Source organism: Nerophis ophidion, linkage group LG08 (genome assembly GCF_033978795.1).
Source record: "Nerophis ophidion isolate RoL-2023_Sa linkage group LG08, RoL_Noph_v1.0, whole genome shotgun sequence".
NCBI lineage: Eukaryota > Metazoa > Chordata > Actinopteri > Syngnathiformes > Syngnathidae > Nerophis > Nerophis ophidion.
In genome coordinates, this window is record NC_084618.1 from 65,821,203 (window position 1) to 65,893,291 (window position 72,089).

At 39.1% G+C, this 72,089-nt stretch overlaps 4 protein-coding genes across 5 annotated transcripts in view; 1 reads left to right on the forward strand and 3 right to left on the reverse strand.

Moving 5' to 3' along the window:
- Positions 1-8,935: 8,935 nt before the first annotated feature.
- Positions 8,936-17,858, reverse strand: tbx6 (T-box transcription factor 6). The gene is made up of 8 exons (XM_061909435.1): positions 17,789-17,858; positions 17,206-17,407; positions 16,850-17,117; positions 16,631-16,774; positions 12,688-12,758; positions 12,553-12,611; positions 12,146-12,473; positions 8,936-9,947 (listed from the first exon to the last, which is right to left on the reverse strand). The coding sequence occupies exons 1-8, from the start codon at positions 17,856-17,858 to the stop codon at positions 8,936-8,938; spliced, it is 2,154 nt and encodes a 717-aa protein (XP_061765419.1).
- Positions 17,859-28,051: 10,193 nt separating this feature from the next.
- On the reverse strand, positions 28,052-41,688 carry nif3l1 (NIF3 NGG1 interacting factor 3-like 1 (S. cerevisiae)). Of its 2 annotated transcripts, XM_061909437.1 has the most exons (8): positions 41,581-41,627; positions 35,243-35,298; positions 34,667-35,163; positions 34,419-34,578; positions 34,211-34,334; positions 31,522-31,660; positions 31,357-31,440; positions 28,052-28,941 (listed from the first exon to the last, which is right to left on the reverse strand). In XM_061909437.1, exons 3-8 carry the CDS (start codon positions 35,019-35,021, stop codon positions 28,757-28,759), a joined length of 1,047 nt encoding a protein of 348 aa, XP_061765421.1. In that variant the 5' UTR covers positions 35,022-35,163; positions 35,243-35,298; positions 41,581-41,627; the 3' UTR covers positions 28,052-28,756. The 2 variants fall into 2 exon arrangements, with proteins under 2 accessions (XP_061765421.1, XP_061765420.1); XM_061909436.1 differs by lacking the exon at positions 35,243-35,298 and having other exon boundaries at positions 41,581-41,688.
- A 6,635-nt stretch (positions 41,689-48,323) lies between these two features.
- cabp5a (calcium binding protein 5a) lies at positions 48,324-52,774 on the reverse strand. Its single transcript, XM_061909439.1, has 7 exons — positions 52,581-52,774; positions 52,463-52,512; positions 52,186-52,216; positions 51,960-52,103; positions 50,365-50,474; positions 50,133-50,280; positions 48,324-50,053 (listed from the first exon to the last, which is right to left on the reverse strand). The coding sequence occupies exons 2-7, from the start codon at positions 52,508-52,510 to the stop codon at positions 50,025-50,027; spliced, it is 510 nt and encodes a 169-aa protein (XP_061765423.1). The 5' UTR covers positions 52,511-52,512; positions 52,581-52,774; the 3' UTR covers positions 48,324-50,024.
- A 9,245-nt stretch (positions 52,775-62,019) lies between these two features.
- The window catches only part of taok2b (TAO kinase 2b), a 48,059-nt gene continuing 37,989 nt past the window's right edge, over positions 62,020-72,089 (forward strand). Inside the window, 1 exon segment of the mRNA XM_061909440.1 lies at positions 62,020-62,562. The gene's annotated coding sequence lies outside the window, so the exon portion shown is untranslated.

The following is a 72,089-nucleotide window of genomic DNA, read 5'->3' on the forward strand; positions in this document are numbered from 1 at the left end:
TATAAACAGTAGTTTATCCTCTGTTCATTCAGCTTAAAAAAGATGAGGTTGTGAATCGGACGAGCCCTGTTATGGAAATGGCAATCAATGCGCGGAAAAAGTCAGTTCCGGCAATTATTAAAATGACAAAAATACGCTAAATATTGTACATATTATTTATTGTTTTGAACGTGTGTGTAACTACATTATATATAGACTTGCCGTGTGTATATTAAACGTTGATGGAGGTTTTTAAAGTTGTTTCAGAGGGCTTTCAAGGCTACAGTGTAGACTTCCATTAGCCGCATCTTTCAAGCGTTTTTAACATTTTTAAAATTCTAAAAAAAAAAAAGATGTGTGTTAAATGATAAATAAATGGGTTGTACTTGTATAGCGCTTTTCTACCTTCAAGGTACTCAAAGCACTTTGACACTACTTCCACATTCACCCATTCACACACACATTCACACACTGATGGAGGGAGCTGTCTTGCAAGGCGCTAACCAGCACCCATCAGGAGCAAGGGTGAAGTGTCTTGCTCAGGACACAACGGATGTGACGAGGTTGGTTCTAGGTGGGGATTGAACCAGGGACCCTCGGGTTGCGCACGGCCACTCTTCCACTGCGCCACACCATCACGTTCTTGTCTGAAAAAATTGATAAGTTAGTGTTTCAACAATTAATTCATATCTACTGTATATCTCTCTATAATTGTGGGGGGGGGCAGTACATCTAAGAAGGACAGCTCCAGACTTGAGAAACTGATCAGGCGGGCCGGTTCTACAATCGGAATGAAACTGGACTCACTGGTGACGGTGGCAGAGAAGAGGACTGTTGACAAACTAGTGAGCATCCTGGATGATGCCAGTCACCCTCTGCATAGCGTTATCAGTAGCCAGAGGAGCCTGTTCAGTGCTAGACTGCTTCATCCCAAGTGCAGGACTAATACACTCAAAAACTCCTTTGTCCCACACGCCATTAGACTGTACAACTCCTCTCTGGGACGGGGGACGGGGGGTATTAGGATGACAGGGGATGCAAAACATTAACAGTGCAATACGTTTTCATAACATGGTCACTACTGCCTACTTTCTCTTGTTATATTCTTATTTTACTGTTATATTGTTATTCCCATTGTTTTTATTCTTTTTGTAATATTTCTCTATTTTGTTTCCTTTTAAACCCCCATTATTTACTTTTTACTTTTTTTTTTAAATTGATCTCAACTCTGTACACTGCTGCTGGAATTTTAATTTTCCTGAAGGAACTCTCCTGAAGGAATCAATAAAGTACTATCTATCTATCTATCCATCTATCTACTTTCAATCTTTGTACATTAGTTCCTCTTTGCTCGATTATTTAACTATTTGGCTGTTGTTTTCTTAATGACTTTGTACTTATTTTAATTTCTACAATGGGCCGCACTTTGAAGACCCCTGATCTCCAATATTGGCGGACCCGCTCTCCTTGTAAAAGCATTAGCATTCATGCTAATATTGTGATTGTACGTGTGCACCTTGCCGCCAACTAAAATGTTTAGAACATGTTTGCAAAATTTTATGTTTTGATATAGCACAGACTGCTCCCAAGTATATTAATTATCTTGACTTCTTTAGCGTCTCAGTTTTTGGAGGCTGCAATACAGTGTATATGGAAAGTATTCACTGCGCTTCACTTTTTCCACGTTATCTTACAGCAGTATTCCAAAATGGTTTGTATGGTGTTTTAGTTCCTGTCCAGCACTCTTATTTTGGTAGTTGGAATTAATTTCCCCTCTTTGTCCACAATGCTGGCTCCCCAACACCTGTCTTTGATTGGCACCCAGGACACACCTGAGCCCGGTTACCAATCAGTCTTCTATTTAGTCCGGCAGCGTTATGACGCATCTTAATACTAAACTCTGTCATTTGTTTTGCTTATTATTCTGCTAGGGAAGTTCTGTGTCTTAAGCGTTTATTTTAGCGTTCGCTGCTCTTTTTCCTCTCACTCTCTCCGGAATGTGCTTCTTTTGTTTATTATTGTTTTACTCACCTCCTGTTTCCCGTCTGCTGCATCCTGGGGTCACCTTGCCAAAGCTGCCTGCATCTCCTGACAAATACCCCATAATGACAATGTGAAAACAAAAATAATTGTGCAGATGTATTCAAACTTGAAAGATCCCGGCCTTTGCTCAATACTTTGTTAGATTAGATAGTACTTTATTTATTCCGTCAGGAGAGTTCCTTCAGGAAAATTAAAAATTTCAGCACAATCCCATTCAAGTTTAGACAAACATTACAGGGAGACAGAACAGGATCGCTGACGGGTCTGCCGGCTTCCAGCGCCCCTTACAAAAAAGGTGAGATACAGGTAAACAAGGAGGGGGGGGGGGGGGGGGGAGAAAAAAAATAGAAGATTAAAACAAAATTTTAAAAAAATCGGTCTTAGCCTGGGCCCTGGAGAGGAGGTGCAGACTGAGGCCAAGGGAAAAAACAACAACTCATAGCCATGGTACACATCCCTCTTCCATGTGTGTAAGAGGGAAACATCAAACATCAAAGAACACAGAGGATATTAAACACATTAATGTTGATGCTGCCTCAAGTCTTTTTGAATATGATGTCTCAAGCTTGGCTCACTTTTGGGCAGTTTCACCCTCTTTGCATCAAGCTCCATCAGGTTGGATGGGGAACGTTGGTTTTCATCTAGAATGTGTCTGTACAGTGCTGCATTTATCTTAGTCTAGTCAGGGAGGTGACCAAGAACCCGATGGTCACTCTGTTAGAGCTACAGCATTATACTGTGGAGAGGAGAACCTTCTAGAACAGGGGTCACCAACTTTTTTGAAACCAAGAGCTACTTCTTGGGTACTGATTAATGCGAAGGGCTACCAGTTTGATACACACTTAAATAAATTGCCAGAAATAGCCAATTTGCTCAATTTACCTTTAATAAATAAATCTATATATATATCTATTTTTAAAAAATGGGTATTTCTGTCTGTCATTCCGTCGTACATATTTTTTTCCTTTTACGGAAGGTTTTACGGAAAGTCGAACCTCGGATTCAGGAGGAACAGTGTGGTTTTCGTCCTGGTCGTGGAACTGTGGACCAGCTCTATACTCTCGGCAGGGTTCTTGAGGGTGCATGGGAGTTTGCCCAACCAGTCTACATGTGCTTCGTGGACTTGGAGAAGGCATTTGACCGTGTCCCTCGGGAAGTCCTGTGGGGAGTGCTCAGAGATTATGGGGTATCGGACTGTGTTATTGTGGCGGTCCGCTCCCTGTACGATCAGTGCCAGAGCTTGGTCCGCATTGCCGGCAGTAAGTCGAACACATTTCCAGTGAGGGTTGGACTGCGCCAAGGCTGTCCTTTGTCACCGATTCTGTTCATAACTTTTATGGACAGAATTTTAGACGCAGTCAAGGCGTTGAGGGGTTCCGGTTTGGTGGCCGCAGGATTAGGTCTCTGCTTTTTGCAGATGATGTAGTCCTGATGGCTTCATCTGACCGGGATCTTCAGCTCTCACTGGATCGGTTCGCAGCCGAGTGTGAAGCAACCGGAATGAGAATCAGCACCTCCAAGTCCGAGTCCATGGTTCTCGCCCAGAAAAGGGTGGAGTGCCATCTCCGGGTTGGGGAGGAGACCCTGCCCCAAGTGGAGGAGTTCAAGTACCTAGGAGTCTTGTTCACGAGTGGGGGAAGAGTGGATCGTGAGATCGACAGGCGGATCGGTGCGGCGTCTTCAGTAATGCGGACGTTGTATCGATCCGTTGTGGTGAAGAAGGAGCTGAGCCGGAAGGCAAAGCTCTCAATTTACCGGTCGATCTACGTTCCCATCCTCACCTATGGTCATGAGCTTTGGGTCATGACCGAAAGGATAAGATCACGGGTACAAGCGGCCGAAATGAGTTTCCTCCGCCGTGTGGCGGGGCTCTCCCTTAGAGATAGGGTGAGAAGCTCTGTCATCCGGGAGGAACTCAAAGTAAAGCCGCTGCTCCTTCACATCGAGAGGAGCCAGATGAGGTGGTTCGGGCATCTGGTCAGGATGCCACCCGAACGCCTCCCTAGGGAGGTGTTTAGGGCACGTCCAACCGGTAGGAGGCCACGGGGAAGACCAAGGACACGTTGGGAAGACTATGTCTCCCGGCTGGCCTGGGAACGCCTCGGGATCCCCCAGGAAGAGCTAGACGAAGTGGCTGGGGAGAGGGAAGTCTGGGTTTCCCTGCTTAGGCTGTTGCCCCCGCGACCCGACCTCGGATAAGCGGAAGAAGATGGATGGATGGAAGGTTTTTTGTAGAGAATAAATTATGAAAAAAACACTTTAAGAGGAGAAAACGCAAAAAAAAATGAAAATCAAATTTTGAAATATAGTTTATCTTCAATTTCGACTCTTTAAAATTCAAAATTCAACCGAAAAATATGAAGAGAAAAACTAGCTAATTCGAATCTTTTTGAAAAAATAAAAAAAATTATTTATGGAACATCATTGGTAATTTTTCCTGATTAACATGGTGACATGTTTTAAATAGGTCAAAATCCAATCTGCACTTTGTTAGAATATATAACAAATTGAACCAAGCTATATTTCTAACAAAGACAAATCATTATTCCTTCTAGATTTTCCAGAACAAAAATTTTAAAAGAAATTCAAAAGACTTTGAAATAAGATTTAAATTTGGTTCTTCCGATTTTCTAGATTTGCCAGAATATTTTTTTTATTTTAATCATAATAAGTTTGAAGAAATATTTCACAAATATTCTTCGTCATAAAACAGAAGCTAAAATGAAGAAATAAATTAAAATGTATTTATTATTCTTTACAATAAAAAAAAAAAATACTTGAACATTGATTTAAATTCTCAGGAAAGAAGAGGAAGGAATTTAAAAGGTAAAAAGGTATATGTGTTTAAAAATCTTAAAATCATTTTTAAGGTTGTGTTTTTTTCTCTAAAATTGGCTTTCTGAAAGTTATAAGAAGATAAGTAAAAAAAATAAATGTATTTATTTAAACAAGTGAAGACCAAGTCTAAAATATTTTCTTGGATTTTCAAATTCTATTTGAGTTTTGTCTCTCTTAGAAATAAAAATGTCGAGCAAAGCGAGACCAGCTTGCTAGTAAATAAATAAAATTAAAAAAATAAAGGCAGCTCACTGGTAAGTGCTGCTATTTGAGCTATTTTTAGAACAGGCCAGCGGGCGACTCATCTGGTCCTTACGGGCTACCTGGTGCCCGCGGGCACCGCGTTAGTGACCCCTGTTCCAGAAGGACAACCATCTCTGCAGCAATCCACCAATCAGGTCTGTATGGTATAGTGGTCAGACCAAAGCCAAGTCTTAGTAAAAGTTTGCCAAAATGCACCTAAAAGACTCTCAGACCATGAGAAACTATATCTAATGCCTGACGAGACAAAGATTGAACTCTTTGGCATGAATGCCAGGCACCGCTCATCACCAGGCCAATACCATCCCTACATTGAAGCATGGTGGTGGCTGCATCATGCGGTGGAAATTATTTTCAGTAGCAGGAACTGGGAGACTTGTCAGGATAGAGGGAAAGATGAATGCAGCAATGCACAGAGCATGGCCGGCTCTATGCAGGGGCAAGAGGGGGCAGAGCCCCCTTGAATAAATGTCTTGCCCCCTCAAATAAAAATTTGAGAAAGCAAATTTTAATAAACTCACAAAATTACTACATTACAAGTTGACAAAATTATCTGCACTAGCGGAAAAATCCGCCGAAAAAGGGACACACACGATATAGTAGTGTCGGCTTCCCTCTCATCCCTCCCTCCGCTGTGCGTGTATTCACCATTCCACAGGCTGCGCAGCAGACACACACCCGCACACACCCCTCAGCCCTCAGTAAACATCCAATCACTGTTGCAGTATGAAAGTAAAAGAAAAGGAAAAGTTGTCTACATTTATCATATATTTGTTAGGATGGGTGTATTTGTGTAGTCTTATCTGTCATAAACACGTTTATCGTCGCGGACTTTCGGTGCTACGGAGTTCCTTTTTTTTTTTTTTTTTTTTTTTTTTTTTACAACTTGACGAGAGCAGTGACAGCGGAGGCTCTGAGCAGCAGTGGTTTGGAAGGCAGAGAGCCTCCACTGTCCCTGTAACAAGCTACAAGTCATTTCTTATGCTGTTAATGAGGGTAAAAATGAAACATAAGGTATATATCCTGCTTAGCAGTCCTCCTCTGCCGTCCTCTGTTCAGAGCGGAGTCCCTAGCAACGGCCCGTTTTACTTAGCAACGGTCTGGCAATCGACTGTTGGAATAATTTTTCTGTTGTTTTTCTTGTAATTCTACATAGTCAACCTTTAATGTTTCAATCTACATTTTGTAATTAACTAATTATAAGTTTCATTTGATATGACCAAGACACCTAAAAACAAAAACACTGCCGTTTTCATCAATTTACAAGCAAGTTGGCAACACACATACATTGGAGTGAATGCATTTTGTGCCCAGATGAGTGCCCACGTCCACTGCATGTGACAAACTGAAGACAAGTGACCTGTTTCTGACAGACCCCTACGTAAAGCCCCGCCCCAGGCTGTAGTCCTGTACTCTTGTTGTTTTTCTTCATGTAATCACAGCAGGTTTTTTCTGTTGTTGTTCAAGCTTACTTATTTTCTGCTCCAGCTTCCAGCAGCTCACAAAGAGAAAGTTAATGCTCTGTAATGCATCCATTTTTCAGAGCCTTTAAAAAGTCTAGTCCTGCTCCTGCATGTAGTAGTAGCAATGATAGTTTGAGATTCTTTTTTATCATTATTCATCAGACTACCTTTCAGTTGTGTAAATATTGACTGTAGTGTGTGAAGTCCTACTTTGGGTCAACATTTATTTGAGAGTTAGGCCATCCAGTTAGGATAAATGTTATGTTGTTGGTTGATAAAATCTGGATGAAGGATGTTTTATTTTATTTTATTCATTTATTTTCATTTTTATTTTTCAGTTTCCCCCCCTGAGGGATTGCCACCTTATTGTGGTCAGGGGGTTTGCGAGCCTCAGTGACCGTAAGAGCTATAACAGCAGGAGCTTAGTCTTCAGGTGGGACACCCAAGTTGGACATGTTTGAAGGTAGAGGCCTGACAAAGTGCAATCCACTACTCCAGGTTGGGGTTGGACACATAGCTAAAGACCCATTTCAATGAAGAAAGCATCGTTACTATAAGCACAGAAAAAAAAGTGCTGGAGCATGATGTGTACACATGATGCCCCCTTCACATTTCTGACTGCCCCCTCATATAAGCATGCCTAGAACCGCCCCTGGCACAGAGACATGCTGGTGTAAACCAAGGCGTCCCATCCAATCAGATGGCGCTTGATAGGTGCTGCAAAGAAGGATGGGTGAAACTGCCCAAAGATAGGTGTGCCAAGCTTGTGGCATCATATTCAAAACTACTTAAGGCTGTAATTGCTGTTAAAGGTGCATCAACAAAGTATTGTGCAAAGGCAGTGAATACTTATGTACGTGCATTTTTTTTTGTCTGTTTTTTTTAAACTTCTCACATTGTCATTATGGGGTATTGTCTGTAGAATTTGAAGGATATATTTTTTTCCCCCCATTTTGCAATAAGGCTGTAACATAAAACGTGGAAAAAGTGAAGTGCTGTGAATACTTTCCGTATGCACTGTACAGTATTTAGCTTCCCGCTACTAAAAAAAAATGTAGCTTTTTTGCATGGCGCAGTGGAAGAGTGGCCGTGCGCAACCCGAGGTTCCCTGGTTCAATCCCCACCTAGTATCAACCTTGTCACATCCGTTGTGTCCTGAGCAAGACACTTCACACTTGCTCCTGATGGGTGCTGGTTAGTGCCTTGCATTACAGCTCCCTCCATCAGTGTGTGAATGGGTGAATGTGGAAGTAGTGTCAAAGCGCTTTGAGTACCTTGAAGGTAGAAAAGCGCTATACAAGTACAACCCATTTATCATTTATTTCTAATGGACTATTTGTACTATTGTAGGAGCCTAAATACTGTTTAAGTTAATTTACATTTTATGGAAGGTGCTTTATGTTTATTCAGCCAAAAGGGGACTATTTACTTTATTTGCATGATAAGAAAATCAATATATTGAATGCTTAGAGTAATTATATAAAGCCCACTTTAATTGTAATTATTACATTTGTCAAAATGATTTGATGACGTAACTTTTTTAATTGCATATATGGCAGAAGGATCTGTGTGGCAAGAGGGTTTTTGGACGCATGGCGTCATGGGTAATGGCAGTCAGGTGCGGTGGAATGGAGCCACACAGTTTTTTGACCTCACTCATACTTATTCTCATTCATTCTTTTTCTAACTCATACTGCAACAAACTCTCTTTATTTTGTCATTCCCACATTTGTGACTGTTTTATCTTTTGAATTATTAAGATGACAAGTAAACCATACAAAGGAAGAAGAACGTCTGGAGTTTTGTTTTGTTGTTGCCGTAGCAAGTGGAGTGAATGTGATAGTAGAGGAGCGTCAAGCTTAAGTCTACTTTAGGAATCTACAACTATTATAAAGAGTTAATTTTTTGGAGTTGAAAAGTGAGCAAGGCATGCCAAGGTTGCCGCTGCATAGTAAAAGCTGTTGTCAAACTTGTTTAGGAAGAGAAAAAAACTTTGACAGAGATTTTTTTTTCTAAACCAAAAATTCATTAATAAAATTAAAAGGAAAATATACAAAACAAAGCACCAATTTTTAACACACTGACCTCAGTTAGCATCAGTATTTTTCATATTCTAAAATAACAACATTTTAATTGTTACTTGTTTCAAGTTTGTTTTTTTATTTCAAATGCTAGAATGGATATTTGAACAAAACACTATTTACATAACCTTTTTTTTTTTCTAAGAACATGTACAATGAACCAAGTCGAAACTAGTCAGTGCGAATTCCCCTAAAAGCGCTCTCAAGACAAAACGTGTTTTTTTAAAATGAAGTTATCTTTTTTTTTTTATTTTTTTTTTATATTCTTCTTTAGAACACGGCTCTTGTGCTCATATCCAAGAAGGATCCCTGAGGGTGGGAGTGGCCATGCTGGTGTCTGTACAGGTGCCTGAGGGGGATGGAGAGGGACGGGTGAGGGTCCTGGCACAGGCGCAGAGGGTAGGAGGAAAATGGCGGGTAGATGGCGGTCGTGGCGGTGGAGGGCGGGAGGCAGGGGGGAAGGGGTGGCTCTCGCTGAGGGAGGAGGGAGGGGTGGTGTAGCATCATGTCAGAGCGGTAGGGGAACTCCACAGAGGAGTACGAGGGGGGAGGGTTGGCCAGCTGAGGGTGAGCTGCTGGGGGAAGCGATGGAGTGGAGGAGAAGCAAGAGGGGGGTTGGAAAGGAAGGGGAGAAGGGGTGTGAAAGGGAGCTTGAGCTTGGTGGGTCAGGTTGGAGAGGTGAAGGGCCTGGCTGGTACTCATGTTTGGGAATGACAGGTTCTGCATGTGTGGTGGGAAAGCATACGATGCACCAAAGGTGGGATTTTGAGCGGGGGCAGGTAGAGCGTTCACCTGGGTGGGATCAGAGTTCGGATAAATGAACGCCTCCGAATTTTGCTCAGTGGGAGAACTGTTGCTGTTGTTGGAGAGGCCATCGTCTTGTTGCATGAGCAGGGACATTTGGTCCTGGGATTGACATGGCAGGGGAGGGAAAGAAGTGTGCTGGGCGGCGGTGTGGCGGCTCATCATGGCTGCTGGGTGATAGGAGGGAGAGGAAGAGGAGGACAAGAGGGGCTGCGGCGAGGCGGTGTTGGACGGCGGAGGAGTGGGGAAGGTGAAGGAGGTCGGCTGCATAGAGGGCGATGTGGAGGAGGCGGTGGACATGGTTGGGGACGAGGAGGAGTCGGAGGCGAGGATGGAGGGAAAGTCCATAGATGGGACGGCAGTCGGGGGATCGTTTGAGGAAGCGGGGAAGGACTGGGGGAGAGGAGCGAAGGAAGGAGAGCTAGTCTGAGCTGACGGGAAGGAGGAGCTGAACGTGGCCTCACCCAAGGAGTCGGAACTGTGGGGGGAGAACAGACATACCAGATTATTTGCTATAATCATGCATTTTCTTTCGTTGTGTGTCCATTTATTAACAATAATCATGCATTGTCACCGTCTACTGCCCGAATGCAACTGAGATAGGCTCCTGCGACCCCAATAGGGACAAGCGGTAGTAAAATGGATGGATGGATGTCATTGTATGTCCACAATGTAGAATTGCATTAGGTTAAAATGGTAAATGGGTTATACTTGTATAGCGCTTTTCTACTTTCAAGGTACTCAAAGCGCTTTGACACTATTTTCATATTCACCCATTCACACACTGATGGAGGGAGCTGCCATGCAAGGCGCTCAACAGGATCCCATCAGGAGCAAGGGGGAAGTGTCTTGCCCAAGGACACAACGGACGTGACTAGGATGGTAGAAGGTGGGGATTGAACCAGTAACCCTCAGATTACTGGCACAGCCACTCTACCAACTTCGCCACGCCGTCCCCTAAGGTTCTACTGACATGTGTGCCAGAAGGATTCAACTACCATGTTTTGGCATCCTATACTGTGGCGCTGCACAGAGTTCCTTTGTCGAATAATATTCGATCATTAGTTACGGCATTGGCGCAGTAGCAAAGCAGACCCAAACTGTTTGTTGTCGCATTCAGTGTAAAAAAATAATTTAATGAGTTTTCTTCAGGAAACATTTGCAATATTGGAATTTTACATCGATCCATCCATCTTCTTCCGCTTATCCGAGGTTGGGTCGCGGGGGCAGCAGCCTAAGCAGGAAGCCCAGACTCTCCTTTCCCCAGCTACTTTGTCCAGCTCTTCCCGGGGAATCCCGAGGCGTTCCCAGGCTAACCGGGAGACATAGTCTTCCCAACGTGTCCTGGGTCTTCCCCGTGGCCTCCTACCGGTTGGATGTGCCCGAAACACCTCTCTAGGGAGGCGTTAGGGTGGCATCCTGACCAGATGCCCGAACCACCTCATCTGGCTCCTCTCGATGTGGAGGAGCAGCGGCTTTACTTTGAGTTCCTCCCGGATGGCAGAGCTTCTCACCCTATCTCTAAGGGAGAGCCTCGCCACCCGGCGGAGGAAACTCATTTCGGCCGCTTGTACCCGTGATATCGTCCTTTCGGTCATGACCCAAAGCTCATGACCATAGGTGAGGATGGGAACGTAGATCGACCGGTAAATTGAGAGCTTTCCCTTCCGGCTCAGCTCCTTCTTCACCACAACGGATCGATACAACGTCCGCATTACTGAAGACGCCGCACCATTCCGCCTGTCGATCTCATGATCCACTCTTCCCTCACTTGTGAACAAGACTCCGAGGTACTTGAACTCCTCCACTTGGGGCAGGGTCTCCTCCCCAACTAGGAGATGGCACTCCACCCTTGCCCGGGCGAGAACCATGGACTCAGACTTGGAGGTGCTGATTCTCATCCCAGTCGCTTCACACTCGGCTGCGAACCGATTTAGCGAGAGCTGAAGATCCCGGCCAGATGAAGCCATCAGAACCACATCATCTGCAAAAAGCAGAGACCTAATTCTGCGGCCACCAAACCGGATCCCCTCAACGCCTGGACTGCGCCTAGAAATTCTGTCCATAAAAGTTATGAACAGACACGGACACGTTTCCAGTGAGGGTTGGACGCCGCCAAGGCTGCAGTTTGTCACCGATTCTGAATTTTACATCACTACATATTAAATATAGAAGGTGTGTTTAGATTGACTTCATATTTGATGCCAAGAAGTGATTCGAATGTGGCGCAGTAAGCTTGTCAAATCTTTAAAGTGAGCTTTTTTAGTAATTTCCTCACTGACAAAATTATGTAGTTTTGATTGAGCTCTATAAAATCTGCCTGGAGACTTCTATCTCCAAATGTGGAAGAGCTTTTTGTCATTGGCCATGGCAAACAACTCTTAACAAGTAGTAGGCATGGCTACTGTGAGCCAGTCTTTAGTCACTGGCCAATAGGGCAATTTAGATCCAGCTCTGCAAATGTTCAGGTAATTGAATATGCATGTCCTGTGTTCATTAATAGTTTGAGGTTTTACGTCTTATGATGTATCTGAAATGATTTTAGTTTTTTTACGACTCTATTACTTACGAGGAAAACAGTTTTCCCGGTGGTCGTGCTGAACTGCACTGCTTGGTGTAACTGACTTGAGTTACAGTACATGTAAATAAATGTTCCCATTATTTCTGCACACTTACCTTTCAATGATAGCATTTGTGACCTCATTTCCTGTTGCATCCTGCATCCCGTCACTCATGGAGAGACCGATGTCAGGCATCTGGGAGGCCATGAAGGCCTGGCCAAGGTCCAGAGGCTGCTCTGGGACGAGGGTGCCCTGGAAGCGGGTCTCGTCTGGCGTAAACCCACAATTGGGGTCAGCAGGCAGGGGCGCCTGCAGGGAGGCCAGAGTGAGGGCTTGAAGGTCTGCTCCTGTTATGTTAGGATCGGCGGTTGGTGTGGCAGAGACAGCGGGAGTGGTGTCAGGATGAGGTAAGAGCTGAGTGGAGTCACAGGGGTCACCGTTGACTGTGGGAGACAGAGGAGCTTTAAGAGGACATTATTGGGAGCATTGTCCTCAAATTGTATCATCCATCCTCCAACTGACCTATATCCACTGTTTCCGTCAGGACAGCTAGTTTGCGCTTCTGTCTTGCATCTCTTTGTCTGTCGAGGGAAATAAACATTAGAATCCTACATGGAAGTGAATGAGCACCGTAAGTTTGCCTTTGTAGGGAATTACTTTTTGCTATTCATGCCTTCTTCCCGGAAGCCTTTGGCAAAGGGGTTGGAGCTGATCTTCAGCTCTGTGATCTACAAAAGAAGAAAGCCATTGATCAGTAAAGTCACTTATAGCAGTACTCAGAAATAAAACATTTACACCCTGCTGGGTGCCGAATGAAAAAAAAAGTATATATATATATATATATACATATATATATATATATATATATATATATATATATATATATATATATATATATATATATGTATATATATATATATATATATGTATATATATATATATATATATATATATGTATACACATATATATATATATATATATATACATATATATATATGTAGGTGTGGGAAAAAATCACAAGACTACTTCATCTCTACAGATCTGTTTCATGAGGGGTTCCCTCAATCATCAGGAGATTTTATATATATGTATATATATATATATATATATATATGTATATATATATATATATATATATATATATGTATGTATATATATATATATATATATATATATATATATATATATATATATATATATATATATATATATATATATATATATATATATGTATATATATATCAATTTTTCCATCCATTTTCTACCGCTTATTCTCTTTTGGGGTCGCGGGGGGAGCGGGCGCTTATCTCAGCTACAATCGGGCGGAAAGCGGGGTACACCCTGGACAAGTCGCCACCTCATCGCAGGGCCAACACAGATAGACAGACAACATTCACACTCACATTCACACACTAGAGCCAATTTAGTGTTGCCAATCAACCTATCCCCAGGTGCATGTCTTTTATATATTTATATATATATATATATATATATATATATATATATATATATATATATATATATATATATATATATATATATATATATATATATTTATATAGTATTATTTAATTTAATAATTAAGAAATAGTGTGTATATATATATATATATATATATATATATATATATACACACATACATACATATATAGACGTATATACATACAAATATATGTTTATTTATGTATATATATAAATGTATGTATATATATATATTTATATATATATATACATACATACATATATATATGTATATATACATACATACATATATATGTATGGGATCTGAGGCGAGGATGTCGTTGTGGCTTGTACAGCCCTTTGAGACACTTGTGATTAAGGGCTATATAAATGAACTTTGATTGATATATATATATATATATATATATATATATATATATATATACACCTTTTACTTCTATAAGTATTTTTTCTATTGTGAACATTTGACTTGCAATTCAAGATTTAAAATTTAAACCCAGTGTACTATTATTGAGATGCATAGTAGTTACTTGTTTTATTGTATTCTAAACAAAAAAATATGTATTTAATATTAGGCCCTTGATATCATGCCTTTATTTTTTATTATTCTGAATGACATTTCAGAATTGAAACTCTGGACAATTATATGTATTATTTAGCAAATACTGATGTTTTTTAGGGACACATTTGTACAAATGTATCAAATATTACCCCTTTATTATCTGATAATTCAAAATTTAAATTATGTACTATTTGGGGGGCGTTACGCTCTTACTGCCATTATTTAAAAAAAAATTTGAACGACAATTGTGTATTGAAATCCTAGACTATTATTAAGATGCCGAGCAAGTCCTTATTTTATTTTATTTCAAACAATAATTCAGAATGGAAACCCTGGACTATAATTAAGGTCCATAGTAAATACTGATTTTATTTGATTATATTCTGAAAAAGGAAGCATTTGTAACATTCTATTTATTTCTACCCCCTTTTTATCTTGCAAATGTAATTTTTTATCTTAAACAGTTTATGGAGTGCCTATAGCTACTGTACTTATTTTATTTTATCTTATGTTAATCTGAACATGACAATATTTGTAACAGTTTAGTTAATATTAACTTGATATCTAACAATTCCGAATTTAAATTCTGGACTATTATTGAGGCAAATAGCTAATACTTATTTTACATTGGTTTCATTTCATCCTCAACAACAATTCAGAATTCAAACCCTGACTATTATTAAGTTGCCTAACAATTTTCTTTTGTATAATATTTTATTCTGAACAAGGAATCATTTGTGACAATTGATTTATTATTACCCTGTTAATATTTGACAATTCAAAATTTGAATACTGAACTATTTTGTGTGGCGCTCATAGCAAATACTGTTCCTGATTTTATTTTATCTTATTTTATCCTGAACAAGAAAACATTTATAATAATTGATGTATTACTGAGGTACCCCCCCACCCCCCCCCCCCCCTCTTAATATCTGACAATTGACAATATAAATCCTGGACTATTTTTGAAATGCATATAGCAAGTACTGTACTGATTTTATTTGATTCTGAATACAAAAATATTTGTAATAGTTTATTTAACACTAACCTTTTGATATCTGACAATTAAGAATTTAACTCCTGGACTAATAATGAGTTGAATAGCAATGACTTGTATTTCATTCTGGACAGGGACACTTTTGTAACAGTTTATTTAATCCCACCCCTCTAGTACCTGACAATTCAAAATGTAAACCGTGGACTATTTTTGTTCTTATTGCTTTTATTTTTACTTTATTCCGAATGACAATTCAGAATTGAAACCCTGGACTATTTTTTGTGTGCATAGAAAATTCCGATTTTCTTTAATTTTTTTTCCTGAACAAGGAAATATTTGTAACCATTCCAACTTTCTTCTTGCACTATTTTTGGAGCACATGTAGTAAGTTCTATACTGTTTTCTTGTGTGCATCTTATTTTATTCTAAAAAAGAAAATATGTTAAACAATGTATCTATTACTACTACCTTAATATTTGAAAATGTGTCATTTTCAGCCCTGAATTACTGGGGTGTATAGTAATTTTGAAAATCAAATAAAAATGTGTTTATTTTATTCTGAACAAGGAAACATGTAGAACACAATAGCAGCTTATAAAGTATATTTTCTGCTGGATCTACTCTCTATTTTATGCTGCTGTTTTTCTTTTCTTTTTGCTGCAGCTCTTACATGTACTGCAATATTGTACATAGTAATTGGGATTTGTTATATATTATATAATACAATATACCAGTATATATTATATACTGTATTTATAATATGCAAATATTACATATATTATATTTTATATTGCGACTATGGTAATTTTTTTGTCTACTTAATTCCTGCATTATCTTTTCCATCCTTTCCAACTGAGCTACTGTGTAGTTTTTGTACGTCTAAGTCTAATCTATACGTCAGTGGTTCTCAACCTTTTTTCAGTTATGTACCCTCTGTGAACATTTTTTTAATTCAAGTACCCCCTAATTAGAGCAAAGCATTTTTGGTTGAAAAAAAGAGATAAAGAAGTAAAATACAGCACTATGTCATCAGTTTCCGATTTATTAAATTGTATAACATTGCAAAATATTGCTCATTTGTAGTGGTCTTTCTTGAACTATTTGGGGAAAAAAGCTATAAAAATAACTAAAAACTTGTCGAAAAATAAACAAGCGATTCAATTATAAATAAAGATTTCTACACATAGAAGTAATCATCAACTTAAAGTGCCCTCTTTGGGGATTGTAATAGAGATCCATCTGGATCCATGAACTTAATCCTAAACATTTCTTCACAAAAAAAGAAATCTTTAACATCAACATTTATGGAACATGTCCACAAAAAATCTAGCTGTCAACACTGAATATTGCATTGTTGCATTTCTTTTTACACTTTATGAACTTACATTCATATTTTGTTGAAATATTATTTAATACATATATTTACAAAGGATTTTTGAATTGTTGCTATTTGTAGAATATTTTTTAAAAATCTCACATACCCCTTGGCATACATTCAAGTACCCCCAGGGGTAGGCGTACCCCCATTTGAGAACCACTGCTATACGTGACAGTATACCTTGTTGTTCTGGTAGGCGGTGACTGTGATAAACTGTGTCTCGGGGAAGACGAAGGAGTGCTGCCCTCCGCCCCACCTCAGCATGTCCCTGGCTTCGATCACGTGCACTCTGGGCTGGTAGCGATGCAGCGAGTGGAGGATGATCTAGAAAATCAAGGCGAGGAAGAAAGATGTCAGGGCGCTGGGTAAGTGTTTTCACGTCACATGTCAGCTACTTACATGTCCTTGTGAGTCCAGTGTGTTGTTGGTGAGTTTGGCGTAGTGAAAGGAAATAGTGCGGCTCTGCCAGTGAGCGCCAGTCGCAGGGGAATCCGGGTGGATGAACACTCTGTCAGGTAGCCTGGCCTCGGCCCCGCCCACAGCCTGCCATCCACCTCCTTGGAAGCGGTAGCGGGAGTTGTCCACCGGGGTAATATCCAGGAGAAGGATGTAGCGCAGGGATGGATTCAGGCCGGACAGCTTCAACTTCATACCTGGAAACATACGTCTTGCAAAAGAGGGGTGGAAAGGTAGTGAGTGATAAAAGGTCAGAGGTCAGCAAGGTTTTTTGGGTTTTAGTTCTATTCTCAACTTACCTGCCCTTTTTGGTGATGATCATCTCCGTCCCCACTGAGCTGAACTGCTTCCATAGGAAAGAGTTCTCCAGCTCCATTTTCACGTCGTCTTTCTGCGCTTGTGGGGCAGGCTCGCTGTGGACAGGTGGGGGCGCCGCAAGCCTCGGCGGCAGGGCTTTGGACGCCGCTGCGTCACACGTCGCAGGGAACAGCGGCTCATGATCTTTGGGAGTAGCGCAGAAAGATTGAGAATTGATTTTAGGAATGCATTAGGATGCATTGTGGTTAGAGTGTCCGCCCTGAGATTGGTGTTCAAATCCCGACCGAGTCATACCAAAGACTATAAAAAAATGGGACCCATTGCCTCCCTGCTTGGCACTCAGCATCAAGAGTTGGAATTGGGGGTTAAATCACCATAAATGATTCCTGGGCGTGGCACCGCTGCTGCCCACTGCTCCCCTCACTTCCCAGGGGGTGATCAAGGGGATGGGTCAAATGCAGAGGACACATTTCACCACACCTACTGTGTGTGTGTGACAATCATTGGTACTTTAACTTTATTGTGGTTGTCTATGACTTATAGCATTTGAAAGGGCCCTCTCACCTCTGTAGAAGCAGTCTCCAATCCTCTGAGGTCCCAGAGCCAAACCGGGGTACATGTCCACTCCAAGCATTGGGTGTCTCGGTCTTCTTCAGCTGGAGAATCTCCCCACCGCTTTTCCTTTCTTCTAGAAGCTCTTCTTGATTCTGCTTCTCTTGCTGTTCCTCTGTCGTGTTTGGGTCCAAATGCCCTCACCACTGACGGGCTCTGTTAAATAGGTGTGTGGCTGTTGACACGTGGAGGACAAATGGCCACATTTTCACACCACCATCATACATCCATCAATCCATCCATCTTTGAAGTCATTTTGTTTCAGTAGTTCAATTCAAAAAGTCAAACTTAATACTTACCTTGTATTCTATGGATTCACTACACTCTTTTTAAGAATGTATTCCTTAATAATTACCCAGCAGGCACAGGACATTGATACAATGTTGATTATACATACATGTCCTTTAAAACTGACTTTGAAACACTGTTGCAAAATAGTTGTCTACCGTTGGATCCACGTTGTTGGTTGGGAAATGACCAAATTTCAATGATCAAATCGACGTCAGAACCCAACATTGATTAGACATTGCTAAAAAGCATGTTGTTTCAACATTCAGTTCAGTTTCAGTTCATTTCAAACATGCATATGATACAAAGTAATGCATCACACATTTCCAGTTGTTTCATTACAGCATGTCCGAAAAGGAATAGAAGGAAGCAGAGCTTTTTTAATCCTACCCCTTTTCATACCATAGCAATTTTATCCACATTCCTTGTTCTCTGTCACAGAACAGTGAACAAATAAATAATATACCACAGTAAGCAAACAAATATTAAATACATAAATAATCTTTGTCTTAATAAAAAAAAAAGAAAAAAGGGTTCAAGATCTTCATCATAATCCTTGTTCTGTGTACTTTGTGAACACTTGTAGTTTGAACAGTCTCTTAAAGTGAGTTATATTGGTGATTTGTTTGATTTCTTTGGTTAATCCATTCCATAATTTAATTCCACATACAGATATACTAAAGCATGGGTGTCAAACTCTGGCCCGTGGGCCAAATTTGGCCCGCCGTGTATTTTCATTTAGCCCCTCAGGCAATATCAAATTAACATTAGACCTGGCCCGCCGGTATTATACAGCGGCTGTAACACCGCATTCACCGCATTTACCCCCCCCCCCCCCCGATTTTCCAAGGAGACTCCCAAATTTCAGTGCCCCTCACGAAAATCATAGGGGGGACCCATTCTCCCAAATTTCTCCCGATTCCCACCTGGACAACAATATAGGGTCGTGCCTTAAAGGCACTGCCTCAAGCGTCCGCTTTTCCTACGTAGAAACAGCGTGCCGGCCTAGTCACATGATATATGTGGCTTTTACACACACACACACACGCTAATGCAATGCAAGCTTGGTCAACAGCCATACAGGTCACACTGAGGGTGGCTGTATAAACAACTTTAAGACTGTTACAAATATGCGCCACACTGTGAACCAACACTAAACGAGAATGACAGGCAAATTTCGGGAGAACATCCGCACTGTAACACAACATAAACCCAACAGAACAAATACACAAAAGCCCTTGCAGCACTACCTCTACCTAACGAGAATGACAGGCAAATTTCGGGAGAACATCCGCACTGTAACACAACATAAACCCAACAGAACAAATACACAAAACCCCTTGCAGCACTACCTCTTCCTGGACGCTGCAATATACAAATGTATTATTTGCCCGTGGGAAAAGTTTATTTTGATATTTACCTGGGAAGGCTGCAAATAGAAAAGAGGCATTCAATTTGTATTTAAATTTGATTTGATATGCCATTGCTATTTTTAAATTAGTATTATTTGAAACTCGATTTTGCATGTCACTATAAAGTTATATAAGTCTCGCTTGTTAAATATTCAATGCAAAACTTGTTTGGGTCCCTATTTAAAGGTTAATTTGTTCAACATTGTTTAAAATTTTGGCCCACTCTGTATTTGAGTTCGACACCCCTGTACTAAAGGTTTTAAGTGTTGTACGAGCATAAAAAGGTTTTAAATCAGATTTTCCTCTAAGGTTATATTTTTCTTCTTCTGTTGAGAAGAATTGCTGTATATTCTTGGGTATCAGGTTACAGTTTGCTTTGTCCATCATTTTAGCTTTTTGCAAATGCACCAAATCATTGAATTTCAATATTAAATAAAGGGTTTGTATGTTCTTTATATCCAACATGATGTATTATTCTAATTGATCTTTTTTGTAACACAGTTAGCGAATGAAGCGCACATTTGTAGTTGTTTCTCCGTATTTCTGCACAATAACTCAGATATGGTAACGTTAGGTTTGAATTGCTCGATGTCAGGACCTATTTCTCAAGTTCGCAATGTTGTCTTAATGTCTTGTGCCTGCTTGGTAATTCATTCCTTAGTATATTTTTATTTTAGCTCACAGCAAATTAAAACCTCAGATCTTATATAAATTAGAAAAATTGTAAAAAAAAGTTTAATATTGTAAACTACTGGTTCAGAATATAAGCCACAGGTGTCAAACTCAAGACCCAGGCGCTAAACCTGGCCGGTCACATCATTTAGTGTGGCCCGCGAAGGCCTTGTAATAATATGTGTTTATATGTTATTTTGTCTTTTCTTACTAAAAAATATTTATTCCTTCCGTTTTGACACCCCAAGAGGGACTAGTGGCAGGAAATGGATGGACGGCTGCAATTGCATATCTTTTTCACTTTAATATTATCTAATAATGCAACAAATATTATACTATCATACATGTCGAACCTTTTTTTTTTTGTTAAACAAAAAATACTAATAATATATATCTGCTTGACTTATGATTTCAAAGCAAGTTATTCTAGAATGTAAAAATGACACAATTTGCAGTAAAAACTGACTGCTCAGTTGCCCAAATTTTACTGTAAAAATGAAAAACTGTAGTACCGTTTTCCATTTACAGTAATATGCTGTCAAAACTACCTTATTTTTACAGTAAAATTGAGGTGACTGAGCTACCAGTTTTCCTCTGCAAAATCAAAAGATTATTTTTTTACACTTTATGTAGAAAATAAATAATCGAATGCATAGGCAATTGTATAATAATATCATTAAGTGAATCCTTATACATCAAGCGGCCCTCTGAGGACAGCCATAACTGCGATGTGGCCCTCAATGAAAACAAGTTCGGCACCCCTGCTCTAAGCATCACTAATCTGCCTCTTTATAATATGAAATAATACATCCATCAATTTTCAAAAGGTGTGTTTAATAAGCCTATTTAATATACTAATATTCCATCCATCCATCCATTTCTACCGCTTATTCCCTTTGGGGTCGCAATATTGTAACCACAATTTAAAAAAAAAAAGAAATGAAAAACCAAATGTTCCAGTGTCTATTTTAATTGTTCTACTTTATTTAAAAAAATTAAAAAAAACTTTACTGAAGGTATTGTGTAATGAGCTTATTTGTTATACTAATATTGTAAACTCTTGAAAAAAATCTTATATACAACGAGATAGCAAAAATATATGTATTCTTATTTTTATTCTATTTAATTTTAAAACAAAAAAATATTATTTAAATAAAAAATCACATAAAAATATATTTTATAAAATGTAATACAAAAAAAAGTGTTATTTAATTATTTATGAAGTATAGAGAAGAGCAACTAAAGCACAGTGTCTGATATCATTGTCAGATACTCATTATGGGACACGGTTTGGATCAAAAAAGCTCTGCTTTTTCCTACTCCCTTTGGACACTTAACATTCTTAGCACAAATGTGATTGTTGTTGTTATGGTTATGGTATTAGTTTATTTATAACATGCATAAAATTACAATATAATACATCACATATTTCCAGTTTGTCATTACAGCATGTCCGAAAATAAGTGGGTTGAAGCAGAGCTTATTTAATATTTACTCTGTTTCCATTGTGCAGGCGTATTATTTTGAATATAATCCTAATAAAATATATTGATTTATATGCAGGACTTGTTTAAATTATCCAGTGTCAACTTAAATGATATCATATTTCGTTTTAAAATATACAAAAACACTTATACAAAACAAAAATGTTATTTATTCCATCAATTTGCAAAAGAACAACCCAATTTAAAGGCCTACTGAAACCCACTACTACCGACCACGCAGTCTGATAGTTTATATATCAATGATGAAATATGAACATTGCAACACATGCCAATACGGCCTTTTTAGTTTACTAAATTGCAATTTTAAATTTCCCGCGAAGGTTCGTGTTGAAATTGTCGCGGTATGATCACGCGTATGATGACGTGTGCGTTTGACGTCTCGGGTTGTAGCGGACATTATTTTCCAGCCCGATCCAAGCTATAAGTCGTCCGCTTTAATTGCATAATTACACAGTATTCTGGGCATCTGTATTGCTGAATCTTTTGCAATTTTTTCAATTAATATTGGAGAAGTCAAAGTAGAAAGATGGAGGTGGGAGCTTTTAGCCTTTAGCCACACAAACACAGTCGGTGTTTCCTTGTTTAAAATTCCCGAAGGCGAAGCTTTACTATGGATCAGAGCGGTCAAGCGAACATGGATCCCGACCAAATGTCAACCAGCAGTTTTCGGTTAGAAAATTGTGGTAATAAGTTTGCTCTTACCGGGGACATCAACGGAGCTCCCAGCAGCGTTACTTGCCTCAGAGACACTGGGTCAACACACGTACCTGTGGCCACACCCCTCTGACTTTAGGTACTATTTTATCTCACTAAAACACTAACACAATTGGCAGATAAGGGATTTTCCAGAATTATCATAGTAAATGTGTGTAATAACATCTGCAATCGCCTTTTTTTTCTTCTAGTCCTTTACTCTCAATATCCTCATCCACGAATCTTTCATCCTCGCTCAAATTAATGGGGAAATTCTCGCTTTCTTGGTCGGAATAGCTCTTGCTGCTGGAGGCTCACATTATAAATAATGTGAGGATGTGAGGAGCCCTACAACCCGTGACGTCACGCGCACATCGTCTGCTACTTCAGGTACAGGCAAGGCTTTTTTATTAGCGACCTGAAGTTGCGAACTTTATCATGGATGTTCTCTTCTAAATCCTTTCAGCAAAAATATGGCAATATCGCGAAATGATGAAGTATGACACATAGAATGGACCTGCTATCCCCGTTTGAATAAGAAAATCTCATTTCAGTAGGCCTTTAATGTTCAAACATGGCAACTTCACTTTTTTTAATCAATACACAGGGAATTGCGCAATTCTTCAATGTCTAGTTTTTCTAAAATAAACTAAGACATTTTTTTAATACATATTAAAATTCTAATACTGAAAGAGCACTTAGAAATGTACATGGAGTTGCAAAATTATATTAAAAACTTTAAAAAAAAAGTTTTTTCAATAATGTACAGTCTTGGTCAAAAGTTTATATACACTTGTAAAGAACATAATGTCATGGCTGTCTTGAGTTTCCAATGTTTTCTACAACTCTTATTTTTTGTGATAGAGTGATTGGAGCACATACTTGTTGGTCACAAAAAACATTCATGAAGTTTGGTTCTTTTATGAATTTATTAGGGGTCTATTGAAAATGTGACCAAATCTGCTGGGTCAAAAGTATACATACAGTAATATTAATATTTGGTTAAATGTCCTTTGGCAAGTTTCACTGCAATAAGGCGCTTTTGGTAGCCATCCACAAGCTTCTGGTTGAATTTTTACCACTCCTCTTAACAAAATTGATGCAGTTCAGCTAAATTTGTTTTTTTCTGACATGGACTTGTTTCTTCAGCATTTTCCACACGTTTAAGTCAAAACTTTGGCAAGGCCATTCTAAAACCTTAATTCTAGCCGGATTTAGCCATTCCTTTACCACTTCTGACGTGTGTTTGGGAACCACAGAACTTTCCTCCAGAAGGTCTTACTTATCTTTTTCCATGTGATGTCAGATAAAACAAAAATTGAGCTGTTTGGCCACAATACCCGGAAATATGTTTGGAGGAGGAAAGGTGAGGCCTTTAATCCCAGGAACACCATGCCTAGCGTCAAGCATGGTGGTGGTAGTCTTAAGCTTTGGGCCTGTTTTGCTGCCGATGGAACTGGTGCTTTACAGAGAGTGAATGGGACAATGAAGATTACCTCCAAATTTTACAGAAGAACCTAAAATCATCGGCCCAGATGTTGGGTCTTGGGCGCAGTTGGGTGTTCCAACAGGACAATGACCCCAAATACACATCAAAAGTGGTAAAGGAATGGCTAAGTCAGGCTAGAATTAAGGTTTTAGAATGGCCTTCCCGAAGTCCTGACTTAAATGTGTGGACAATGCTGAGGAAAGAAGTCAATGTCAGAAAACCAACACATTTAGCCGAACTGCACCAATTTTGTCAAGAGGAGTGGTCAACAATTCAACCAGAAGCTGGTGGATGGCTACCAAAAGCGCCTTATTGCAGTGAAACTTGCCAAGGGACATGTAACCAAATATTAACATTGCTGTTTGTATACTTTTGACCCAGCAGATTTGGTCCCATTTTCAGTAGACCCATAATAAATTCATAAAAGAACCAAACTTCATTAATGTTTTTTGTGACCAACAAGTATGTGCGCCAATCACTCTATCACAAAAAAATAAAAGTTCTGCAAATTATTGGAAATTCAAGACAGGCATGACATTATGTCCTTCACAAGTGTATGTAAACTTTTGACCACGACTGTATATGCAGTTGTTGGTTTTGAAGAACTGTATTCTCCTATCTTAACAAAAAAAAAAAGAAGATAATCAGATCAACACCATTCTATCTTAATTTATTTTATTTTATTCATACTACAGTAGTGTTTTATTCTATTTGTACTAATGTATGCCACAGTTGTATTATATTCTAACAAAAAAGTATAAGTATTTTATATCATTATTACCACAGTGGCAATAAGTATATATATAATATATATATATTCGCATCATCTTTTAACAAATATGCCACAGTGTCTTTGCAACACAGCCAAATCTATTCAAAAAAGAATAATAATGTATTGCATTCCAGTAGTGACTAGACGGGACAGAATTGGAAGGAAAAGTAGTTTACAGGTTGCTCTCCTGCTGCTTATTGATGGCTTGATGACATGTTTCTTCCTCCCAGCCATGCATCTGTTTAGTCCTCCTCAGCGGGGAGTCTTTCGGATGTTAGTAAAAAAGAGGAAGCCACCTGGGCCGCTTGCTGCAATTTGGCCACGCAACACACCAACAAATAGGAATTGGACGTTTGCAGGCTTTTAACCAATGTGATTGTGGTTGTAGTTTGCAGTTGTGCAGTTATTCATCTGTAACGTTGTATTAAGACAAGTGTAGAGTGTCCATTGAGTGAAAGTTTGTTTGATTGATTTAAATTTTTATTCGTAGATTGTACAGTACAGTACGTATTCCGTACAATTGACCACTAAATGGTAACACCCAAATAAGTTTTTCAACTTTTTTAAGTCGGGGTCCACGTTAATCAATTCATGGTAATGGCTATACTTTTAATGTTCTGACACACCACTGAGGCCTTCAAATTAGAAGAATAAATATATCATTACTTGCATGTTGCTCACGAGTGACAACTGGACTTAGGTAACATGAGAGTAAATGTTGTTATAGTTGTTGTTTTCCTTCTCCATTTGTGTCTGTGTAGCGAGCTCGAGGGGAAGTGGAGGTGTGAACACCCAGCACAAGAGAAAGCCTTGATGGTGGGCAACAAGCGAATTGGGGGTTGGGGGGTTGCTGGGTACATATTAATGCGTTTACGAGCGGACAGGTGTGTCAGTGTAACAAGCCAATAATGAGGAGTGTGACTTGTGTGTTGTTTCAGCGCTGCTGTTTGCATGGGGAGGGAATGCATTAAGCATTAAAAGCACAGTCCTGCTCCTTCACATGTATGTGCGAAGTACTTTGAAGTGCATCCTCGTTTGCTTAATGAGGTCCAAAGGTCATTAAGGCAACAAACACACCGCTCTCTAAATAGTATATTGATAAAGAAAAATAATTTCCATATTTGTTTGGGAAGTGGATAGGGATGCGCCCATCGCTTGGTCACAGATCAGTATGCCATTTCCATGAAAGATTTTGTGGTCGCCACTATCGATTAATGCCGTTTAATGCCAATCAACTGTATTTATTTCTTAGTACCTCAGCTGACAAGCAGCTAGCAACTAATTATGTGTCTCCTTACACAGTGTGGAGCCGCTTCATTTAGCTAATATTATTAATCACCACCATTAAGGCAATTAAACCGCATTTCTTACTATCTTAAGTACCATTACCAAGTAGTCTTATCACCGTAGGCCAAGTCTAAACATGCTACACATTCCAGGAGCAGGCATGCTAATAGCTGAGCTAACCGCTAAGATAGCTTTAAAGGCCTATTGAAATGATATTTTGTTATTTAAATGGGGATAGCAGTTCCATGCTATTTGTCATACTTGATCATTTCGCGATATTGCCATATTTTTGCTGAAAGGATTTAGAAGAGAAAATCGACGACAAAGTTCGCAACTTTTGGTCGCTAATAAAAAAGCCTTGCCTGTACCGGAAGTAGCAGATGATGTGCGCGTGACGTCACGGGTTGTGGAGCTCCTCACATCCTCACATTGTTTACAATCATGGCCACCAGCAGCGAGAGCGATTCGGACCGAGAAAGCGACGATTTCCCTATTCATTTGAGCGAGGATGAAAGATTCGTGGATGAGGAAAGTGAGAGTGAAGGACTAGGAAAAAATAGACGAAGGCAGTGAGAGCGATTCAGATGTCATTAGACACATTTACTAGGATAATTCTGGAAAATCCCTTATCTGCTTATTGTGTTACTAGTGTTTCAGTGAGATTATATGGTCTTACCTGCATCCGACGGTCGGGGGCGGCCGGTGGGAGGAGGCAAGAGCGTCCGCAGCTGCAGGAGGAACGACAAGCTCTCTGCTCATGTCTACGGTAAGAGCCGACTTATTACCACCATTTTCTCACCGAAACCTGCCGGTTGACATGTGGTAGGGAACCATGTTCGCTTGACCGCTCTGTTCCATAGTAAAGCTTCACCGTCATCTTTCGGGAATGTAAACAATTAAACAAGAAAACACCGGCTGTGTTTGTGTTGCTAAAGCCGGCCGCAATACAGCGCTTCCCACCTACATCTTTCTTCTTTGACGTCTCCATTATTAATTGAACAAATTGCAAAAGATTCAGCAACACAGATGTCCAGAATACTGTGTAATTATGCGATTAAAGCAGACGACTTATAGCTGGGATCGGTGGTTGACCAAAATGTCCGCAACAATCCGTGACATCACGCGCACGCGTCATCATACGCGACATTTCAGCAGGATAATGCGCGCGAAAATTGCAATTTAGTAAACTAAACCGGCCATATTGGCATGTGTTGCAATATTAAAATTTCATCATTGATATATAAACTATCAGACTGCATGGTCGATAGTAGTGGGTTTCAGTAGGCCTTTAAACAACAACAAAAAATAAGTGCTAAGTAAACTTAAAGAATGTAAAATAAATAAATGGGTTGTACTTGTAGAGCGCTTTTCTACCTTCAAGGTACTCAAAGTGCTTTGACACTACTTCCACATTTACCCATTCACACACACATTCACACACTGATGGAGGGAGCTGCCATGCAAGGCGCCAACCAGCACCCATCAGGAGCAAGGGTGAAGTGTCTTGCTCAGGACACAACGGATGTGACGAGGTTGGTACTTGGTGGGATTTGAACCAGGGACCCTCAGGTTGCGCACGGCCACTCTCCCACTGCGCCACGCCGTCCCCGAATGAACTATGAATGAACTATGAACTATGAACTATGTACTATGAACTATGAACTATGTAACAGCAGAATGTACACTGCAAAAACCAAATGATTTAAATGAATAGTAGATAGTAATGTTTGCTTTTGTTTAGTTATTGTAGCCTATTGATGTTGTTTTACTCAAACTATTGTATGTAATAAAAAAGAATGACAAAAGTAGTTTAGTGTTAAACTGTCAATAGCATTCACCCTAAATACATTTAGTTAATATATGGTATCAGTATCGGTATGGACCGATTTCACTCATGGGTGCTCTGTATCGGAATCGTGAGTATGAAACCCTGACCAGAACATCCCAAGATGTCAATATTTGTAGAACCCAGCTTATCAGCAGACCATGCTAATAATAAGAGGACAAGCTAAGATTTTAGGGATGTCAGATAATATCCTGTGACCACTATTAAAAAAAATAAAATAAAAAAATAAATGAATAAAAAAAGAGTCATAATATATTGGTATGTTTTATTGCAGATAATGATATCAGAAAAGTTATTGCTTCGATATCTAAAATGGAAACCGCTCGGTAAGTGTCGTTCCACAGAGCAACAAGTTTGCTCGCTACGGTTGAGCAACATCATCCTGAGAACAAGCGTCCTCTGCAGAGGACATTTTTTTGGGGGTCAATTTTGTCGGCTTCGAATTTCAAGTAAGAACGATATTGTGGTTATGCAAAACAACTTACTGCAGAAGACGCTGGTTGTAGGGAGGAATCGACATTTCAAATATCGGTAAGAAAGCCAATATCGGACCAAAATTTCAATACCATTCATTTGAAAAATCGACCCTCATTCTTTGTAAGAAAGTGTCTGCTGTATCTAGATAAGTGTAGATGGTACAGCCATTCTGACCCAATTCCCTCCAACAAGATCCTTGATGAGGATTACTTTTTTTCTTTTTCTTTTTTAGGTTGTTGCTCCTGCCTGCTTGATACCAGCCCTCCATTTAGGGAAGGTTCGTGCTTGCTAGATAGGAGCAAACATGATGTGAGTGATTATCAGGATTAAAACTTCCAGAAATAAATCCCCTGCACGCATGAGATGAACACATGTCCATTGCACGCCTTGGCAAAATTTTTTTGTGGTGTCATCCAAAATGAAAATAAATCCAGCCACATATTTATTAAGAGAAACAAGAAAGTGACAGGATGAAGTCTTCAAACAATCACTAAGGGGTCCCGGTCAGCCTTCGACACCATCACGACGACATTGACAGGAAGAAGTTGAGTCAGTCCCTCCCGGAAGACCGTGAGATAGCCACGTTCGCTGTTGCTGTGATCGCTAAGGATGACGCTAATTCCCTTGGCAACCGCATCCAGCACTTCATGGTGAGACATCTCACCTAAACGATTAAAAGAGCAATGTAAACATTTTAGGTTAAATCTATCACTGAATCTCCTATAGTCACATGGTGCGTGGTCTAAGAAAAACTATTTGCTCAAACTAACAGCTGTGGCTGTAGACAACCTATTGATGTGCTTTTATTAACTCCACAGGGATGGCAGTACCTGAAATTGACGTATCAATAGTAACAGCCGCTTTATCCACCTCTGCAGGCACTTTAAAATGTTGCCACTCATCTGTTGACAATGAACTAACAGCACTATTATTACCGACTGCAGGTATGTGACATTTCGGCGAAAAGTCAGTTTTTTTAACATTCATTTTCACATCAAAATATCACTTTCCTGTTTTTTTTAATTGAAATATCAATACGAATACGATCCAAACAAAATGTATTGAACGCTCCCTTCAGCCGCAGGCACTGTGTTCCTCTTCCCTAAACACCGTACTAAGTTGCAGGTCAGGCAAGTATGATTAGCAGCGAAGTCAACATTGTGGTTCTGATAGCAAACGAAGATGACAAGTAAGCTTGCTAGATAATTAGGTAACTAGTAGGGGTGTGGGAAAAAATCGATTCGAACACGAATCAAATCTATTGTGCAATTCAGAATCAATTCTCAATTTAAAAAAATCGATTTTTTTATTTTTTTATTTTGAATCAATCCAACAAACAGCAATACCATAACAATGCGATCCAATTCCAAAACTAAACCTCACCCAGCAACACTCATAACTGCAATAAACAGAGCAATTGAGGAGACACAATCACCACACAGAACAAACCAAAAGTAGTGAAACAAAAATGAATATTACCAACAACAGTATCAATATTAGTTATAATTTCAGCATAGCAGCGATTAAAAATCCCTCATTGACATTATCATTAGACATTTATAAAAATAATAAAAAAGAACAATAGTGTCACAGTGGCTTACACTTGCATCGCATCTCATAAGCTTGACAACACACTGTGTCCAATGTTTTCACAAAAGATAAAATAAGTCGTATTTTTGGTTTGTTTAATAGTTCAAACAAATTTACATTATTGCAATCAGTTGATAAAACATTGTCCTTTACAATTATAAAAGCTTTTTTTTTATTAAAATCTACTACTCTTTTTGCATGTCAGCAGACTGGGGTAGATCCTGCTGAAATCCTATGTATTAAATGAATACAGAATCTGTTTGAATCGGAAAAATATCGTTTTTGAATCGAGAATCGAATAAAAAAAAAATCGATATATTATCGAATCGTGGGACACCCAAATATTCACAGCCCTAGTAACTAGTGAGCTTGTTTCGGTGCTCCAAATTAAATAGCAAAAAAAACAATTTAAGATCATGTTCGAGAGCACCAAAACGAGCTCGCTCGTTAGCTAATATTCTTGCCAGCTGACTTGTTGTCACCTCCATTCGCTCTCCAAGCCACAACGTTGACGGTTGTCTACTTTGCTGCTAATCATATTTGGATGATTCCAATCCAAACACTGTTAGGTCCAAACCAGTTGTAGTTCTAGAGTATTTAATAGTAGCCAGCGAGAAAGTGTATTTTTGACATGACGGATTGTAAACAGAGGTCACAACACCGGAAGTATATTACAAGAGGGAACATGGCAATAGGATAGGATTGCCAAATGGGAAATGTTTTCTGTGTTCTTTGCATGCATTTTATGGAATTTTATATTACATTTGTAATGATAATGTTAACTTATCTACTAAAAAAATTATAATTATTTGGTACATTACATGGGATTTAAAAGTCAAAAATACAGCCCAAAAATGTTGGTAAATGAGAACAAATCTAAAGGTCAAATATAGTGTAGAGACGCACCAATTGCAGGAAATGTAGTCTTGATTTACAAAAATGTATTTCGGGGTTTGCGTGGCTGTACTTTGTGCTGATAGAAATGTTCCTCTTTTTCCTTAATGTTCCTCTTTTTTTTCCTCAAAGGGTAGTAACATGCCTGTGACTGAGCAGTTTGCACCTTACCGCTATTATAACTGCTGTTATGTTGTGCAAAATACTTTTTTTTTTTGCAAAATACTTGTTAAGAAATGGCCTTGTGATCAAAGAGAGCAAATAATTCCTGACCACTTTCTTATGCACACCACAACATTATTTAAGTTAAAACATGTACAGCACTTATTATATGCTTTTGAGAATCAGCATACTCTTTAATTTACATTTATGTTTTGGGTGTTAAGTAAAAAGATGTGTTATGAAAACATAAAAGTCCGCTGCAGAGGAGGATTAATTCAAAATAACTTTTTGAAATAACAGCATATCTCTAATTATTGCCTGCTTTCTATTTCATCAAACCATTTGTGGTTTAGATAAACCTCCCAGCTATAATGCTACCAATTATGATAAAACAGCCAATTATAATGCTCTTCTTTGCAGAAATAAGACCCACCTGTGACGTAGAGGTCTGCTTTGACACCTTTCAGCACTGAGGCTCCCGATCCAGCGCACACAGCCACAGTATGAACAAACGACTCTGGAACGACGCAAAGAGTAAGCGCCATTTTCTTTCTCCTTTCTCCTCACTGCCCTGCGCAGATTGCATGACGGTACCCACCTTCCGTGCGCCCCTGTCCGATGGCCAAACGAACGTGCTTCAAACCCAAGTGGGACTTCATTTTCTGCACAGCGGTCGACACGGTTACTGGCTGGCTTAAGACACTGAGGCGCCCCTGGCCGTGGTCTAACCGAGGTGCCTAGGTCGTCACACACTCATGTTAGAACAGCAACTCATGAAAATATACATGATAAATGAATGTCTTAGGCAAGCAGCATTATTATTAGGCATGAACTGATAACACATTTGATATTATTGTCAGCAATGTTCTGTATTAAGCATTAATGTAATGATATTATTACGTTAGTGTAAAGATTATATATAAAAATAATTTCTGGTCAGTCAACTCTCGGGCTGCTGTGGATACAAATGTAGCTTACCACCACCAAGGTGAATGTGGAGTGAATGAATGATGGGTTATCGCTTTTTTCTGAGAGCTTTGAGTGTCAAGTGTGTAGAAAAGTGCCGTATATATCTAATCCATTATTATTAATATTATTGAAAATTAACATTTTCAAATGCATTAAACTGTTATTGCTCATTAGTATTTTTTACCATTGTAATTTGACTGTTAAGGACTTTTAAATATCTTAAAATGGGGTCACATTATGATTTTTTTTACATTTAAAATACCTATTTGTGGTCTACATACCATATAATGTTGGTTCTTTGGTCAAAATTGTGCATACATATTGTTTTAGAGACCGTCTTCAAGCCACTTTCTGACCGTCTCTTCAGGATGTGCCGTTTTGTGGGCAGTCTTATTTACAGTGGGGCAAAAAAGTATTTAGTCAGCCACCGATTGTGCACATTCTCCCATTTAAAATGATGACAGAGGTCTGTAGTTTTCATCATAGGTACACTTCAACTGTGAGGGACAGAATGTGAAAAAAAATCCAGGAATTCACATTGTTGGAATTTTAAAGAATTTATATTTAACTTATGGTGGAAAATAAGTATTTGCTCAACCATTCAAAGCTCTAACTGATGGAAGGAGGTTTTGGCTCAAAATCTCACGATACATGGCCCCATTCATTCTTTCCTTAACACGGATCAATCGTCCTGTCCCCTTAGCAGAAAAACAGCCCCAAAGCATGATGTTTCCACCCCCATGCTTCACAGTAGGTGTGGTGTTCTTGGGATGCAACTCAGTATTCTTCTTCCTCCAAACACGACGAGTTGAGTTTATACCAAAAAGTTCTATTTTGGTTTCATCTGACCACATGACATCCTCCCAATCCTCTGCTGTATCATCCATGTATCCATTTTGGTATAAACTCAACTAAGGGGACAGGACGATTGATCCATGTTAAGGAAAGAATGAATGGGGCCATGTATCGTGAGATTTTGAGCCAAAACCTCCTTCCATCAGTGTGAGCTTTGAATGGTTGACCAGATACTTATTTTCCACCATAATTTACAAATAAATTCTTTAAAATTCCTACAATGTGAATTCCTGGATTTTTTTTCACATTCTGTCTCTCACAGTTGAAGTGTACCTTGATGAAAATTACAGACCTCTGTCATCATTTTAAGTGGGAGAACTTGCACAATCGGTGGCTGACTAAAGTAGGGTTGTTTTGTTTAGTTGTCTTTTTTTGATGCCATCACTTTCCAACAAATTAGGCATACTGCCTCTTTCTTCCGTGATGATGGGCTCATCTTGCTCAATTGATTTTAAGCCAAAAGTATTCCCACACAGACATACTTGGCCTCGAAATCATCTTTTTTCTTTGTAATTTTTGTTACCTTGTGGTGCTTTCCACTAGCGGGTTGCAAATATTGAGGCTTTCTGTCCGTGCATCCTGTGTGTGTGTACGCTAGCAATCCCGCCTGCAGCCACCAAGAAAGAGATTGTGAATTGCTGACAAAAGGGTTCACTGCGTGCTCAGGTGCTGAGAGCGATGCAGAGTGAATCGTCTTGCACCCATGATTGGAAGCGACAAGACGAAGAAAACAAACACACACCGACATGTCAATTTATCCAAAGTTAATGGATAACCTTTATTAATCCCCTAATGAATTGGAAATGTATTTCTGTTTTGCTGTCAAATGATATATATTTTTTTTTAGTCAGACTAATCAAACTTTTGAATTTTGCTTAATCACTTAAGAATAATTTAACTCATTTAAATTAACTTTTAAAAAGCCCAATATTTGGATACTAATGCAATTTTACTGTCAGAATATTATACAGGATTTTTTTTTAAATGTTTTACTTCAATGCATGTCATTTTTTTGCTCAAAACCTGCTGACAAGTTTTTATAAGTCCTGTCGAGGTGTGTTTTGAGGTGAAATTTGCCACTTAGCATATAGTCTTCTCACTCACGTTTGGACTGACGTATGCATTGACCTGATCACAGCCTGCGGCACCTTTCAGGTAACCATCCGCGATTACGGTAAAGGAGCATGCACGGACGGAATAAACTGCTGTTTTATTCTGCATACATACATGATCAATGCAATATTTTTTGTGATCGATCACAAGAGGTGACTAGTTGTTTTTGACAGCCATAATAAAATCATATATAAATGGACTTGCAGTATCGCTCTATTCCACAGTTATCGAGTTAAATTTAATTTATTGTTGATTATTTTATTGGCTAAAACAAATCATATTTTGATGAGTGTGAATAATATTTTCTTGTAAGAATTAAAACTAAGCAAAACATGTGATTTGTTGCTCACCTTTTCACACTTAAAGATGTGTAGAGAGCGGCAGTTAATGATGCGTTGGAACACTTTATCAACAACAGGGGTCAGCACAGAGCCACTGCAGTGTAGCCTGACTTGCCTGTAGTCACCATCAATTCTGTTGAAAGACAAATTAAATGCATTTATTATTTTATCTTCCATGTTTTAGTTCTGAAATAATCATTATTTTTACTCTGTTAACCTCTGTGCATCTTGTAGTGTCACTTCAATATCCTGTTCAAAATGTGTTGTCAATTCTTCCAGAAGAGCGTCTAAATTCTCACTCCTGCTTTTGAACTCCACCATGTGAGTGTGTTCTAAGGCGATGTAGGCCTGACTCAGCACAGACACCTGGCCGGGCCCTGAATGCAAAAAGAAAACCAAATGGGGACAAATGTCCAAACTCCATTAATTATGCAGTGACAGGTGGGACTTAGTTTATATTCTCACCAAGTCCGCCAACCAGCCAGTCGTTAACTCCTCCTCTTACGCTGTCCCATGAAGTGTGAGGGGAGAAGATGGCCATGCCAGCCTCCACGGCCCGGATAGCCAATCGCTGCTTCCAGTCCTTCTGGACCAGACGTTTGATTGGTTGAAAGAGCGGAGGATGATAAGAGATGAGAAGATCACAACTCATGGCCTCCGCTTCCTCCATGACGGCATTCGTGAGATCATTGGTAAGTAGGATGGTTTTCACGGGCCGCGGCTTGCTCGGCTCCACCAGCAGGCCCACGTTGTCCCACGACTCGGCCAAAGAGAGGGGAGCGATATCCTCCAACACCTTTACAACTTCTTTTAGCTCCATCTGGCTAGGAGCTGGGCCTTTATGACTGTTGTTGAGGGACGTCTGAGGGATGGTGTGGAAAGGCCTGTTGGAAACACACCTGAAGCTGCGTGATGCTAATAACTTTTGAAGGTTCTTACATCCAGTCAACACCAGGCGAGACCTGTGTGGATAAACACAACGTCAAAAGCAATGCTATCTCCAAACAGGACAAGGCAGTCAGATGTTTATTTGCTACTTACAGTGCCCTCCAAAAGTATTGGAACAGTGAGGCCCATTCCTTTATTTTTGTTGTAGACTGAAAAAATGTGGGTTTGTCATCAAAAGACGGAGACAAGAGATCAACATTACAGCTTTTATTTAAACAACTCAGAAGATAGCCTTATTTGTAATGGAACACAACATTTTTAGGTAAGTAAAAGTATTGGAACATCAAATCAAATCAAATCAACTTTATTTATAAAGCACATTTTAAATTTACCACAGGGGTAGCCAAAGTGCTGTACAATGGGCAGGTTAAAAGATAATACGAGAACCGAGCAAACAACACAACACAAACAGAACATGATAAAAAATAAATAAATAAAACATAAAAACAGCTTCACAGCAGGTGTATAATGGGGCGCCATTGCAGGATGGATATCACTCAGTGTTAAAAGCCAAGGAATAAAAGTATGTTTTTAAGAGAGATTTAAAAACAGGAAGAGAGGAGGCTTGTCTAACACTCAGAGGTAGGTCGCTCCAGAGCTTGGGAGCAGCAGCAGCGAAAGCTCTGTCACCTCTAAGCTTCAGCCTTTTGTCAGGGACCATCAGTAGCAGCTGATCGGCTGATCTTAGGGATCGGGTGGGGCAGTAAGGCTGAAGGAGGTCAGAGAGATATGTTGGCGCGACGTTGTTTAGACATTTAAAAACAAATAGAAGGAGTTTAAAATTGATTCGGTAACGCACATGCAGCCAGTGAAGGGACGCTAATATAGGGGTGATGTGCTCACGTCTGCGGGTCTGTGTTAGCAGACGAGCAGCAGAGTTCTGCACAAGCTGCAGGCGGGCGTGGGAGGCCTGGCTAATGCCTACATACAGGGCATTGCAGTAGACTAAACGATTCGAGATAAAGGCGTGGATTAATTTCTCGAGATCATGTCCTGATAGAAGCGGTTTCACTTTCGCTATTTGGCGTAATTGATAAAAGCTTTTTTGAATGACGCTGCTGATTTGTTTTTCGAATTTAAAATCTGAGTCGAACTTTACCCCCAGGTTTGTGACACAGTCGCTGTGATACGGGGCCAGAGTGCCACGGTCAACGTTGGGGGAGGGAGAGTGACATGGACCAAACAACATAACTTCTGTTTTGTCTTCATTTAGGCTCAGTAAGTTAGCTGAAAGCCAGGCTTAGATGTCGTGCAGGCAGTCGAGACGTTGAACCGTGTTATTTTGGGCCATGGGAAAATAGATCTGGCAATCACCGGCATAAAAATGAAATGCAATGCCATAATTCCTAAAAATAGAACCAAGGGGGAGAAGGAAGAAACTTAAAATATATTAAAGTGAATAAGTCCTAATATTTAGTATCAAATCCTTTGTTTTCAATAACTGCATCAAGCCTGTGACCCATTGACATCACCAAACTTTTGCATTCTTCTTTTATGATGCTTTTCCAGGCTTTCATTAAAGCCTCTTTCAGTTGTTTGTTTTAGGGGGTTACTCCCTTTAGTCTCCTCTTCAGCAGGTAAAATTCAAGCTCTATTGGGTTTAAGTCTTGAGACTGACTTGGCCAGTCTAAAACCTTCCAATTCTTGCCCCTGATGAACTCCTTTGTTGTTTTGGCAGTGTGTTTTGGCTTTTTATCTTGCTGCATGAGGAAAGATCTCTCAATCAGTTTGGTTGCATCTTTCTTTCAATTAGCAGACAAAATGTTTCTGTAGACTTCGGAGTTCATTTTGCTGCTGCCATTATGCGTTACATCATCATTGAAGATGAAAGAGCCTGTCCCAGAAGAAGCCACGCAAGCCCAAGCCATGACATTATGTTTCACAGATGAGCTTGTATGTTTGGGATCATGAGCAGATCATTTATTTATCAAAACGTTTGCCTTTCCATCACTTTGGAAGAAGTTAATCTTTGCCTCATTAGTCTAGAATTTTTGAGGGTCATTGCTGTACCTTTTGGCAAATTCCAGCCTGGTCTACCTATTCTTCTTGCAAATGAGTGGTTTGCACCTTCTGGTGTAACCTCGGTACCTCTGTTCATGAAGTCTTCTGCGAAAAGTAGATTGTGATACCTTCACTCCTGCCCTCTGGAGGTTGTTGCTGATGTCACTAACAGTTGTTTTTTATAGCTCTTACAATGTTTCTGTCATCTACTGCTGATATTTTCCTCGATCTACTTGTTTGACGTCTGTTGCTTAGTACACCAGTGGTTTCTTTTTTTCTTCAGGACATTCCAAATGGTTGTACTGGCTATGGCCAATGTTTGTGCAACGGGTCTGATTGATTGTCCATCTTCTCTCAGATTCACAATTGCTTCTTTTTCACTCATTGACAGCTCTCTGGTTTTCATGTTGGTTCCACCTCTAAATGCAGTCCGCACAGGCAAATGTAATCTGAAACTGAGTTCAGACATTCAGTGCTAATTATTGTTTGAATAATCAATGTAATTGGGAGACACCTGGGCAACAAAACACACCTGTCAGTCACATGTTCCAATACTTTTGCTCTAAAAAACTGGGTAGGTTCAAACAAAAAGGTGTTATCTTCTAAGTTATTTATCAGATCCAGATGTAAATACCAGGAAGTAAAAGCTGAAATGTTGATCTTTTGTCCCATATTCATCTTTTAATGTCAAACCCAAATGTTTTCAGTCTACAACAAAAATAAACAAATTGGACTCACTGTTCCCATACTTTTGGATGGCACTGTAGGATTTCCCTCTCACAAAAAATATAAATGATCCAGTCTAGTCTAGTCACTGCCTGTAATCATAACATTTTGGTAATTATTATATTTACAGTAGGGTTGTACAGTATACCAGTATTAGTATAGTACCGCAATACCAATGAATCCTTTCCGGTACTATACCGCCTCTGGAACGTACCGATCCCGCAACCCTCTGCGCCCGCGCCAAAGTTATGTCGAGTCATTGCTGGTTAATGAGCAGAGGAGCATGTTCGGTAGCACACAATCACAGAGTACTTACAAGCAGACACAGTGTGTAGACAGAAAAGGGAGGACTGACGCATTTTGGCTTAAAAACTAACAATAAAGGTGAAGTTATAACACTGAAACGCCCTCAGGAAGTGGTGCTTAAAGACATGGCTAGCTAGCAAGCGGCAAATGTCCATCCGAATTCGGCAGTGCTTTAGCGACTTCTAAATCACTAATCCTGGTCTCCATGGCGACAAATAAAATACGTTTCTTACAAGTATCATCCCTGCAAGACGTGGAATAGCTAAACATTCTTCACTACACACCATAGATCACCAGCAACAAAATGTAAACAAATGTCATTGGTGGATCTACACCTGATATCCACTGTAATGATATCAAGTACAGGCACGTATCTAGTCGGTACTACTATGATTACGTCAATATTTTTTGGCATCACAACATCTTCTTTTGTTTTTTTTAAATTCATATTATGTTTATAAACTCAGAAAATACGTCCCTGGAATCATGAGAATTTTGAATATGACCAATGTAACGACTTGGTATCATCCAAAACTAATGTAAAGTATCAAACAACAGAAGAATAAGTGATTATTACATTTTAACAGAAGTGTAGATAAAACATGTTAAAAGAGAAAGTAAGCAGATATTAACAGTAAATTAACATGTAGATTAATCATTCATTTTCTATCACCTTCCATCCATCCATTTTCTACCGCTTATTCCCTTTCGGGGTCGCGGGGGGCGCTGGCGCCTATCTCAGCTACAATCGGGCGGAAGGCGGGGTACACCCTGGACAAGTCGCCACCTCATCGCAGGGCCATCACAGATAGACAGACAACATTCACACTCACATTCACACACTAGGGCCAATTTAGTGTTGCCAATCAACCTATCCCCAGGTGCATGTCTTTTCTATCACCTGCCCTTAAAAATGTTGACAAAATAATAGAATGATAAATTTCACAATATGTTACTGCATATGTCAGCAGACTAATTAGGAGCCTTTGCTTGTTTACTTAGGAATAAAAGACAAGTTGTCTTGTATGGTCACTATTTAATTCAAGGTTTTAATTGCAATAAGAAACATATGTTTAATGTACACTAAGATTTTTTTGTTAAAATAAATAAAAATCAATTTTTTTGTGGTACCCTTTATTTAGAAAAGTATCAAAATAATTTTGGTACCGGTACTAAAATATTGGTATCGGGACAACACTGTTTTACAGTTACGCCATCAGTGGAACTTTTGCAGTGTCAAAAAAAAAGTCATTCATGAACCAAGAAGTAAGGAAATGGACAAACACACACAAGTGAGACAAGTTTTTACTTTGATAATTTTTTTTGACAAAGGTTTACTTGCCGTAGTGTTCCCTTTACAAAATCACCCTTAAATCCCAAAGTATATTTCATACTAAACAAAATATTTTAACAGTTCAACTATTCTAATGTTGTTGTCGTGTTTATTTTTTGTAGCGTTCATTCTAAAAAATGACTCATAAATCCAATATATTTAATGCACAAAACATGAAGACAAAGCTTGACTGAATAGATTTCAATGCAAAAAATACTGTATCGATTGATTGATGTATATCGATAGATCGATTTATACCGCATTCTTACATTTCAATTATATTGATTTGTCCTGCGCAAGTTTTCCTTCTGGAAAATAGGTATCGATCAAAGACTGTTTTAAAAAGGAATTCATAGATTTTATTTATATTGGAAATAGGAAAACATTGGATTTAAGAACGGCAGACTTTATATTAATTTTAGCACTTTTAATGATAAGGACATTAAGTCCGTCTGCCTGTCACCAAAACATAAATAGCGGATACGTAGGTTGAGAAAAATTATAAACGCAAATGCCACAAAACAATATCAATAATTACAACACAAAAACTTTCAGCTACAGCACTATTGCAAAAGCCACATGAAACACAAACGACACAATACAATGATATAAAGTGGCAACAAAACTTTAGGCCACAAAAGACAGAACCGACACAACGTAAGTGACAGCTAAGCATGTTACGGCGACGCACCGACTTCCAGAACACAAAGGGAAGTCATTTTATTAGTAAGAAATAAATAGAAGAGATGGATAAAGGAGACTATGAAAATTAAGAAGCAAGGGGCCAACACCATTACACGGATGAGGGGGCATACAAGCTGTCCGTCATCGGCGATGCCAGGGCAAAAACAGACACCGTATTTAACGGGTACACCTGTTAAAATGTTGGTGCTCTTATTGGAATTTGATTGAACGTTATAAATGGGAGCAGAAAAGGTTTCCTCTTGTTAATTCAACCTAAATTGTTGGTTGTACTTTACTTTATATCATTAATTGTTGTTTACCTGCTTGTTTGTATACATAATTCATTTATACACAATTCCCTTAGAATACCAGCAATATAAGAAACTTCACTTGCAGTATCCAGTATCCATTTTACAGTCACACTGCTTGAATTTTGTTTGCTAAAAAAATATTGAATCGTTTCAGATCGTATTGTTCTAAAAAAAAATATACATATATATATATATATATATATATATATATATATATATATATATATATATATATATTATACAACGTCCCTGAATCATATTGGCAACCACACATTCTGAATCAAATTGTTCAAATTAATCGCTACACACCTAGATAATAATTATTATTGTACGTGCGGAGGACCATGTAAAATACTTATGAAATATGGCGAAATGAAATATATGTTAACGCCACATTTCCCTTTTACGTGATGTGTCCAAACTTGCAGCCTCGCCATGCCTTGCGACACTTTGTATGCATGTTCCTTTGTTAAAAATTTCAAACCAGCCTTTTGCTGGCTTTAAATCCACAAACAGCGTCACTCTTTGCAGGCATGTCTTCTGCAAGATCCCCGTGCAACAGCCTCGCCTTTTCACAAGTGATGGACTCCGAAACACTATCTCCTGCCAATCAGCCTATCCCCAATTTTGTCTTAAATTCAATAGTGGTTCTCACCCTTTTCAAAGTACTGGCACTCCCAACTTTATTTGGCCCCATAATGGGTTAAATCCTAGAAACATTTGCTTTGTTTGGGCACTCGAATCCGCTGAATAATAAAAGGGGGAGTGGCCCAGTTCGCTATGCGCAAAGTCTGGCAAATGGTTTAATAAAAATGGCCAAGATTTACGCCGATAACCAAATCATACGAAAAGTGGGGGCGTACGAACACGGAGTTCGGCCACACGTCATAATAATGAGCATGTGCAGCCAACAGCAGAGCTAACAGCGGCTATCTTTAGCTACACGATGAATCAACGCTCCTGGTAAAATAAATATATTCCATTAACTTTTTAATATATGTATTAGTAAACGCCGACAAGAAAAACAAAACCAATCATGTTACTTAGCAATGGGAAACGTGCGCACTTACATGAGAAGTTGTGCTTCGCCCTTTTCCTGTTTCCGGGTTGGTCACAGCACACTCGCTTGTGATTGGTCAGAGTACCATGCCAGTTGGATATATGCACTGGAGTAAATAACTATATATCCATTCATTTACCAAAATGATATAATTATATATTTTATATAACCTACAGATATAGAAAACAAGTTAATGCGGATATAAAAAACAAGTTTTTAAACCAATGTTTTTCAACCACTGTGCCGCGGCACACTGGTGTGCCGTGAGACAGTCTGGTGTGCCGTGGGAGATTATCTAATTTTACCCATTTGGGTTAAAAATTGTTTTTGGAAACCAGTAATTATAATTAGCAAATTATGTGTTATTGTTGAGTGTCGGTGCTGTCTACAGCTCGGCAGAGTAACTGTGTAATTCTCTTTCATATTGCTAGGTGGCAGCCGGTAGCTAATTGCTTTGTAGATGTCTTAAACGGCAGGAGGCAGAGTGAAGGTAAAAAGATATCTAATGGGTTAACCAAAAATAAACAAAAAGTGAGTGCCCCTAAAAACAAGGCATTGAAAGTTAGGGATGGCTATGCAGAACAAAATTTAAACTGAACTGGCTACAAAGTAAACAAAAAAGGAATGCTGGACGACAGCAAAAACTTACAGAGTGTGAAGCAGAGACGGGGTCCACAAAGTACATCCATACATGACAAGACAATCAACAATGTCCCCACAAAAAAGGATAGCAACAACTGAAATATTATTGATTGCTAAAACAAAATAGATGCGAGGAATATTGCTCAAAGGATGACATGAAACTGCTACAGGAAAATACCAAAAAAAGAGAAATTCATGGTGTGCCGTGAGATACAATCTGGTGAGCTCTGGGAGATCATCACCCATTTGGGTTAAAAATTGTTTTTTCAAACCAGTAATTATAGTCTGCAAATTATGTGTTGTTGTTGAGTGTTGGTGCTGTCTACAGCTCGGCAGAGTAACCGTGTACTTCTCTTTCATATTAGTAGGTGGCAGCCGGTAGCTAATTGCTTTGTAGATGTCGGAAACAACGGGAGGCAGTGTGAAGGTAAAAAGGTACCTAATGCTTAAACCAAAAATAAACAAAAGGTGAGTGCCCTAAAAAAAGTAATTGAAGCTTAGGGATGGCTATGCAGAACAAAAGTTCAAATGAACTGGCTACAAAGTAAACAAAAAAGGAATGCTGGACGACAGCTAAAACCTACAGCGTGTGTAGCAGAGAGCGTCCACAATGTGCATGACATGACAATCAACAATGTCCCCACAAAAAAGGATAGCAACAACTGAAATATTTTTGATTGCTAAAACATAAGTAGATGCGGGAAATATCGCTCTAAGGAAGACATTAAACTGCTCCAGAAAAATACCAAAAAAAGAGAAAACGACACGAAAATAGGAGCACAAGACAAGAACTAAAACACTAAACACAGGAAAACAGCAATAAACTCCAAATAAGACACGGCGTGATGTGACGTGGTGACAGTGCATCTACTTTGAGACAAGAGCTATATTGATGCATGGTTGGTTATGGTTTAAAGTCATATCCAACAATCGTGACAACGACTTTTTACTGTCAACTGAGTTTCGTTTTTTAATGATTTAATGATTTTTTTAATGCAAAAAACGTGCCTCGGCTCAAAAAAGGTAGAAAAACACTGTATTAAAAGCATATAAAACAATAAATAAAACAGTACATGATGTTTAGGTTTTTCATATCCAAAAATGAGTGGGAAGAAGTGAAACTTAAATACTCGTCTGTGCCTATGTACCTTGACCCCAATTTTAACTCACTCAGTGGCCAAGTGGTTAGCGTGTCCGCTCTGAGATTGGCAGGTTGTGAGTTCAAACCCCGGCCGAGTCATACCCAAGACTATAAAAAAAATGGGACCTATTACTTCCCTGCTTGGCACTCAGCATCAAAGGTAGGAATTGGGGGTTGAATCACCAAAAATTATTCCTGGGCGCGGCTACCGCTGCTGCCCACTGCTCCCCTCACCTCCCAGGGAGTGAAGAAGAGGATGGATCAAATGATGAGAACCAATTTCACCACACAGTGTGTGTGACAATCATTGGTACTTTAACTTTAACTTCATACTCTCCCCCCTTATTTATAAATTGACTAACTAGCTTTCTTTTCATTACCATCTATGTAGTGATTCATTTACTTGTCTCATTTTAGTATATTTTTAATAATCTTTATCTCACACATAAACACACTTTTTGGCACAAACATACACACACATACACATCTTTTGGAACATATGAATACAAATATTAGGTGACAGTAAATAGTAAGTCAACAAATACCCAAATGATAATAATGTTGTCAGAGTTTGTTGGTGACAAACCTCAAGATACAGAGAAGGAGGCAGGCATTGCGTAAGAAAACATGATTTAGTTAAACACTAAAACAAGAACAAACCAAAAGGGTACCAACAAAAGGCGCGCACGAGGCGGATAAGAGACTTGGCTAAGAACAAAAACACTTACTGTGACACGACGGAACTATGGCATGAGCAGAGTGAACAGAAGTAGAAAAAGCTACAAGCGACAAGACAGGTAGTGGTGACATCGACAGGACACGACACGACAATAATCCAGCCCTGACTGGAGGACAAAGCAGGTAAAAATAAGAACAGGCTGATTGACACCAGGTGTGGCCAGGTGCCAATCAGCCGCAGCTGAGGGGAAAGAGCGCCCAGGGAGAAAAACAGAAAGCAGACAAAATAAGAGCGCTGACAGTAAATAATGACAGGAAAAACAAAGACACATGCAGAGGAAAAACTAAGACATAGACCAAACTGTCAGGGACAAGCCTGACAATGTAAACACCTCGTAATTGCTAGAAACACCCATTCTTGTATAAACTGTTCCATAGTTTGACTCCACTTATTGAAAGACAGAAGCCTCTATATACTATGAATATATAACTAATATATTTATTGTAATCATATAGAAACATATTAATATTATTGATGCAGCACATTATACATTATACGCCATCAGAGGTCAGACGCAGAGAAGTAGCTTAACTCACTTTTGGAAGGCTTAATGAAAAACCTATGAGATTAATCTATTACATCGTTTAATTTTGCCACGTTATGCAACGCTGTAAGAAATATTATAAAACAATTTAATATGAGCAGGAAAAGATCAGAGGACAACTGTGTGCAGGACAGCTGGTCCACCGGAAGATATGCCGTCTGCGGATCCGCCGCTTCAAAGAAGGATTATGTCAGCCTTTGCATGAAAACGTTTCCATCCATGCACATGAACAAAAACAAAGTCAGAAGGTTGTTAGAGGGGACTGTTGGGTTAAACCAGAGGTCCAGTTAGGCCAAAACTGCATGCCAGAGTGGCTGCAAAACAACTGAGGCAGAATCCCAGAGATTATCGGGGATTAATGTAATAAAGGTCGATGCTAGATGTTGGAAGGATCAAGAGCAGGATCAGGGGAAACGTCCAGCAGCTGTCATTACTTCATGAACCGTTTGCTGTGAAGTCATCAGTCCCTGCACCGTCAATGTTGAGTTGGCTTGTTTATCATTTATGACAAATGAATTAGCACAACCTCACAGCATCAATCCAGTTGTATTAGAGATCGTGACAGACGCGCTTAAAAGTGAATAGCTTAATTTTGATTAATCTGTGTTGAAAAATCCCTGGGCACATCTGGTCTGCATCGTCTGACCTCGGATCACTTTGGCACGGCGTTAGAAATTATGACACGTTTGATTGATGAAGCGATTCCCTGTTATGTAAAAAGTGACATTTTAATGATGATCTGCCAGTGTGTCACTGCAGCCTGTTGTTACGCACGAAACCTGAGAAAAATCTATCATCCCTTTTACTTGTTGGAACATTTTTGAGGTTCAAAGTATTAATGACATCACAGAGGAAAAGTATGTTTTAAAAACCTCTAAATTCCAACATCGAGTCTAGGTTGTGGACAACACCCTGAGTCGTAACAAGTCATATACTGTTACATTATCTTCTGCTTGGTGAAACTAATTTAGCAAGAGTAAAAGCAGTACCTCAATTTACAAGCTTAACTGGTTCTGTGACAGAGAGCTTAACTCAAAACACTTGAATGTCAAATTAACGTCTCCCATTAAAATCTATTTAATTGCTGATCACCCCCCTAAAGCAGCATCATTTTAACATGTATCATGCTTTTTAAAACAAATAACACACTTTTAGATAATGTATATTATACAACACATTACAACATAATGTCCTACTAACAACTACAATAGTAATTTATTGAAAATGTGCAGTATTTACCTTGAACAGAGGACTTCTGGACTATCTGCTTCTCGCTGCTTCTCCGTGAAACCCATCAGCATCAGCCTTTCCGTATTTACATATATACATATTTGCCATTTAGATATTATTTTAACATTCTTGGCTGCTGTTAAGATTTATTCTGCTTCAGTCTGATGCAGTCTAGCAGTGATACGCTCAAACTGATTCGCCAAGTTGGCAAAACGCTCAGTCATGTTTTAATGATTTCTTTCTTTAATTCAATGAATATCATCCACTTCTTCTCAGCACTGTCCTTCACACTCACTTTCTTCCTTACTGTGGTTGGACAACAAAGTTATGTCGATCTCTAGCTATAAGTTAAGTTAAAGTACCAATGATTGTCACACACACACACCAGGTGTGGTGAAATTTGTCCTCTGCATTTGACCCATCCCCTTGATCACCCCCTGGGAAGTGAGGGGAACAGTGGGCAGCAGCGGTGCCGCGCCCGGGAATAATTTATGGTGATTCAACCCCCAATTTTAACCCTTGATGCTGAGTGCCAAGCAGGGAGGTAATGGGTCCCATTTTTTTTATAGTCTTTGGTATGACTCGGCCGAGGTTTGAACTCCCAACCTACCGATCTCAGGACGGACCATATAAGCTAATGCTAACGAGTAACACCAGATATTTTTGATCAGTATTTACAGGGGCACTGTGACTTTTGCTATGCCAAATAATGCATGGATGCTTGTCACTCAACTTTTTGATTGCAACTGAAAGCATACCAAACGGCCAAGAGACCGCTTTTAGCTTAAAAAAAACTTGAGTGTTGTCCAAAGTGCTATTTTTGGCCTGCAGCTGTTTAGTTTTTTACTGGCCTGTGCGTGTTTTAGATTCAATTGATATTTCGTTATTGAGAACAATAGGACACAAAACATTTTTTTTCTTTTGATATATTAGCATATGTTGGCCTATTGGTATTAGTATCTTTTATCACACAAAATACACTAAATTGCCAAAACTATTTGGCCACCTGCCTTTACACACATATGAAGTTGAAGTGCCATCCCATGGAATTTTCCAAAATGTTTTGGTATCCCATAGCATACAAAGTTCCTTTTACTGGAACTAAGGGGCCAAGCCCAACTATTGAAAAAAAAACCCCTCACCATAATTCCTCCTTCACCGAATTTCACATTCACTTCTCCTGGCAACCTCCAAACCCAGACTGGTGCATCAGATTGTCAGATGGAAAAGCATGATTCATTACTCTAGGGAACGCGTTTCCACTGCTCTAGAGTCCATTGGCGACGTGCTTCACACCACTGCATTCCACACTTTGCATTGGACTTGGTGATGTATGGCTTAGATGCAGCTGCTTAGCCATGGAAACCTATTCCATGAAGCTCTCTGCGTACTGTACGTCGGTTAATCGGAAGGTCACATGAAGTTTGTCGCTCTGTAGCAACTGACTGTGCAGAAAGTCTTTGCACTATGCGCTTCAGCATCTGCTGACCCCTCTCTGTCCGTTTACAATGGCCTAACACTTGGTGGCTGACTTGCTGTTGTTCCCAAACTCTTCACTTTTTTTATAATAAAGTTGACTTTGGAATATTTAGGAGCAAGGAAATTTCACAACTGGATTTGTTGCATTTGGTTCGGGCATCTGATCAGGATGCCACCCAAACGCCTGTCAAGAGAGGTGTTTCGGGCATGTCCGACATGTAGGAGGCCACGGGGAAGACCCAGGACATGTTGGGAAGACTATGTCTCCCCGCTTGCCTGGGAACGCCTCGGGATCCCCTGGGAGGACCTGGATGAAGTGGCTGGGCAGAGGGAAGTCTGGGCTTCCCGGCTTAGGCTGCTGCCCCCGCGACCTGACCTCAGATAAGCGGAAGAAGATGGATGGATGGATTTGTTGCACAGGTGGCATCCTATGACAGTTCCACCCTGGAAATCACTGAGAGCGGCACATTTTTTCACAAATGTTTGTAGAAAAAGTCTCCATGCCTAGGTGCTTGATTTTATACACTGGGACAAGTGATTAGGACACCTGATTCTCATCATTTGGACCAGTGGCCAAATACTTTTGGCAATATAGTGTATGTCTAAGTGGAACCCTACAACCCTCAACTATTCTGCTTTCTGCCCTTTTTGGAAGAGGTTTGGGCCACTCTGATTTAGATGTTCATTAAGCTGATTTTTTTTTAACCAGGCAGCACAACACACTTTTTTTTTTAATTCATCATTTTTTACGTAAACACATTAATATATAAATAGAAGTACTCTTCATGTCCTTCCCTCCAAAAAAAAATAAGCCTATTACGAGAGAACCGTGACGTAAGTTGACTTTTAAATGATGTGAAATCTCTCTCATCGAATCACCGGCTTCTGCGTTTTTGGCCGCACAATCTCTTTATCCTGACGCGCCTCCAAATCCAAGGCAGACATGGTCCGTTAATCCAAAACATTTCATCCAGCATCTTTGACTGCATAGTGTTTATTGTCCAAATCCTAGCTCTGGAACATACATATTTCATCCTATTGTTTCAACATACATATTTCATCCTATTGTTTTACTATACAACCTGAAAGCTATGTGTTATGCAAGTTAGGTACTATTTGTGTTGCTATGCAGAATGAATCTCTCGCAAAAAAACACATGACTCACACAGACTCATGTTATAAAACACAGAAAGCGGTATATCATTGTAGATACTTGGAATAATTATTCTATTCACTAATGTGTAATGTAACCTAATCTGTTAACATTATCAGTATTGCACAGGTCAAGGAATAAATAAGCAAAACAGAGATACAGTGATACCTCTGTTATCATGTTCCCCGGTTTGACTTTGCAAATACTTTCACCAAAATTACTTCATAGGACGTGAAGGGAGTCACGACAGTGTGACATGTTGTGCCGTATAACTTTCTCTCCCGTGTGTGTGATTGCATCAGTTAATGCACACAAAGCTGTGTGAGCACACAGACGTCGTCCATGCGTGAAAAATAATTCCAAAAGTGTGTGGGCGTGAGACAGAAAATATTCAGTAGTGTTTAGGAAAGTGTTTCAGTAGTGTGTGTGAGAGAAAAACATTTCAGTTGTTTATGTCAGGGCATTTCAGTTGTGTGTAAAAGAGTGTTTCAGTAGTGTGTGAGTGTTTCGGTATTGTGTGAAAGAGAAAAACATTTCAGTTTTTATGTGAGAGCATTTCAGTAGTGTGTATAAGAGTGTTTCAGTGGTGTGTGTGAGGGAAAAACATTTCAGTTGTTTATGTGAGAGCATTTCAGTAGTGTGTGTAAGAGTGTTTCAGTAGTGTGTGTAAGAGTGTTTCAGCAGTGCATGTGAGAGAAAAACATTTCAGTTGTTTATGTGGGAACATTTCAGTACTGTGTGTAAGAGTGTTTCAGTAGTGTGTGGAAGAGTGTTTCAGCAGTGCATGTGAGAGAAAAACATTTCAGTTGTTTATGTGAGAGCATTTCAGTAGTGTGTTTAAGAGGTAATTCTGAATAATGTCCCTCATACGTCATCCATGCGTTCGTGAATATAACAAATCGTAAATGGGTTATACTTGTATAGCGCTTTTATACCTTCAAGGTACTCAAAGTGCTTTGACGCTATGTCCACATTCACACACTGATTCACACACACATGCACCACAACAAGCAAGAGTGAAGTGTCTTGCTCAAGGACACAACGGACGTGACGAGGACGGCGGATGCCTGGGATCAAACTAGGTCGGCCATAAATCTGTTTACAAACGACGTTGCCAGATGTTAACCGGGGATCGAACCAGGTTGCTGGGACGGTCGCTCAACCAACTGAGCCATGCCGTCCTCCAACTATTGAATTCAAGAAGGACGTCGTAGCAAAGTACAGATGTGACGCCACTCAATAAAGTCTTCAATAAACGCTAAAGTTGATCTTAAATGTACGTGTAACCATGTCATTCCTAATGTAAAATGATTCTCCATCTGTGTTAGCATTATTGGGTGTCTGGAACGGATTATTTGGATTTATTATTTCATGTTGAAAACTTTCATTAACGGATGAATTCAGAAAATCAAGGTACCACTGTAAATTTAGTTTCTTGATTGTCAGTCTTTGCATAGCAGAGGAACTTGCTTGAGTTTTGACTGAAAATGTAGCACAGGTGCAAAGGTCCGGTCAGCATTTTGTGGTCATTGATGGGACATCATTCTGACAAACTCTAAAGGAGACACAAATGATGACATCACCATGAAATGTGTTGAAGCGGAGCAATATTTTGATAGAGAGGACGTTAGTACCTTCAAAGTCTACCGTGCCATCTCCGTTGTCGTCCGCCTCTTTGACTATGGTGTCTATCTCCCTGCGGCTCATGTGCTCCCCCATTAGCTTATTCATGGCGGAACGCAGCTCCTCTGTTGTGATCTCGCCGTCGCCATCCGCGTCGAACTATAGCAAAAAGGTCAGCGGTCAGGATGTGGTGGTGAGCTGGGTGGTGAGCTGGGTAGTTTGCGGTTACGGTCGGTGATTGACCTCTTTGAAGGCATTTTTCAGCTCCTTCACACCAATCATGCCAGCAGTTTCTGCCAGAAGTTTGGGTGCCATCAGTTCCACAAAGTCCTCAAAGTCAACTCGGCCGCCAACTGTGGGGCAAATAGGATATGAAAAGGTCGGCCATAAATCTGTTCACAAACAAGGTTGCCAAATATTAGCTTTTCCTTAGTAGTGTGCGTGTGCCTATTTATCAGGAGCATAAAGGGTATACAGTATAGTAGTGCTGTCCAAAGATTTATCACAATTTTGTAATTACTGTAATCACGATTAATCATAATAAATTACTTCCTGACACAATTGAATTTGACTTTAAAAAATTGAATATGTTCTAAAATGACACTAAAATACAGCCAAAAAATAATGTGAAATGTATATCTCCTAGACAGTGTCAGTCAATGCTCAACATTATTACATTTCTTAAGGCAGTTTTATTTTGATACAGCATATGTATGTTGCAGACAATAATCATTTGTTAAAACTCGTAAATGCCATTTTAATTCATTTATTTAGTATTTCTTTAATAACGAAAATATATCAGCTATAATTTAATTTTAAAACATTTTTAATAATTACAAATATTTTTTTGTATTTTTGTTTCTTTTGATCATTTTAGAAACATGTAACTAAAAGGTCAAACAAACATTTGAAATAATGTTTTAATTTTTTTCAATTAAATGTTTTTGTTATTGTAGATATATGTATATATGTATTTTTTTGTATAAGTTTCATTTCTTAAACTAGTCAATTACTGTGCAAAGAAAGCAAAAGTAAATGATTGAAGTTTTTATCAAAAGTGTATATTCTAGATCTTTTTTTTTAATTTTATCAGCTTTATTAGCTTTGAAAGATGCATATTATATAAATATTTTGTTATTGTCGAGATAGATAAACGTACATCTTAGTTACTGTACAATTACTGTACTGTATTTTTTCCCCCAAGGAGGACACAGAAAATAATAATTTGCTTTTTAAATGTCTTAAATAGTGTTGATTTTATATTACATACATCTGAATAGGTAAATATTAGTGCTGTCAAGATGATATTAAAAATAATCCGATTAATCAAAGGTTATAATTTGTTTTCATGTTTTCAAATTTACCTAAAAAGGCCACAATATTATGACAGAAATTCAATATATTGTCATTTGGTATAAGTTTTCTCTAAAGTCTTATGAAGGTTTATTTTGAAATGAAATTTCCTAGTAAGAATACCAGTTGGAGTTCTCTCACGCATCTTTGCACTGACGTATGCATTGACCTGATCACTGACCATATAACAACACGTCCCACCTTTCAGGTAACTATAAGCGGTTTGAAAAAGACATTTAAAAAACACAACACAATAAAACATTTAATGCCGCATGCACTTAAAATCAATTGCGTAGTAAGTCTGTTTTTTACATGGTTAATGTGTTTGTTTGTTTTTTAGACTAATCACATGAGTTAATGCATTCAATTAGACATCTGTAGTATATGCATTTTTAAAAAATACAGTAAAGTGCCGGCCATATATGAAGTCAAAACACGAGATTGTGGTTTGCAGTGGTGTAGAAGAAAAAGAAAAACATTCTCACGGTTCATGTTGATGTTTTGGCTCAGCTCAATGAGCTCCATCTCAGTGGGCATGTATCCCATGGTCCTCATCAGGTTGCCCAGGTCCTTACAGCTGATCAGGCCGTCCTTGTCCTTGTCAAACTCATTGAACGCTTCACGCAGTTCTGCGGAAAAAGTGCAATCGAGCCGTCATCCAGAAAAGTATCCTTATAAGACAAGCAAAGGGCTGAGTTTGTTTCTACTTACCATCGATCTCATCATCCGCCAACTCTCTCGACTGCATAGGTAAAAGAAAATTTAAAAAAATGTGAATAGAAACTATAGAAAAGTTGTAAAAAGTTTGCCCTCTTATAACAGCTGTATGAAAAATGATGATTGTGAAGCGAAATAAGGTAATTAAAACGTTAAAAACAACTTTCAGTGTGATGCAGTGCACTGCAAACCACTATTTCATTCAACTTTTTTGGCTACAGTTTACCAACAATCGGGTAAACCAATCAAAAACACTTCCCTGTATACTTACAATGTTTTTCCCGCCTCGCAGGAAGATGCACGCCGCTCCCAAACTCATGTCTGTAAAATGACATAATTATATCATTAAAACTACAGGGTACGGAGTGATGGTTTTTAGCTGTTCTTACCTGCTTGTTGTGGTTTAACCAATCACATTATATGCAACATCCAATGTTCAAAATGTTTTTTTTCCCTCTATATTGACAGGTTGTCTTGGAATTGCTCCCAGCTTGCCACGCCACCCCGCCTGGATGCTGCGAGTTTGTCAGATCAGGGGAGGTGTGGCTGCCTGCTTGCATCCAGTCTTGGTTATGATGCGCAGGGAGGAGTCAGAGGAGTGAGTGACCACAGGACAGCAGGACGTGGGAGGTGGGGAGCTTAAACCATACCCTGTTTTGAGCCCAGAAGTGACATCATGATGCAAATAACCCTGCCACCTTGGCCTGGCACAAGTAAGAGTACACCATCAGTTTAAGAATGGCCTGTTTCCAGCCCACTATCGAACTTGTTTTTTATTCACTGCAAGTAACAACCGTCAGCTTATTTCAGACACCAGTCATGACCTGTTAGAAAATAAGAAAAATATCTATGGCTGAAACCTTGCCAAAAATGTCAATAATATATTTGGATTTTTTTAATAAATCAATTGCATTGTATTTCAAGCCCATATTAAAACAAAAGGGGAACATAAACCCATATAATTGGTAGAAAACATTGTGAAAATGTTATATACAAATGTGTGTATGTATGTATATACATATACATATTCAGATATATGTAATAAAAAAATCAACACTAACTAAAACCTTAAGAAATGTTATTTACGTTGTCCTTCTTAGTACAATAATTGGCTCAATAAAGAAATAAAAAAGTATTTCGGAATTTATATGTTTCCCCATCTCTACAAAAAAGTATTTATAAAAGACACATTTTTAACTATTTTTTCAAATACATTTGAGTATATTTATGTTATGATAAACCAACATAACAATACTAAATAAAACATCTTTGAAAATAACTATAATCATTTACATTTTCTTTCTTACGACAATAATTGACTTTATGTGGAAATGAAAATGATAAAAGTATGGTTGTACAGGCGCAGTGGAAGAGTGGCCGTGCGCAACCCGAGGGTCCCTTGTTCAATCCCGACATAGTACCAACCTCGTCACATCCATTGTGTCCTTAACAAGACACTTCACCCTTGCTCCTGATGGGTGCTGGTTAGCACCTTGCATGGCAGCTCCCTCCATCAGTGTGTAAATGTGTGTGTGAATGGGTAAATGTGGAAGTAGTGTCAAAGCGCTTTGAGTACCTTGAAGGTAGAAAAGCGCTATACAAGTACAACCCATTTATTATTTATATTTAGTATCACAACTAAAGAGTAATGTTTTTGACATATTTCTGTAATCATCAAATGAAACAAAAATACAAAGAAAAATGTTGATATACATTTACAATGGAATTTATTGGAATTGACTAATCTAGAAAGCAATGAAAATGATAGAAAACTATATGTTTACATATCCAAAATTACGAAAATATATACAGTATACATTTTCTTGTTGTTTGAATAGGTTTTTTTCATATTTCTGTAATGTTCAAATGAAACAAAAATACAAAACAAAAACATTTGTATTATCAAAAATGTTTTTTTAATTAAATATATTTTTATATACAGTTTTTTTATTAATAAGAAAAAAATATTAAAATGACATGAATTTATAATGGAATTTACCAGTTTTAAAAACTCCCAATATGATAAGATATCATGAAATACACTTTTGGCTGCAACAATACGGCCTTTTGAGATACCACTTAAAAAGTTGCATCCAAAAACTAAATAAAAGTGTTTTTACAAAAATGATAATACTTTGTAATGATTGACGGACTTAAAAATATGTTTAGTGCTTTGATTTTAGTGTGCGGTGGTTCTGCAATGAACATTGTTAGTGTCATTTTAGAACATATTCAGGGTGCGTACAAGGGAGGAGGGGGGTACGTGCTAAATGAATGAATAAAAGGGATTATTTCTTCCTTGACATAACTACGTAACCTCTTTCAGTGAGGATCCACATGTTAGTCTTGATTAACCGGCTGAACTTAAACAATTCAGCAGAGCTGCGTGACAGTGCGCATGTCCTATCACTGACCTTTGCACCTCTGCCAGCTTTCTTCTTTCATTCATCTCTCAAACACACACAGCATGCACGCACACACACTCACAAATCTGTTGCGTAAGACTAATCCATCCGAATCCGAAGTAGCACCCGTTTATTTACTCTTTTTTTCACAGCTGAGAGGTCATTCCAGGACTCCTGCTAAAGTATGTCTGTAATAACTATAGTATTGTATTTAAATTATTATGTATAAACTATATGTTATTCCCCCCTGCGATTAGGTGGTGACTTGTCCAGGGTGTACGCCGCCTTCCGCCCGATTGTAGCTGAGATAGGCACCAGCGCCCCCCGCGACCCCAAAGGGAATAAGCGGTAGAAAATGGATGGATGGATAGATATATGTTATTGCTGCTTAAATGGTCTGACAATACAAAAAAATGAGAAAGTAATTAATCTGCATCGTATAGCCATCACTTTGTAAATAGTTATACGCTCCCTCGAGGATGTAAACAATGATAGCAACATTATTAGACACTGATGTTGTGATCATTCAGAGATGTATGTTGAAGAAGGGACACGACAAAATAAGCTTTGGGTCTTCCTGCCCCTTTTCGGACACACTATAAGTTTCTTTTTTAAATTTTCTTTTAATATTATTTTTTTTTCTTTTTTTTTTACAAATAATAATAATAATAATGATGATGGATTAGATTTATATCGCGCTTTTCTATTGTTAGATACTCAAAGCGCTCACAGAGAAGTGGGAACCCATCATTCATTCACACCTGGTGGTGGTAAGCTACATCTGTAGCCACAGCTGCCCTGGGGTAGACTGACGGAAGCGTGGCTGCCAGTTTGCGCCTACGGCCCCTCCGACCACCACCAATCATTCATTCATCATTCATTCACCGGTGTGAGCGGCACCAGGGGCAAGGGTGAAGTGTCCTGCCCAAGGACACAACGGCAGCGATTCGGATGTCAATAGGTGGGAAGCGAACCTGCAACCCTCAACACAACAACCCTACGCCATGCCGCCCAAAATTATATAGTGGTTGTATACTTTTTTCACATTTAGAAGATTTTTGGTTTTGTTGTGTCCAAAAAAATGTTTTCAAACATGTAATGATGAAATAAAAGTAAACCAAATATTGTAAGGGTCATTATGTAAGAAATGTGCTGAGAATTATAAATTAGCAGTAGTGGATATGGAGAAGCGGTAGGATAAAATAAGATTTATTTTCAGACATTTTAAAGCTCATGAATGTCTTATAAATGCAGGATATTATAGCAACAAATCATTTGTACCATTTGGAGAAGACATATTTTAATACCTACGCATAATAGAAATGGCAAACGAACAGCACAACAATAAATTAAATTAATACCGGTCTGACAACAGTTGTAATTATGATCAAGGTTGTCAACGCTACACATTTATAATGTTGCCACACTTGCCCATTTAAATTACACACACTATCAAATTTAAAGTCCAGAGTGGAAATAAAGTAGATTACTCGCAGCTGCAGCTTTGCCAATAAAGGCTTTGAACATTGCCCATTCCTGTTCAATGTCCCAAACCTCCACAGGGATGGCAGAAAAGTGCCGCCGGAGGTGGGAGTTGAAGTCCCTCCGGACAGAGGACTCCTTCTAAAGTTCCCAGTTCACCTGCACTACACGCTTGGGTTTGCCAGGTCTGTCCAGAGGTTTCCCCCGCTATCTGACCCAATTCACCTCTAGATAGTGATCAGTGGACAGTTCAGCCCCTGTCTGCACTTGAGTGTCCAAAACATACGGCCTAAGATCAGCTGATACGATTACAAAATCGATCATTGATTTTTGGCCTCGGGTGCTCTGGTACCAGGTACACCTATATGAGCATCCTTATACTTGAACATGTTGTTTGTTATCGCAAGTCCATGACTAGCACAGAAGTCCAATAAAAATCCAGCACTCAGGATTCAGATCAGGGAGACCTTTCCTCCCAATCACACCAGTCCAAGTATCACTGTCATTGCCCACGTGGGCGTTGAAGTCCCCCAGCAAGACTATAGAATCCCCTACCGGCGCCCCATACAGGACCCCATGCAAGGTATCCAAGAAGTCCGAATACTCTGAACTCTTGTTTGGTGCGTACGCACAAACAACAGTCAGAGTTTTCTCCCTTCCAACCCTAAGGCGAAGGGAGGCGACCCTCTTGTCCACTGGGGTGAACTCCAGCATACAGGAACTCAGCCGGGGCCTCGTGAGTATCCCCACACCCGCCTGGGCCCTCACACCCTGAGCAACTCCAGAAGTGAACAAGGTCCATCCCTTGTCCAGGAGTGTGGTTTCAGAGCCCTTGCTATGCGTGGAGGTAAGCCACACCGGATCCAACCAGGAGCGCTCCACCTCCCGCAGCAGATCAGGCTCCTTCCCCACCAGCGTATGTTCCACGTCCCTAAAGTCAGCCTCTGCTGCCCCAAATTGGTCCGTCTGGAGCCTCCACTTTCACTGCCATCCACTTGGCAGCGCACCTGACCCCACTGGTTCCGACCGCGGGTTGTGGGCCCACGTGGCGGAGAGGATGGTGTGTCCACGTAGCTTCTTCGGGCTGTGCCCGGCCTGGCTCCGTGGCTAGCCTGACGAGCCCTGCCTCCGGGCCTAGCTCCGGGCCGGGTAACGCATCTTCTCTTCGTTTCTTTCATGGCGGATATTGTAACCCTGATGGGAGGGGCATTCGGGTGCTTCACCTTGCCCAAAGGTGACCCGTAACTATGTAAGGCAGGGGGGTACAACTCCCTGAGGCTTTTTACAAGCCCATATACCCATAGTCTGATTAACCGACATTCTTTAGTTCCTTAGCTACTTTCCTAAATAAATCTTTAATTTTTTTCTCCCATTGATGTACTTCAAAATCCAACGTTCTTTTAATTTGTGAAGCAAATAAACAGTCTCCTCTTCATTCCAATAGTTGCCTATGTTTTTATTTAATGGTATCCGCTTCCACGCATCGAGACTGGCGCATGCGAGATATGAAGTGTCCCCTCCGGCAGCACACACCCACTTGAGAGATCTGCTTTCCAATCACAATATTTAGGTGTGGTAATCCAGTTTCTCAAAAGGCAAACATGATCAGATTAAGTTGTTTCCATGGGTTGTAGGATGTTATTTTAAAGTCTAACTATTTGACAAATCAGACTAATTTAGTGCATGAAAACATAGTCATTGAGGACCACATCACAGTTATAGCTCCCTTCAGGGGGCCACTTGTAACAGCAAAAAATATATGAACTTGTGTATGCATTTGATTATAAAATAAATATTCTACGTAGACTGCAAAAAAATGTGCTGAATTTACAGAAAAAAACTAGCAACTCAGTCACCAGAATTTCATTGTAAAATGTGCAGTGTTTTTTGCAACACGATTGCTCTTTTTTTAAACTCTTAAAACTAAACTGCCAGATTTTATTTTTTTCAAACAGTGGTACAGTTTTGTTTTTTTTACAGTAATTAACCCTAAAAACAACAACAGTAGAATTTAAGGTAAATACAAACAAACTGTCAGTTCAGTTGCCAGAATTTTATCATAAAAAGACTGGTAGAAATGTTTTGATTTAAGAGTAATATGCTGTAAAAACTACTGTAAATTTGACTGTAAAATTGTATTGTCAGTTTTACAGTGTACAATTTGATGGATAAACTTGCTTTTAAGTTATAAGTTAAGGCAAGGCAAGGCAGCTTTATTTGTACAGCACTTTTCATACACAAGGCAGACTCAAAGTGCTTCACGGACAACAAAGTGAAATGAAATAAAATAAAAGCAAAATTAAAATGCAGACAATAAAAATAAAAACATTTTGGACGTTAAAAGTTAAAAGATTAAAAGATTTAGCTGAACTAAGGTGAACATAAAAGTTTTCAGTTTAGTTTTATAAGTAGTCAGAGTTGGGGAAAGTCTGACACCTTCAGGAAGTTTATTCCAGCTATTTGTTGCATAGTGACTGAATGATGCTTTCCCTTGATTTGAGTTTACTCTGGGAACTGCTAACAGATTGGTCTCAGAAGATCTTAGTGATCTAGAGCAGTGGTCCCCAACCTTTTTGTATCCGCGGACCGGTCAACGCTTAATCATTTTTTATTTTATTTTATTTTTTTCTTTGTCATGAAAAAGGGACGTTTTTGTCATGAAAAAGTGAGGTTTTTGTGGTTGGTGCACTAATTGTAAGTGTATATTGTGTTTTTTATGTTGATTTAATAAAAAAATAAAAATTATTTATTTATTTATTTTTTTAAAATAAATAAAAATTAATAAAAAATTATTCTGCGGCCTGGTACCAATCGAGCCACGCCGCGGCCCAGTGGTTGGGGACCACTGATCTAGAGGGCTTATATAGTGGGAGCATATCAGTGATGTACTTCGGCCCGAGACACATGTAGTGATTTATATGTGAGCAGGAGGATTTTGAAATCAATTCTCTGATGTACAGGGAGCCAATGTAAGTATTTAAGTATATTAATATTTAAGTATTTATTTTTATTTTAACCGAAAAAATATTTGGAAAGTATGATAGTATAATGTTTTATGCAATATTGGATAATAATGATTATGTTTAAAAGGTGTGCAATTTCATGCATACTTATATTTTTCTCTGTCAAAATTGAAAGAACAAATAGATTTAGTATGAAAGATAACTTGGATAACAAGTTAAGTATTTAAGTACATTAATATTTAAGTATTTATTTTAATTTTAACAAAAAAAATATTTAGAAAGTATGATAATATAATATTTTTTGCAATATTGGATAATAAAAAAGTTTAAAAGGTGTGCAATTTCATGCATACATATATTTTTTGTTGTCAAAATGGAAAGAACAAATCCATTTATTAAGAAAGATAACTTGCTTTTGAATAATACGTTAAGTATTTAATTATATTAATATTTAAGTATGTACTTTTATTTTAACAAAAACCTTATTGGGAAAATATGATAATATAATATTTTTTGCAATATTTGATAATCACAATGTTTAAAGGTTGTGCAATTTCCTGCATACATTTATTTTTCTCTGTCAAAATGGAAAGAACAAATCCATTTAGTAAGAAAGGGTAAGGTATTTTATTGACACATATTATTTATATAGAACACAGAAGGATGTGGCCGCTTTGGCAGGCCAAATCTGTGTTTGACATCTGTGCATTAAGTATATCCATCCATCCATTTCTAACCGCTTGTCTCTTTTGGGGTCGCAGTGGGTGCTGGAGCCTATCTCAGCTGCATTCAGGCGGGAGGAGGTGGGCTACACCCGAGACAAGGCGCCAACTCATCACAGGACCAACACAGATAGACAGACAACATTCACACTCATATTCACACACTATTCCCAAGTGCATGTTTTTGGCAGTGGGAGGAAGCCGGAGTACCCGGAGGGAACCCACGCAGTCCCGGGGAGAACATGCAAATGCCGCACAGAAAGATCCCGAGCCCATGGATCGAACCCAGGACCTTTGTATTGTGAGGCACATGCACCAACTTCTGGGCCACCGTGCTACCCACATTAAGTAAATATTTTATGTAATGTAATTATTAATTCATGTTTTGTACTAATGCTTTGATTTTTGATGTTTTGTTCATGAAGAGCACATTAGGTGACACATGAAGCATTTATGACCCATCTTAAAACTCATTTGTATACTGTAGCCTTTAAAATAGACCCCCTTTTTAGACCAGTTGTCCTGCCCTTTCTTTTTTTTCTGCTCTTTAAGCTAGTCCGGTTACTTTTAGACCTCCACCCCAGATCACACCTCACTCCAACCCACTTCTCCAAAGTGGGCTGGCTCAGGGTGGAGGACAGAGTAAAACAACTTGCACTGAGCCTAGTCTATAAAATCCGTTACACATCCCTGATACCGAAGTACATGTCAAATTACTTCCTTAAGGTAAATGACCGCCATAACCACAACACCAGGGGGAGCTCTACAAACCACGTTAAACCCAGAGTCCGATCTAACAAAGATCTTAACTCATTCTCTTTCTATGCCACATCAATGTGGAATGCACTCCCAACAGGTATAAAAGTAAGTGCATCTCTATCCTCCTTCAAAACCGCTCTAAAACAACACCTCCAGGCAACTTCAACCCTTTACTAATACCCTCCTCCATTCACATCCCATCTCCCCAGATTATAAATAACCTAATGTAAATAATCAAATGTACTTCTAATCTATTTACTTGTTCTTATGCTATCGGAACTCACTATGTTCTCTGCTTGCTGTACATATCCTACCAAGTAAGACTTACACTATTTCAATGTCCATTTCTCTGTTGATGCAATTGTTGATGACTGAAGTTCTGATATCAACCAAAGCTCCTCATCCCACCCCCCAGATTGTAAAAAATGTAAATAATTCAATGTATATACTATGATGATTAACCTGTGTGATGACTGTATTATGCTGTTAGTATATATTTGTACCATGAATTGATTAACGTGGACCCCGACTAAAACAAGTTGAAAAACTTATTCGGGTGTTACCATTTAGTGGTCAATTGTACGGAATATGTACTGAACTGTGCAGTCTACTAATAAAAGTATCAATCAATCAATCAATCGATCAATCGCGATTCTCACGTTATGCGATTCAGAATTGATTCTCTTTTTTTTTAGCGACTTTTTTAAATTTATTTATTTATTTTAATCAATCCAACAAACCAATACACAGGAATACCATAACAATGTAATCCAATTCCAAAACCAAAACTGACCCAGCAACACTCAGAACTGCAATAAACAGAGCAATTGAAAGGAGACACAATAAACACGACACAGAACAAACCAAAAGTAGTGAAACAAAAATGAATATTATCAACAACAGTATCAATATTAGTTATAATTTCAGCATAGCAGTGATTAAAAATCCCTCATTGACATTATCATTAAACATTTATAAAAATTAAAAAAAAGAACAATAGAGTCACAGTGGCTTACACTTGCATCGCATCTCATAAGCTTGACAACACACTGTGTCCAATGTTTTCACAAAGATAAAATAAGTCATATTTTTGGTTCGTTTAATAGTTAAAACAAATTATTGCAATCTGTTGATAAAACATTGTCCTTTACAATCATAAAAGCTTTTAAAAATATATACTACTCTGCTAGGATGTCAGCAGACTGGGGTGGATCCTGCTGAAATCCTATGTATTGAATGAATACAGAATCGTTTTGAATCGGAAAAATATCGCTTTTGAATCGAGAATCGCGTTGAATCAAAAAAATCGATATATAATCGAACCGCGACCCCAAGAATCGATATTGAATCGAATCGTGGGACAGCCAAAGATTCGCAACCCTAGTTGACAAGTATGCCAGCAACCCCAGCGACCCCGAAAGGGAAAAGCGGTACAAAATGGATGGATGGATGTAACATGTTAAGAAGTCCTCCACATCGTATAGGGGCGCCACAGATCAGAGGTCGCCTTGAAGCGTAGAAGAAGAACCTCTTCCGCTATTCTCTCGGCTCCCGCCCCGCTCCGCCATCATGAAGCTCTGAACAAAAAACCAATGTCGACCAAAATGGGGATAACGCCAGCCAGGGAACACGCCGTTTAACGTCGTGACAGTGCATAGCAGAGCCTGGAGCGGACGCCTGGGAATTTATGACACGACCCCACGATGAAGACTTCCCAGTCGGCTCTTTGTGTTAACTGCTAACTACGGCTAATTAGCCCCCAGATTGTCCAAAGTAGACAAGCGCCGCTCTTCCCCTCCGCTAGCTGGCTAGTTAGCTCTGACAGGCTGCCGGCTGTCACCGCCGCTGACATTCATGTCCTCTCAGGCTGCCACATTGACTCGGCGCGACGGGATGGCGAGGACCTCGAGTAACAGACCAAATGCAGTCTGCTGGCGTTGAGTAGACACCAGCGCCGGAAAGAGGAGAGAGAGACCTATATTTCTCCAATCAGGCCAGTTAGCTAGCTTCTGCTAGCTACAGTGGATCCCAAAAGCCACGGTAAGACATGTTTTTACGTCATTCAGTCAGCTAAACCCATGCTCTCTCGTTGTGATGGACGCAGAGACGAAATGTTTATGCAGGAGATGCTTGCCTGCAGTCAGTCGTGTTTGTATGCTGCTTATTCACGTCATGTAATTGATCGTTCTAGTGTAAGCTTGCAGAGCCGGGATGCTCAATGCACGCCCACAGGCCACAACATTAGGTACACCTGCATCGTCCATTTGGAAGAACTGTCGTCCAAAAATAATATATACCGTTTTTCCTTGAATTGCCGCAGGGCATATAGTATGCGCCTGCCTTGAATTACTGCCGTATCAAACTTGCTTCCCAAATTAATTAGCGCATGCTTAGTATTACCGCCTGGTCAAACTCCTGACACTTCCCCTGTCATCATTTTCAAAATGGAGGAGGCTGATTTCAATACCGGTAATTTGAAATTGTATAAAGCATGGGCGTCAAACTCTGGCCCGCCCTGGAATTTCATTTGGCCCTTGAGGCAATATGAAATTAACATTAGAACTGGTCCTCCGGTATTATACAGCAGCGGCGCCGCTGTATCACCACATTCACCACTAATACTCATACATGCCAACCCTCCCGATTTTTCCGGACTCCCAAATTTCAGTGCCCCTCCCGAAAATCTCCCGGGATAACCATTCTCCCGAATTTCTCCCCATTTCCACCCGGACGAAAATATTGGGGGCATGCCTAAATGGCACTGCCTTTAGCGTCTTCTACAACCTGTCGTCTCGTCCTCTTTTTCTACATAGAAATAGCGTGCCAACCTAGTCACATAATATATGCGGCTTTTACACACACACACACGCACTAAAGTGAATGCAATGCATAGTTGTTCAACAGCCATACAGGTCACACTGAGGGTGGCCGTATAAACAACTTTAACAATCTTACAAATATTCACCACACTGTGAACCCACACAAAACAAGAATAACAAACACATTTTGGGAGAACATCCGCACCGTAACACAACATAAACACAACAGAACAAACACCCAGAACCCCTTGCAGCACTAACTCTTCCGGGACGCTACAATATACCCCCACCCCACACGCCCCCGCCCCCCAAGCCATAATTAACATTTTACTCATGCACTTTTTCTTGCTACTTCAAGGCTTGAATGTTTGATTCATTCATTATTGTTATTTTATTTGCAAATGTATTATTATTAGCCTGTGGAAAAAGTTTATTTTGATATTTACCTCAGAGGGCTGCAAATAGAAAAGAGGCATTCAATTTTTATTTAAATTTTATTTGATATGCCATTGATATTTTTTGATTATTATTATTATTTTTATTAAAATTTAGATTTTACATGTCACTATAAAGTTATATAAGCCTTGCTTGTTCAATATTCAATGCAAAACTTGTTTGGGTCCCTATTAAAAGGTTAATTTGTTCAACCTTGTCCCATTGGCTTTGTTTAGTTTTAAATTTTGGCCCACTCTGTATTTGAGTTTGACACCCCTGGCATAAAGGGAAGAAGATTAAGAGCTTTTCAGTAGGATTTAAGGTCCAAGCTTACATCACACTCAAATTTTTACGGCATACCTTTAATAAGTGCCGGAGTGAGAAGAGTTTTTAAAATAATTACTCATGCTTACTTTTACCGCATGCCTTTGGTAAGCACAGGACTGAGACGACGTTTTAAATTAGTTAGCGCCCCGGCGGCAATTCAACGAAATACGGTATATATTTTTCGGTGAATGAGTGATCTATTGGGAAAGTAGTTGCACTTCAGCAACGGGCTGAATTCCGGTTATAATCAATATGAACGTAGTTGCTTTTAGGCTTGCTTGCGAAATTTAAATGTCTGTCTCAAAGGTGGCTTCACGGTGGTACAGGGGTTAGTGCGTCTGCCTCACAATACGAAGGTCCTGAGTAGTCAGGGTCGGGATCTTTCTGTGTGGAGTTTGCATGTCCTCCCCGTGAATGCGTGGGTTCCCTCCGGGTGCTCCGGCTTCCTCCCACCTCCAAAGACATGCACCTGGGGATAGGTTGAGTGGCAACACTGAATTGGTCCTAGTGTGTGAATGTTGAATAAGCGATAGAAAATAGATGGATGGAAGTATAAGCTTGCAGAGCAGGGATGCTCAAGGCACACCCACAGGCCACAACATTAAGTACACCTGCATCGTCCATTTGGAAGAACTGTCGTCCAAAAATTATATATATATATATATATATATATATATATATATATATATATATATATATATATATATATATATATATATATATCAATCAATCAATCAATCAATCAATGTTTACTTATATAGCCCTAAATCACTAGTGTCTCAAAGGGCTACACAAACCACTACGACATCCTCGGGCAAGGAAAACACACACCCAGTGGACATCGGTGACAATAATGACCCAGTGGGACGTCGGTGACAATGATGACTATGAGAACATGATACTGATGATACTGATGACTATGAGAACATATGAGAACATGATACTGTGAAAGATCAATCCATAATGGATCCAACCCAGTTGCGAGAGTCCAGTCCAAAGCGGATCCAACACAGCAGCGAGAGTCCCGTTCACAGCGGAGCCAGCAGGAAACCATCCCAAGCGGAGGCTGATCAGCAGCGCAGAGATGTCCCCAGCCGATACACAGGCGAGCAGTACATGGCCACCGGATCGGACCGGACTCCCTCCACAAAGGAGAGTGGGACATAGAAGAAAAAGAAAAGAGACGGCAGATCAACTGGTCTAAAAAGGGCGTCTATTTAAAGGCTAGAGTATACAAATGAGTTTTAAGGTGAGACTTAAATGCTTCTACTGAGGTAGCATCTCGAACTGTTATATATATATATATATATATATATATATATATATATATATATATATATATATATATATATATATATATATATATCTATATCTATATCTTGGGTGAATGAGTGATCTATTGGGAAAGTATTTGCACTTCAGCAACGGGCTGAATTCCGGTTGTAATCGATATGAGTGTCGTTGCTTTTAGGCTTGCTTGCAAAATTTAAATGTCTGTCTCAAAGGTGGGATCTGAGCCGTTGTTGTAGCTTGTGCAGCCCTTTCAGACACTCGTGACTAAGGCTATATAAGTAAACTTTGATTGATTGATTGCGTGTTCTCTCCGTGACTGCGTGGGTTCCCTCCGGGTACTCCGGCTTCCTCCCTCCTCCAAAAATATGCATGAGTTTTCAGATGGGACTTACAAACCCCGTTTCCAAATGAGTTGGGAAATTGTGTTACATGTAAATATAATACAATGATTTGCAAATTCGTTTCAACCCATATGCAATCGAATGCACTACAAAGACAATGTATTTGATATTCAAACTCCTAATCTTTTTTTTTTTTTTTTTTTGCAAATAATAATTAACTTAGAATTTCATGGCTGCAACACGTGCCAAGTAGTTGGGAAAGGGCATGTTCACCACTGTGTTACATCACTTTTTTTTTTAATAACACTAAAACATTTGGGAACTGAGGAAACTAATTGTTGAAGATTTGAAAGTGGAATTCTTTACCATTCGTGCTTTATGTACAGCTTAAGTTGTTCAACAGTCCAGGGCCTGCGCCACACATTTTCTACGGTAGACATGTCTGGACTGCAGGCGGGCCAGGAAAGTACCCACACTTTTACTACGAAGCTACGCTGTTGTAACATCTGGCTGAAATAAGCAGGGGCGTCCATGATAACTTTGCTTAGATGACAACACATGTTGCTCCAAAACCTGTATGGGCCATTCAACATTAATGGTGCTTTCACAGATGTGTAAGTTACCCATGCCTTGGGCACTAATACACCCCCATACCATCACAGATGCTGGCCATTGAACTTTGCCCCTATTACAATTCAGATGGTTATTTTCCCCTTTGATCCGGAGGACACCACGTCCACACTTTCCAAATATAATTTGAAATGTGGACTCGTCAGATCACAGAACACTTTACCACTTTGCATCAGTCCATCTTAGATGAGCTCGGGCCCAGCGAAGCCGGCGGCATTCTTTGGTGTTGTTGATAAATGGCTTTCGCTTTGCGTAGTAGAGTTTTAACTTGCACTTACAGATGTAGCGACCAACTGTAGTTACTGACAGTGGTTTTATGAAGTGTTCCTGAGCCCATGTGGTGATATCCTTTACACACTGTCGCTTTTTGATGCAGTACCGCCTGAGAGATCAAAGGTCCGTAATATCATCGCTTACGTGCAGTGATTTCTCCAGATTCTCTGAACCTTTTGATGATTTTACAGACCGCAGATGGTAAAATCCCTTAATTCCTTGCAATAGCTCCTTGAGGAATGTTGTTCTAAAACTGTTCGAAAATTTGCTTACAAATTGATGACCCTCACACCATCCTTGTTTGGGAATTACTTAGCATTTCATGGTAGCTACGTTTATACCCAATCATGGCACCCACCTGTTCCCAATTAGCCTGCACACCTGTGGGATGTTCCAAATAAGTGTTTGATGAGCATACCTTAACTTTATCAGTATTTATCTCCACCTTTCCCAACTTCTTTGTCACGTGTTGCTGGCATCAAATTCTAAAGTTAATGATTATTTTGCACACACAAAAAAACTTTATCAGTTTTACCTTCAAATATGTTGTCTTTGTAGCATATTCAACTAAATATGGGTTGAAAATGATTTGCAAATCATTTTATTCTGTTTATATTTACATCGAACACAATGTCCCAACTCATATGGAAACGGGGTTTGTAAATGCTTCATACTTCACTTAATGTGCTCTTCATGAAAAAAACATCAAAAATCAAAGTATTGGTACAAAATATGAATGAATAATTACATTACATAAAATATATACTTAATGTGGGCAGCACGGTGGTACAGGGGTTATTGTGTTGCCTCACAATACAAATGTCCTGGGTTCGATCCCCGGGCTTGGGATTTTCCTGTGCGGAGTTTGCATGTTCTCCCAGTGATTGGGTGGGTTCCCTCCGGGTACTCCGGCTTTCTCCCACCTCCAAAGTCATGCACCTGGGGATAGGTTGATTGGCAACACTAAATTGGCCTTCGTGTGTGAACGTGAGTGTGAATGTTGTCTGTCTCTGTGTTGGTCCTGCGATGACATCGCAACTTGTCCAGAGTGTACACTACCTTCCGCCCGAATGAAGCTGAGATAGGTTTCAGCACCCCCCTGCAATCCCAAAAGGGACAAGCGGTAGAAAATGGATGGATTGATGATTGATTGATTGAAAGGGAACCAACCGCCTTTTTATTTTCCAAAGTATTTTTCTTGTCAGTTTTCTAAATAAACATATTAAAGTTAAAGTTTAAGTACCAATGATTGTCACACACACACTAGGTGTGGGGAAATGTGTCCTCTGCATTTGACCCATCCCCTTGTTTACCCCTTGGGAGGTGACGGGAGCAGTAGGCAGCAGCGGTGTCCGTGCCCTGCAATCATTTTTGGAAATTTAACCCCCAATTCCAACCCTTGATGCTGAGTGCTGAGCAGGGAGGTAATTGGGTCCCATTTTTATAGTCTTTGGTATGACTCAGTCGGGGGTTTAAACTAACAACCTACCGATCTCAGGGTGGACACTCTGACCACTAGGCCACTGAGTAGGTGTAATATATACACATATCCATCCATCCATTTTGTACTGCTTGTCCCTTTCGGGGTCGCGGGGGGTGATGGAGCCTATCTCAGCTGCCTTCGGGCGGAAGGCGGGGTACAACCTGGACATATATTAAAGTAAATAAATCAAATACCAAAATAAAAATAATGATTGAAGACGTTTTTTACAAAGATTATAACATGTGAAAACAAAATACATACAAAGAGGCTCAACACATCAGTTGAATGTTCACTTTCATCAATCACATCAAGTATGCCAAAACATATACTTCTTAGTGGGGGTTAGGATTGTTGACTACAGTTTCAGGTATTCCAAAATTGGTCTCCACACATCACAAAATGTATTTACGTTAGCAGAAATCTCATATCTCAGTTTTTGTGGAGGATACCCACTAGCTCCCTCAACCAAGCTTCAAACTTAGGTGGTGAGTCAGATTTCCACACTCTCAAAATGCCTCTCTTTGCAATGACCATACCATAGGCCACCACTGTGCTAATGTTCCGACCCATCTTGCCTAAAGTGTTAGAAATGCCAAGCAAAGCAGTTTCAGGTTCAGGATCCAGGTTTCCTTTAAGTACATGATAATACCATTTGAAAATCGAACTCCAGAAATGTTTAATCTCAGGGCAAAAATGTTGTGCAAGGCTGCCATCTGATCTCTTGCATCTTTCACACAAGGGGGTAGTTTGGGGAAAGATTTTATGCAACTTAACCTTCAAGGAGTGTAAGCCAGTGGTTCTCAACCTTTTTTCAGTGATATACCCCCTGTGAACAGTTTTTTAATTCAAGTACCTCCTAATCAGAGCAAAGCATTTTTGGTTGAAAAAATAGATAAAGAATTAAAATACAGCACGATGTCATCAGTTTCTGATTCATTAAATTGTATAACAGTGCAAAATATTGCTCATTTGTAGTGGTCTTTCTTGAACTATTTGGAAAAAAATATATTAAAATAACTAAAAACTAGTTGAAAAATAAACAAGTGATTCAATTATAAATAAAGATGTCTACACATAGAAGTAATCATCATTTTAAAGGGCCCTCTTTGGGGATTGTAATAGAGATCCATCCGGATTCATCAACTTAATTCTGAACATTATTTAAAGGGGAACATTGTCACAACTTCAAAAGGGTTAAAAACAATAAAAATCAGTTCCCAGTGGCTTGTTTTATTTTTCAAAGTTTTTATTTTTATTTTACACCTCCCGGAATATCCCTAAAAAAGCTTTAAAGTTCTTGATTTTCGCTATTTGCGATGCGACTGTCCATTTCCCTGTGACGTGATACAGTGCTGCAAATACAAACAACATGGCGGTTATCACAGCAAGATACAGCAACATTAGCTCGGATTCAGACTGATTTCAGCGGCTTAAGCGATTCAACAGATTACGCATGTATTGAAACAGATGGTCGGAGTATGGAGGCAGATAGCGAAAACAAAATTGAAGAAGAAACTGAAGCTGTTGAGCGAATAGCTATTGACGCTAATTGGCCATAGCATGGGTGTACCTAATGAAGTGGCCCATAGCATGGCTGCCTTATTAGCATCGCCGGTAAAATGTGCGGACCAAACGATCAGGACTTTCGCATCTTGTGACACTGGAGCAACTTAAATATGTCGATTGGTAAGTGTTTGTTTCGTATTAAATGTGGGTATCTAGTTTCAAATGTACATACAGCTAGCGTAAATAGCATGTTAGCATCAATTAGCGTAGCATGTTAGCATCGATTAGCTGGCAGTCATGCTGCAACCAAATATGTCTGATTAGCACATAAGTCAACAACATCAACAAAACTCACCTTTGTGATTTCGTTGACTTAATCGTTGCAAATGCATCTGCAGGTTATCCATACATCTCTGTGCCATGTCAGCCTTTGCATCGCCGGTAAAATGTGCAGACACTGGCACATTCAATGGGGGTCTGGCGGCAGATTTCTTGCCAGTGGTGCAACTCGAATCCCTCCCTGTTAGTGTTGTTACACCCTCCGACAACACACCGACAAAGCATGATGTTTCCAAGGTTCCAACAAATAGTCGAAAAAACGGAAAATAACAGAGCTGAGACCCGGTGTTTGTAATGTTTATAAAATGGCGGGTGTATTACCTCGGTGACGTCATGTTCTGACGTCAACGCTACAAGACCGATAAACAGAAAGGCGTTTAGTTCGCCAAAATTCACCCATTTAGAGTTCGTAAATCGGTTAAAAAAATACATGGTCTTTTTTCTGCAACATCAAGGTATATATTGACGCTTGCATAGGTTTGGTGATAATGTTCCCCTTTAAAAAAAGAAAAGGAAATCTTTAACATCAATATTTATGGAACATGTGCACAAAAAATCTAGCTGTCAACACTGAATATTGCATTGTTGCATTTCTTTTCATAGTTTATGAACTTACATTCATATTTTGGTTAAGTATTATTCAATAAACATATTTATAAAGGATTTTTGAATTGTTATTTTTAGAATATTTTTTAAAAATCTCACGTACCCCTTGGCATACCTTCAAGTACCCCCAGGGGTACGCGTACCCCCATTTGAGAACCACTGGTGTAAGTTGTGCATAACTTTGAATTTAATCAATTTTAACCTAGCATTGAGGCTTTCTCAATGCTAAGAAAAAGCTGTCCTGTCTGTCAATGTTGATATGAGTGGAAGTATTTATTGGTGATTATACTTCAAGATTACATCTCTACTTTATTTCCACTCTGGACTTCAGTCCAAATTTGGTCGCAATTAAATTTGATAGTGTGTGTAATTTAAATGGGCAAGTGCGACGACATTATAAATCTGTATTGTTAACAACCTTGATCATGATTACAACTGTTGTCAGACTGGTTAATAATTTACTTTATAGTTGTGCTGTTCATTTGCCGTTTATGTTATGTGTAGGTATTAAAATATCTTCTCCAAATGGTACAAATGATTTGTTACCGTAATATCCTGCATTTATAAGACATTCATGAGTTTCACACTTACAGAGCACCAATATGATTCAGTTTAACTGTTCAAACTACAAGTGTTCACAAAGTACACAGAACAAGAATCATGATGAACATCTACAACCCTTTTTTCCTTCTTTTTTTTTATTGAGACAAAGATTATTTATGTTTTTAATACTTGTAAGCTTACTATGGTATTTGTTTATTTATTATTTATTTGTTCACTGTTCTGTTACAGAGAACAAGGAAATTGGATAAAATTGTTATGGTATGAAAAGGGGTAGGATTAAATAAGCTCAGCTTCTCTCTACTCCTTTTTGGACGTGCTGGAATGAAACAACTGGAATTGTGCAATGCATTACATTGTATCTTATGCGAGTTCGAAATAAACTGGAACTGAACTGAACCGAACAGTTAAAGGGGAACACACTTTTTTGGACTGTTGTCTATCATTCTAAATCCTTGTGTGAGACAAGCACACACATGCTTTTTTTTTTTATATACATTCTAAATCGTAAATTAATGTCTCGTTAACTGCATTGTTATCCACCTTGTACTTTCAGTATTTTATGAATTAGAATGCATAAAAAAAGAAAGATGTGTTCCTGTCTTGCATAAGGATTATTGTGAACGATAGGCAAATTTATAAAAGTGCAGTACCCCTTTACTCAGCACAACCGACATTTTAAAGTGCATCCAGAGGTAGATATTTTCAGCTGGTTCTACCCAAATAGTGGGCAAAGTGCAATGCCAGGGAGGCGTGTTCAACCCCAGAGAACATGCTCTATCAGTATCATGTTTCAAACCCTTCTTCAAAAAGCTGTACACTACAAAACATGCTCATTGTAGCCATTAACCCTGACTTCCTCATTTTGATGTGAAAAAAAAAAAAAAATTAGCACAAACTGTTTTATTCATTTTTGTTTTTTAAGTTATATACTATACATCATGCTCCTCAGTT

Bases quoted from the DNA above. Each gene is read 5' to 3' on its own strand.
- nif3l1 (XM_061909436.1), bottom strand. The intron at 31,441-31,521 runs GTGGGTACCGTC...GCGTCGTTCCAG, and splicing joins CGGACAGGGGCGCACGGAAG to AGTCGTTTGTTCATACTGTG. The intron at 28,942-31,356 runs GTGGGTCTTATT...TTAATCGTTTAG, and splicing joins AGCAGACCTCTACGTCACAG to GTGAGATGTCTCACCATGAA.
- tbx6 (XM_061909435.1), bottom strand. From the start codon at position 17,858: ATGCTTGGAGTGGACATGTACCCCGGTTTGGCTCTGGGACCTCAGAGG. The intron at 17,408-17,788 runs GTGAGAGGGCCC...CTACTCCCAAAG, and splicing joins TGGAGACTGCTTCTACAGAG to ATCATGAGCCGCTGTTCCCT. The intron at 12,474-12,552 runs GTCAGTTGGAGG...TGTCTCCCACAG, and splicing joins GACGGAAACAGTGGATATAG to TCAACGGTGACCCCTGTGAC.
- cabp5a (XM_061909439.1), bottom strand. From the start codon at position 52,510: ATGAGTTTGGGAGCGGCGTGCATCTTCCTGCGAGGCGGGAAAAACATT. The intron at 52,217-52,462 runs GTAAGTATACAG...TTACCTATGCAG, and splicing joins TGCGAGGCGGGAAAAACATT to TCGAGAGAGTTGGCGGATGA. The intron at 50,475-51,959 runs GTGAGAATGTTT...TTTGCCCCACAG, and splicing joins CCAAAACATCAACATGAACC to TTGGCGGCCGAGTTGACTTT.